Below are 72,089 nucleotides of genomic sequence, written 5' to 3' on the forward strand. Positions count from 1 at the left end.
ACAGATTTTAAACTCTGAAGTCACTAAAAATAGATTATCCTCAGAAAATGATCACTCAAAGGGTTATATAAATTGGTCCACATCTCACAAGACTATCTTGGAAGAATTTTAAAATCCTAAAAGAGCTTGAAGAAAATGGGGATAGGAAATGAAAACTTTGAAGAGGGTTTGGAAAAGGAAATAGAAATCATCTGAAGAAAACTCCTTACAAAATAGATTTAGTGAAATGGGAAAAAACACATAATCCTTTAAAAAGAGATTTGAGAAACTAGAAAAAAAGAAATTAACTCCCTGAAAAAGAGAATTTGTGAAATGGAAAAAGAAAACACCCCCCTGAAAAACAGAATTTGTGAAATGGAAAAAGAAAATAACTTCTTTAAAATCAGAAATTGTGAAATGGGGAAAAATCCATTGAACAAAACAACTCAATCAAAATTTTAATTGGCCAAATATAAAAACAACTACAAAAGGTAATTAAAAAAATAATTCACTAAAAAGTAGAACTGAACAAATGGAAATAAATGACTCAAGAAGACATCAAGAATAAGTCAAGTAAAATAAAAAAAAAATGAAAAAAATTGAAGAAAATGTAAAATACCTCATTGGAAAAACAACTGACCTGGAAAATAGGTCTAGGAGAGACATTTTACAGATTATTGGATTTCCTGAAAATCATGATAAAAAAAAGATACTAAACATTATCTTTCAGGAAATCATCAAGTATAGCTTCCCTGATGTCCTGAAATCAGAAGGTAAAATAGCCATTGAAAGAATTCACCAGTCACCTCCTGAAAGAGACCTCAAAATAAAAATTCCAAGGAATATAATAGCTAAATTTCAAAATGATCAAATCAAAGGAAAATATTGCAAGCAGCCAGAAACAATAAAATACTGAGGAGTCACAAACAGGATTACCCAGGACGTAGCAGCTTCCACATTAAAGGATAGAAAGGCCTGGAATCTGATATTCTGGAAGGGAAAGGAACTTGAATTGTAGCCAAGAAATAACTACCCAGCAAAATTAAGCATTATCTTTCAGGAAAGAAGAATATTCAATGATGCAGATGAATTTCATTTATTTCTGATGAAAAGACCAGAGCTGAGCAAAAAAAAAAAATTGACCTCCAAATACGGAACTCAAGAAATGGATAAAAAGGTAAAAAGGAAAGAATTCTTGAGAACTACATCTCTCCTATAGGTATACATAGATAGTTTAGGTATAATATAAAAAAGAAGGTAGAATGGAAAATGTCCTGGACAAAGAAGAAAATGGAGGCAAAATGAGGGAAATTACAATACATGAAGAGGCAAAGAAGACTTATAATAATTGAGGGAAGGAAGGGAGAAAGATGAACACTGTGTCAATCTTATTTTCATAATATTCGGCTCAAAGAGAGAATATTAGACAATTTGTTTTCACAGAGAAACTTTTCTCATCTTACAAGGAAGTGAGAAGGGGAAGGGGAAAGGAAAGGGGAAGGCTAATAGAAGGGAAAATAGAAGTAGTAGGGGAAAGGTATAAGAAAGGGAAATGGACTCTAAAGGAGGAAGGCTGCTTGAGGCAAGTGGTGCTCATAATTAAAATATTGGGGTGTCAACCCTGAAGAAACTAATAGCAGACAGTCTCCAGACAATTGTTGGTCCCCAATACAAAAGGCTCTCCTAGAAGAGACTATTAAAAACCTTAAAAGAGAACTAGAAGAAAAATGGGGAAAGGAAAGAGAAGCTATGCAAGAGAGTACAGAAAAGACATATAACTCACTAAAAGAAAAATTTGACAAAGTGGAAAAAGAAAACAACTTCCTGAAATGTGAACTGGAAAAGGTAAAAAACTCCCAAGAAATGCAGGGAAACAGAATTTGTGAATTGGAGAAAGAAAATAACTCACTAAAAAAAAATTAGTGAAATGGAAAAAAATTCCATAGAGCAAAATGACTCATTTAAAAACTCAATCAGACATGTACAAAAAGAAGTAAAAAAAGCTAATGAAGAAAATAACATGCTAACAATCAGAACTGAATAAATAGAAATGACTGACTCATTGAGACAGGAAGAATCAGTCAAGCAAAACAAAAAAAATGGAAGATTGGGAAAAAATGTCAAATATTTACTTGAAAAAACAACGGACCTGGAAAATAGATCAAGGAGAGAAAACCTAAGGATCATCGGACTACCTGAAAAATATGATGAAAAAAAGAGCCTAGATACTATTTTATAGGAATTATTAAGGAGAACTGCCCAGAAGTAATAGAACGGAAGGTAAAATAGGCGTGGAAAGAATCCATTGAACACCTTCTGAAAAAGACCCTAAAATAAAGACTCCAAGGAATATTGTGGCCAAACTTCAGAATTTTCAGATTAAAGAAAAAATTCTACAAGTATCCAGGAAAAAACAGTTCAAATACCAAGGTGCCACAATAAGGGTCACACAAGATCTGGCTGCCTCAACATTAAAGGATCAAAGGGCCTGGAATTTGATATTCCGAAAGGCAAAAGAACTTGGAATGCAGCCAAGAATAAACTACCCAGCTAAGCTGAGCATTTTTTCCCATGGAAGAAGATGGACATTTAATGAAACAGAGCAATTCCATCTGTTTCTAAAGAAAAAACCAGACTTAAACAAAAAAAATTGATCTCCAACAACAGGACTCAAGACAAGTAGAAATAGGTAAAAGGAACTCTTGAGAACTGTATTTCAGTTGTGGATATACATAAAAATCACATGTATAATTTGATTTTACTGATATAGCATAAGAAAGGGAAGTAAAAATGGAAAGGGGATAGTGTCAGAAAAAGGGGAAAGGGGAGATAAAAAGAGGGAAACTTCATGCATCGATGAGGCAAAGGAAACCTATCATATCTGAGGGAACTTAGAGAGGGGGAGGAACATTGTGAGAACCTTATTCTCATCAGAGTTGGCTCAGAAAGGAAATAATTGACACATTTGTTTTACAGAGACTGGAAAAATATTAAATGCTCTTGGATTGGGCGAGCAAATATAATAAACATGACAATACTATCTAAACTAATCTATTTATTTAGCGCTATACCAATCAGACTTCCCAAAAACTATTTTGATGACCTAGAAAAAATAACAACAAAATTCATATGGAAAAACAAAAGGCCAAGAATTTCAAGGGAATTAAGGGGAAAAAAATCAAATGAAGGTGGCCTAGCTGTACCAGATCTAAAATTATATTATAAAGCAGCGGTTACTAAAACTATCTGGTATTGGCTAAGAAATAGACTTGTTGATCAATGGAATAGATTAGGTTCAAAGGACAAAACAGACAATAACTTTAATTATCTAGTGCTTGACAAACCCAAAGACCCCAGTTTTTGGGATAAGAATGCATTATTTGACAAAAATTGCTGGGAAAATTGGAAATTAGTATGGCAGAAGCTAGGCATTGACCCACACTTAACACCGTACACCAAGATAAGGTCAAAATGGGTTCATGATCTAGGCATAAAGAATGAGATTATAAATAAATTGGAAGAGCATAGGATAGTTTACCTCTCAGACCTGTGGAAGAGGAAGGAATTTATGACCAAAGAAGAACTTGAGATCACTATTGACTACAAAATGGGAAATTTTGACTATATCAAATTGAAAAGTTTTTGTACAAACAAAACTAATGCAAACAAATAGAAGGAAACAATAAAACGGGACATTTTAAAGGTCAAAGGTTCTATGATAAATTAAACTATTTCCAAATATAAAGAGTTTAAACCTAATTTATAAGAAATGCAATTCAATTTCCATATTGTAAATTGGCCAAAGGATAACAGAATTTCAGTGGGATGGGAAATAAAACTGATACCATTGGTGTTCCAAATCCACCATTGGACAGGAAATGCAAATTAAACAACTTGGAATACCCTTTATCACCTGTTCAGGGTTTACCAAAGAATACTGGGAAAGGGATAATTGCAAAATGTTGTAGGTTGAGGTGGGAAAAGGATCCATCAATTGAGAATTAGTTGGTAATTGTGGAAAATGTTTGGAAAATTTTTGAAAATGCCCAAAATTACAAAGTTGCAACCTTTGAACCAGCAGAATGGCAAACGGGCTTTATACCCAAAAGATACTAAAGGAAAGGATGATCTAAATGTTTTCCAAGCGTTTTGTTTCAATGATAAGTGGAAATGAATGAGCCACAATGAGAAGGAGAAATTGGATGAATGTTATGGATGCATTTTGTTCTTTTCCCAGGTTTATTTAACTTCTAAACCTAATTTCCCTGAGGAAAAGAAAACCGGGAAATATTATATAAAACCAAAGATTCTAAACTTGGTTAAACCTAAAATCTAACCCAAAAAATATTGTAAATGGACTGTTCTTCTTGCCCCAATCTCTTGGGAAAAAGAAGGGTGGATTGGGAGGGGGGAGGGAAGGGAAAAATCGGAACAGAAGTGAGTGCAAGGGATAATGTTGTAAAAAATTACCCTGGCATGGGTTTTGTCAATAAAAAGTTATTTAATAAAAAAAAAATAAAGAAAGAAAGAAAAAAATTAAAGAAAAAAAATTAAAATACTGGGGTGGAGGGAAAAGGGGGGAAGGAAAGAGAAAAGCATAATTCAGGGTAAATAATATGGTGGGAAATATAGAATTAGTCATTTTAATCATGAATGTGAATGGTGTAACTCTCCCATAAAACAGAAGCAGATAGCAGATTGAATTAAAAGTCAGAATCCTACATTATGTTGTTTACAAGAAACACATTCAAAGCAGAGTGATACACATGCTTCAGGGGAAGTAAAAGAAAATAAAAACAGGAATAGCAATCCTGATCTTAGATCAAGCAAAAGCAAAATAATTGCTCTAATTAAAGGAAATTGCATCTTGTTAAAGGGTACCACAGATAATGAAGTAATATTAATACAAAACATATATGTACAGTGGTATAGCATCTAAATTCCTAAAGGAGAAGATAAGAGAGTTGCAAGAAGAAATAGACAGCAAAAGTATAATAGTCAGGGATCTCAACCTTGCTCTCTCAGAACTAGTTCAAACCACAAATTAAAAAAAAAATAAAGAAGATAAGGAAATAAATAGAATTTTAAAAAAGTTAGGGATAATAGATCTTTGGAGAAAATTGAATGGAGATAGAAAGAAGTACACTTTTTTCTTGGCAGTTCATGGAACCTATAGAAAAACTGACCATATATTGTAGCATAAAGACCTTAAAATCAAATGCAGAAAAGCAGAAAGAGGAAATGCATTATTTTTAGCTCAGGATGCAATAAAAATTACATTCAATGAAAGTCCAGGGGAAAATATACGAACATTAATTGGGAACTAAACAATCTAATCATAAAGAATTAATCAGTGAAACAACAAACCATAGACATTATCAATAATTTCATGCAAGAGAATGACAATAATGAGACAACATACCAAAATCTGTGGGATGCAGCCAACATGGTAATTTGGGAAAATTTTATGTCTCTAGATGATTACTTGCATAAAATGGAGAAAGAGATGTTAAATGAATTAGACTTGCAACTAAAAAAGCTAGAAAAAGTTACAAATTTTAAAACCTCAATTAAATAATATATTTGAAATTCTAAAAATAACAAGGGAGATTAATAAAATTGAAAGTAAGAAAACTATTGAATTAATCAACAAAATTGTGTTGGTTTTATAAAAAAAGAGACAAAATAGATAAACCTTTAGTCAATTTAATTAGAAAAAGGAAAGAGTAAAATCATGTTGCTCTCATAAATGAAAAGGGAAAACTTTCCATAATGAAGAGGAAATTAGAGCATATTTAAGAATTATTTTGCACAGCTTTATGTCAATACATTTCATAATCTATGTGAAATGAAGGAACAGCTGCAAAAACATAAATTACTAAGAATAACAGAAGAGGAAATATATTACTTGAAAAGTCCCCAAAATAGAAAAAAAAATAGAACAAGCTATTACTCAACTACCTAGGGGAAAGAATTCTAGGGAGAGATGGATTTGCATCTGAATTCTACCAAAAATTTAAAAAAACAAATAATCCTATGCAAACTATTTGAAAAAACTAGGGAATGAAGCACTTCTACCGAATTTATTTTATAACACAGATATGACATTGATATCTAAACCAGGTTGGATTAAAACAGAGAAAGAAAATTATAGACCAATTTCCCTGATAAATATTGAGGCAAAAATCTTTAATAAAATATTATCAAAGACACTATAGGAAGCCATTCCAAGGATAATACACCGTGATCAAGAAGGATTTATATCAGGAATGTAGGGCTGGTTCAATAGTAGGAAAATTATTAGCATAATTGACTATATCAATAACCAAATTAATAAAAAAAACCTATGATTATCTCAATAGATTCAGAAAAAGCATTTGATAAAATGCAAAATTCATTCCTATTTCAAACACTAGAGAGTATAGGAATATATGGAATTTTCCTTAAAATGATCAGTAGCATCTATGAAAAACCAACAGCAAGCTTCATATGTAATGGGAACAAACAAGAACCTTTCCTTAGACAATCAGGGGAGAAGCAAGGTTCTCACTATCACCATTACTATTCATTATTGTATTAGAAATGTAAGGTTTGTCAATAAGAGTAGAAAAAGAGATTAAAGGAGTTAGAGTATGTAATGCAAAAACCAATTACCACTCTTTGCAGATGATATGTTGTTATACTTAAAGAACCCAAAAGAATCAATTAAAAATATACTAGAAACAATCCACAACTTTAGCAAAATTTCAGGATACAAAATAAATCCTGAGAAATTATCAGATTTTTTATATTTTACCAACAAAATCCACCAGCAAGAGATACAAAGAGAAATTCCATTTAAAAAAACTGTCATATAAAATATTTGGGAGTCTACCTGCCAAGTCAAAGTCAGAAACTATATGAACATAATTACAACAGTTTTATTATTTATGCAAAAATCCAAGGATTCCTGAGGGTTTTCAAGTCCTACAATAGTCTTATCATGTCTCAGAGAATCCAATAATTCCTGAGGGTTTTGAAGTCCAACAATTTTTGATGTCAGTGAATCAATTGCCACAACTGCCATGTGATTTCAGTGGTGGGCACAATCAGCGATTTAACCATCCTATGTTTCTTGGGTTTTCTCCTTCATTTCAAGGGTCTGCTCTATATCTCTCTAATGGACAAGGCGAATACAGCTTGTTGGCACCCATCTGATTCCTTCTCCACCCTGTAGAGATACAAGCAAACTCTCTCCCCAAGCAGTTAACCTATCTGGTCCCTTCCATTCCTAGTTTCTGGATCTCTCCACATCACCTGGTGATTATCTAAAGATAGTGGAGCTGCTTGCACTGGACACTGCCATTCTGGTGGGTTATAAAACCTGTCTTCCAGAGTCAATGCATCTTTGTCAAAAATTAAGAAGTTAATAGTATAAAGAGCTAAATTTAGAAGCTCTTTAGTGTTACCTGTGGCTGCTCTTACTTTTGTTTTTGGAGGAGTGTCTTAATGTCGCTGTTTCTCCTCTCTACTATTGCCTGTCTTTGAGGATTAAAAAGTATGTCAGTGGTGTGTAAAATCTGATACAATGGACAAAAGTGTGCAAAATGTTTAGAAGTATATGCAGGTCCATTATCTGTTTTTATTGCTGTGGCACACCCATAATTTCAGATGCTTGTATAAGGAATTCATTGACCACTTGAGCTGTCTCTTTTGCTACTGGTATTGCAAAAGTGAATCCTGAAAAGGTGTCTACTACAAATGAATAAGACACAAGCAATCAGAAGATTTATAATGGGTCACATTCATTTCCCAAATTTCATTAAATCTCAAACCACAAGGATACTTCCTTGGAAGGAGTATAGGAGCATAGAAAGGAAGGCAAGCTATATAGGCTTTTACTATGCTCCTGGCTTCCTCTCTTGTTATTCCAAATTCTAAACATAAAGATCGAGCAACCTGATGATATTTAGAATGAGATTATTGGGCTTCCTGAAATAAAGGTGTATTGGCCAAGATGGTTAAAAGGCTATCTGCCTTTGAATTGCCATCAAAAATAGGACCTGGAAATCCACTATGAGAGTGGACATGCAAGATATAAATCTTACTTGGATGCTTTCTCACTTGCTCTTGAAGTTCCTTAAAGAGCTGATATATATTAGAGGCTATAAATTTTATTTGGGCTGTGGCACTTCTTTGTACCACACCTACTGAATAGGCCAAATCAGATATTATATTTATATATTCTGGATAATAAGTAAGAGCTAGAATGATTGCCTACAATTGATTCTGTTAAGTGAACTGATGCAGTTCTGATTACTCTTTTTATAGTTAAGTCACGAAAGTATACAGCACAAATATTATGTTTGGATGCATCTGTAAAGATAGTTGGTCTTTTAAGAGGAACTTTAGAAACCTTTTCTTCAAGAATCCATTGCCAATTATGTAATAATCTGGTTATCTTTAATGGAGATAAAATTTGGAGCTGTTGCCAATAAAATTTGCCACTCTGGGATGGTTTCACAGCATGCATTAATTTGTACATTAGTATAAAAGATGTATATCTTGTCAGGTCTTATCCCAGATAATTGTAATGCTTGTTTAATGGCCTTTAATAAAATTCTAGCCAAAAGCACTAAGGAGTAAGGCTTTGTTCTGCTTGTGCTGGAAAGTTCATTCACTCTATCACACTGTCTCCTTGATGAAGGACTGCTGTGAGTGCCACTTGTGCAGCAAAAAACTGATATTTCCAAGGGTTTTTGAGAGACTTTTTCAACCACATTGGATAAAGACAGTTCAAAGTCTCTCAAATCCTCTTGAGCTTCTTTTGTAAGCTGGCATGGTGAGTTTAAAGGACTCTCTCCCCTTAAAATGCCATGTAATGATTGCAGTTGATAGATAGTTAAGCCTAACACTGGATGCATCCATTCGATATCTTCTATCAATTTCTGAAAGTTATTTAAAGTGTCTACCTTCTCTGTTCTTAAGAAAAGTTTTTGTATTGTAAGCACCTTAAGGTATACTTCATATCCTAAATATTGAAAAGGAGCATGTCTTTGATTTTTTTCTGGAGCTATGTGTAATTTGTAGTTCCTTAGTGTTTGTATGGTCTTTTGTAGACATTCTTCTAACATTTGTTCCTCAGGTGCATATCCCAATATATCATCCATATAATGTAATAACATTACTTTTGGAAATACTTTTTTTTTTTTACTGGAGTAAGAGCAGCAGCAACATCCATTTGACATATGGTAGGGCTCTTTTTCATTCCCTGTGGCAAAACTGTGCATTCATATCTTTTATAAGGCTCAGCTAAGTTAATGCTGGTCACTGAAAAGTCAAGTCTTTTCATATCCTCCTTATCTAGAAGAATAGAATAGGAACAATCTTTAATGTCTATAAACTAGGGAGGCCATTCTCTAGGCAATTGAATAAGAGATGGAAGTCCAGGCTGAAGATTTCCCATAGTTTCCATCTGTTTATTTACCTTTTTTAAATCAGTCAACATCCTCCAGTTTCCAGATTTCTTTCTTACAGCAAATACTGGGGAATTCCAAGGACTTCTAGAAGGTTGTAAATGTCCTTGGTCAAGTTGCTCCTGTACTATATCTGATAAGACCTGAATTTTATCGCTACCTAAGGACCACTGTTCTACCCACACTGGTGTATCAGTTTTCCATTGGATAGGAACAGGTGAAAGTGTGGTCAGGCCTTCAAAAGCAGCCCTGCCTAAAAAACCAAAATACTCATTTGTAATCCTAATTGTTGTAAAATGTCTCTTCCCCATAGATTGATGGGGATTTTTTCAACTATAAAAAGAGGGAAAACTGTTTTGCCTTCAAAAGTCCATTTCAAAGGGGTAGCCCTAACTTCAACTGCTATTTATCCTCCTACGCTAGACATATAAATGTCTGCCTTAATCTTTGGCCGGTGACTGGGCCAGTTGGTACCTCTAATAACTGAACAATCTGCACCTGTGTCTAACAATCCTTCTAATGGTGTACCATTTATGTAGATAGTGAGCATAGGTGGTTGGCTGTCACAGCTGCTGTCTAGAATATTTCTGGATTTTATTGCTTGGATTCAGAATCTGGGCAACTATTACCAGATTGCTTATTAGGAGTCTGTGTAAGTAAACCTGATGCTACTACTTCTCCTGATTGATAAGTCACACATTGCCTATCTGTATTAATGACTGAGAAATTACCTACACATTCCTCAGTTTCCCACATCAGTGTATGGATGAACACTCTTTTGTAAGTACTCTCAGGAAGTGAAATGGTCAAGCCTATTGAACCTGGAGGCAAAGGATCTATAGGCTGGAGAGGAACATATTTCATCTCTCCAGGGGTTATGTTATCTCAGTTGTCCCAGCTGCATACAACTCTCTTCTCCCCAGTTGTAATTCCTTTTTTCCATCAGATTGCTTCTTGGCTGATTGGTCATATCTGGGTATTGATCTTCTTTATTATTTTTATTATTATTATAATAACTTTTTATTGACAGAACCCATGCCAGGGTAATTTTTTTACAACATTATCCCTTGCACTCACTTCTGTTCCGATTTTTCCCCTCTCTCCCTCCACTCTCTCCCCTAGATGGCAAGCAGTCCTATATATGTTGAATATTTCGCAGTATATCCTATATACAATATATGTGTGCAGAACCGAACAGTTCTCTTGTTGCACAGGGAGAACTGGATTCAGAAGGTATAAATACCCTGGGAAGAAAAACAAATATGCAAAAGTTTACATTCATTTCCCAGTGTTTTTCTTTGGGTGTAGTTGCTTCTGTCCATCATTGATCAATTGAAACTGAGTTAGGTCTCTGTCAAAGAAATCCACTTTCATCAGAATACATCTTCATACAGTATCATTGTTGAAGTATATAATGATCTCCTGGTTCTGCTCATTTCACTTAGCATTAGTTCATGTAAGTCTCTCTAAGCCTCTCTGTATTCATCCTGCTGGTCATTTCTTACAGAACAATAATATTCCAAAATTTTGGGTATTGATCTTCTAAAGGCTCTCTGGGTATAGCATTGGCTGCCCTCATGCCCCAAGTATTTTTTGCCTTGGACTCTAGGGCTGGGCCTTTCATCCTATTTCTCTGAATCAGTATACATTCTGATGCTCAGTGGAATCATCTGTTGCATTTTGGACATGAGATTTTGGGTCTTGTTCTGCCACCCTGTTTTCTTACTCTGTGTCTATACCAACATTGAGCTTTCAGATGCCCTTCTTTACCACATTGAAAGCATTGATGATCAGAAAGGCCTGGCGAGACTTACATGAACTGATGCTAAGTGAAATGAGCAGGATCAGGAGATGATTATATATTTCAACAACAATACTATATGATAATCAATTTTGATTGATGTGGCCATCTCCAGCAATGAGATGAATCAAATCAGTTCCAATAGAGCAGTAATGAATTTAACCAGCCATACCCAGTGAGAGAACTCTGGGAGGTGACTATGAACCATTACATAGAATTCCCAATCCCTATATTTTTGTCGGTCTGCATTTTTGATTTCCTTCATAGGCTAATAGTACAATATTTAAAAGGCTAATTCTTCTTGTACAGCAAAATTACTGTTTGGACATGTATACTTATATTGTATTTCATTTAAACTTTAACATATTTAACATGTATTGGTCAACCTGCCATCTGGGGGAGGGAATAGGGGGAAAGGAGGGGAAAATTTGGAACAAAAATTTGGCAATTTTCAGTGCTTTAGAATTACCCATGCATATAACTTGTAAATAAAAATCTATAATAAAAAGTAAGAGTAGCAGCAACATCCATTTGACATATGGTAGGGCTCTTTTTCATTCCCTGTGGCAAAACTGTGCATTCATATCTTTTATAAGGCTCAGCTAAGTTAATGCTGGTCACTGAAAAGTCAAGTCTTTTCATATCCTCCTTATCTAGAAGGATAGAATAGAAACAATCTTTAATGTCTATAAACTCTCTTGGCTGCTGAAGGAGGCATATGTGTGATTGTTGTTTACATACCCTCCTTCTAGGACTTCTGGAAAACTTTACAATACCATGTTAATTTATATTGTTTGTTATATCACTACTTCCATGTATAATTCATATTTGTTACACCACATTGAGCCTGCACCAGTTGTGGGGAGAGTCATCACTAATAGCCTGTGCTTTATTGCTGTGTGCTTGTGTAATACCTCTCATGCTGATGGGTTTGTGGACACCTGTTTCTAGTAAGCCCAGAAACCTCCTAACAATATCTGGCTTGACTTCCCATTTCCCTTTGATGTTTTTCATCTCTGTTGCTGAGAAGTCAGGGAGGGTGTGAACATCTCCTTTTTAGTGCTTTCACCTCCCTTCCTGAGAAGTCGGGGGGGGGGGGGCATGATCACTTCCTTTTTGGTGTTTTCACCTCCTTTCCTGAGAAGTAAGGGAGGGTGTGATCATCTCCTTTTAGGGGTTCTTACCTCCCTGAGAAATCAGGGATGGTGTGACCACCTGTGTTCTAAAACAAAAGAAAGCAGGATATGTAAAGAGTTGAAACTCTGAATAGATGCACTGGAATTAGACAACGGAGCACTTAAAGCTAATTACTTATAGGACAATATTATCATATGCTTGGAAAAATGGCCCTTCTCACCATTCTGTGCTGGCTCGATCTTTTGGTGTATACAGATAATCATAGGAGGGATTAGGGGGTGGAGTAAGACAAGTCGGAGTCACTTTGGATGAGGAAGAGGAAAAGGGAGGTTGGTTGGTGGAGAGCATGTGGCAGTTTTGTTGATCCCCTTCCCTTTTCTCCCTAAAGACCAAGGACTTTTGATTATCTTGATTCCAGCTGATTCTAAGGCCTCCAGGGAGCTAACTTGGACTGCACAGGGGTATATTTTCTTCTTGGCTGAAAGAAGATTATTATATAATTTTAAAATTAATTATATATTGGTACATAAAGACCTCAAACTCAAATGCAGAAAGGTAGAAATAATAAATGCATTTTTTTCAGATCATGATGCAATAAAACTTACATCAAATCAAAAGGGGGGGAGGAATAGATGAAAAAGTAATAGGAAACTAAATACTTTCATTCTAAAGAATGAATGGGTGAAACAACAAATCATAGACACAATCAACAACTGAACCCACAAAATGAGATAACATACCAAAATTTGTGGGATGCAGCCAAAGTGGTAATAAGGAAAAAATTTTTCTCTCTAGACGCTTACTTGCATAAAATAGAGAAAGAGAAGAAAATGAATTTTGCTTGCAACTAAAAAAGCTAGCAAAAGGACAAATTAAAAACCCCAAATGTCAAATTTAAAATTCTAAAAGAAAATGGTGAGATTAATGAAGTTTAAATTGAAGAATACTATTGAATTATTAATAAAATCAAAAGGTAGTTTTATGAAAAAAATCAACAAAATAGATAAAACTTTAGTAAATTTGATTAGAAAAAGGAAAGAGGAAAATCAAATTCTTAGTCTCAAAAATTAAAAGGGAGAACTTTCCACCAATAAAGAGGAAATTGAAACAATAATTAGGAGTTATTTTGCCTAACTTTATGCAAATAAATTTGATAACCTAAGTGAAATGGAGGAACACCTACAAAAATGTAGATTGCCCATATTAATAGAAGAGTAAATAAATTACTTACATAATCCCATTTTAGAAAAAGAAATAGAGCAAGCAATTAATCAACTCCCTAAGAATAAATCTCCAGGACCAGATGGATTTACAAGTAAATTTTTCCAAACATTTAAAGAATAATTAACTCCAATACTATGTAAACAATGTGAAAAAATAGGGAAAGATGAGCTCCTGCCAAATTTTTTTTAAGACACAGATATAGTACTGATATCTAAATAACACAGGATGAGAAAAGAGAAAGAAAATTATAGACCAATTTTCTTACTGAATATTGATGCAAAATCTTAAATAAAATATTAGAAAAGAGATTACAGAAAGTCATCCCCAAGGTAATACACCATGACCAAGTAGGATTTATACCAGCAATGCAGGAGTGATTCAATATTAGGAAAAGTATTAGCATAATTGACTATATCAGTAACCAAATTAATAAAAAAAGATTATCTCAATAGATGCAGAAAAAGCATTTGATAAAATCCAACACCCATTCCTAATTAAAAAAGAAAAACTAGAGAGTGTAGACATAAATGGACTTTTTCTTAAATTAATCGGTAGCATCTATTTAAAACCATCAGCAAGTATCATATATAATGGCAATAAACTGGAACCATACCCAATAAAATCAGGGGTGAAAGAAGGTTGTCTACTATCACCATAGCTATTCAATATTGTATTAGAAATGCTAGCTTTGGCAATAAGAGAAGAAAAAGAGATTAAAAGAATTAGAGTAGGTAATGAGGAAACCAAATTGATAATCTTTGCAGATGATTGAAGGTATACTTAGAGAACCCCAGAGAATCATCTAAAAAGTTATTAGAAATGATCCATAACTTTAGCAAAGTTGCAGGATACAAAATAAATCCACATAAATTATCAGTCTTTTTATACATCACTAACAAAATCCAACAGCAAGAGATACAAAGAGATATTCCATTTAAAATAATGCTTGATAGTTTAAAATATGTGGGAATTTATCTGCCAAGGGAAAATCAGGAACTATATGAGCAAAACTACAAAATGCTTTCCACACAAATAAAGCCAGATCTAAGCAATTTGAAAAATATCAAGTGCTTGTGGATAGGTCAAGCTAATATAATAAAGATGGCAATACTCTCTAAACTAATCTGTTTAGTGCTATACCAATCAAACTCCCAAGAAACTATTTTACTGTACTAGAAAATATAACAACAAAATTCATCTGGAAGAATAATAGTGTAATGGGCTGAAGCACGTGTTGATGCACTGAGTGTCCCAAGCACGTGAGGCTAAATAGCAATTGAATGATACTCTATTAATATATGCTTGGAGAAAGAATGACCTCACCCCCTCTGTGCAAGTTTTGATGTGTGGTATAGGAAATGACATAGAGATGATTTTGGTGGGTGGGGAGAGAGAGGCAGAGATACTACTGGTCAGGTTTGTGTCTCAACTGCTTTCACTTCCTAACGCCATTCCCCTTCACCTTCTGCAAAGAATAAAGATCAAGGATTTTCCCTTAACCTGAATTCCTGACTCCAGCTGATTTTAAAATATGTGGTCATCACATAATAGGTCAATCATTTCAAAAGAATCAATGAAGAGAAAAGCACATGAAAGTGGTCTAGCTGTACCATATCTAAAACTATATTATAAAGTAGTGGTCATCAAAATCATTTGGTACTGGCTAAGAAATACAGTAATTGATCAGTAGAATGGGTTAGGTTGTCAGAGAAAATAGTCAATGACCGTGTTAATCTAGTGTTTGACAAACTCACAGATCCAGCTTTTGGGAAAAGAATTCACTATTTGACTAATCTGCTGGGAAAATTGGAAACTAGTAAGGCAGACACTAGGCATTGACCAACACCTAACATCATACATCAGGAAAATATCAAAATAGGTTCATAATCTAGATAAAAAGAATGATATGATAAACAAATTAGAAGAACATAGGATAGTTTATCTCTTAAATTTGTGGAAAAGGAAGGAATTTGTGACCAATGAAGAAGTAGAAATCATTAGTGATCACAAAATATATAATTTTGATTATATTAAGTTAAAAAGGTTTTGTACAAACAAAACTAATGTAGACAAGTTTAGAAGGGAAGCAATAAACTGGGAAAACATTTTTACATCCAAAGAATTTGATAAAAGCCTCATTTCTAAAATATATAGAAAATTGACTCAGATTTCTAAAATTTCAAACCATTCTCCAGTTGATAAATGGCCAAAGGATATGAACACACAGATGAAGAAATTGAGAACATTGTTAGTCATATGAAAAGATGCTCTAAATCTTTATTGATAAGAAAAATGCAAATCAAGACAACTCTGTGATATTACTATTTTCAGATTTATTAAATTTACAGGAAAAGATAATGATGAATGTTGGAGGGCATGTGGGGAAAATTGGACCAGCATCAAAAACATCAAAAATTGTTGATGGAACTGTGAATGGATCCAACCATTCTGGAACTATGCTCAAAAAGTTATCAAACTGTGCATACCCTTTGATCCATCAGTGTCACTAATTTGCTTATATCCCAAAGAGATCTTAAAAGAGGGAAAGTGACCCACATGTGTAAAAATATTTGAGCAGCCCTTTTGTGCTGGCTCTTGCCACTACAAAATTGCAAATTGAATGGATGCCCATCATGTGGAGAGTGGCTGAATAAATTATGACATATGAATTTTATGGAATATTATTGTTCTATAAGAAATGACCTAGCAGGATGATTTCAGAGAGGCTGGAGAGACTTAAATGAACTGATGCTAAGTGAAATGATCAGAATCAGAAGATCATTATATATGGCAACAACAAGATTATGTGATGATCAATTCTGATGGACATGATTCTCTTCAACACTGAGATGATTTAAACCTGTCAAGGGACAGGTCAATTCTCTGAGAGCCTCCATGGCTGTGGATCATAACAACTGAAGAAGTTGCAGGGTAGCCTTTGCTGACACAGATGTTGTAGACTAAGAATGAGATAAACTGGAAGCAGAGGAAAGAGGAGAGAGGTCAGACAATGCACTGGCCTTTCAGTCAGAGAGGTCAGGGAACATCAAACTGCCTTTCAGTCTCTTTGTATCATCCTCTCATAAAAGGAGATCCATTCTGGGTTGGATCTCCAGCAGCCACTGTCAGGTGACTCTTGTGTATCCCAACACAAACCAGTTTCAATTGTTCAGTAATAAAGAGAGCCATCTACACCCAGAGAGAGGACTGAGGGAACTGAGTGTGGTTTACAATATAGCATTTTCATTCTTTTTATTTTTTTTTTGCTTGCATTTTATTTTACTTCTCTCTCTCTCTCTCTTTTACTGGTTTGATTTGATTTTTCTTGTGTGGCATGATAGTTGTATAAATATGTATGCATATATTGGATTTGGCATATATTTGTACTATGTTTAACATATGTTAGACAACTTGCCATCAGGGGAGGGTATGGGGGAAGGGGACGAAAATTGGAACATATGGTTTTGTAAGGACTAATTTTTGAAGAATTGTCTATGGATATGTTTTAAAAAATAAAAAGCTTTAAGGAAAAATATTAATTCCTTAAAAATTAGAATAAATGTAAGTTAATGAGGTCATAAAATATCAAAAATCAGTCAAACAAAATGGAATAAAGAAAATAGAAGAAAATATTAAATGTCTCTTTGGAAAAGCAATTAACCTTGAAAACAGATCCAGGAGAGACAATTTAAAAATTATTGGATTACCTGAAAGCCATCATGAAGAAGAAAAAAAAAGATCCTGGGCTTCATATTTCAATAAATTTTTAAGGAAAACTACCCTGATATCCTAGAATCAGAGGGTAAAACAGAAATGGAAAGAATCCATCAATCATCTCTTGAAACATATTCCCAAATAAAACCTTTCAGGAACATAATAACTGATTTCCAGAATTCCCAAATAAAGGAGAATACATTGCAAATATCTGGAACTAAACTATTCAAATATCATAGAGTCATAGTCAAAATTACACAGAATTTAACACTTTTTACAACAAAGCTTTGGAGGCCTTGGAAAATGAAATCCTGGAACTATGATTACAAGCAAGAATCACCTACCCAGTGAAATTGAGCAAAATCCTCAGGGAATATAAGTGCATATTCAATGAAATGAAGGACTTTTCAGTATTCCTGATGAGAATACTTGAACTGATCAGAAAATATTACTTACAAAAACTCAAGAGAAGCATTAAAAGGTAAACAGCAAGAGGATATACAATAATATTAGTGTTTTTAAATTTCCAAATGAAAAAAATATTATTTACTTTTAAAAACCACCATCAATAGGAAAGTTGGAAGAAATATACTTAAACAGAGTTTGTGGGTATAAGTTGACTTTGATGGAATAATATAAAATAAATAAGTATGGTGAAAGGTTATATTATATATTGGGAGAAGAGGGAAGGGAGAGATAGAATGCAGCAAATTATTTCACATTGCTGTTGCTCATTCTTCTTTTCAGAAAAGGACAGATTATATTTCAATGGTGATATTTTGATATGTTTACAAATTCAATTTAACTTAGGCAGAGCTGTGAAAAATAAGAAATTTTAATTTCTTCTCCAGACTCATCAGGACACGATGTTTAAGACAAAATTCAAAATGACTTGAATGTAAAAGCCAAAATATTGGCTTTTTGTAAACCAAAGTCTTTCTCAGGTTTAAGTTGTCAGAGGCAAAGCCTTTTCAGTGATTAAGGGCTAGACAATAATTCAGGCAAAAGATAGTCCAGTTTGTCATCACAAAATAATCAGTTTGGAGGTGAAGTCCCTCAGAATTTCTGACCAGGATAGGAAACTGAGCCATCAAATGGCAGACAATGAGAAAGAGTCTTGGGCTGGGAATTATTTTTCAATGGAAAGAAAAGTGATTTCGTATTAAATGTCTAGTAAGGTAACTTCATTTTAATCACAATGGGGTTTTCCACAGCCTTTTTTTAGAATTATATTTCAAGACATCAGAAAAATAAAAGCTATTGTCATAGTTTTTTTTTAATGATATAATAAGTAGAAAAAAAATTTAAATCCCCAAACCCCAAGATATCTCACAAAATATAAATGCCCCCAAACTATATTCCTTCAAACAGAGCGCCCATATTTAAATATATTAACTCACATGAAGAGGCATTTAATACTTACTATAGTGGAAGGAAATTTGGGGATAGGATGGGCATTCTTTAAGCCATACTCTCATTAGAATTGATTCAAAGAGGAAATACACACTCACAAATGGGTACAGAAATAGATATTGCTTTATAGGGAAGAAGTAAGAGTAAAGTATAAGAAAATAAGTGTGGACTATAGAAAGAAGGATAGAATGGGGGAGATGCTGGTCTGAAAGCAATTCTGATTAGAAGGGATAAAATGAAAGGAAAGTTTGAATTATAAACAGAAGAAAATAGGATTAAGGGAAATATACAGTTAGTAATCATAATTGTTAATGTTAATGACATGAACTCACCCATCAAAAGGAAGCAGATAGCAGAGCAGAAAACAACAACGAAAGTATTCTGCAATATGTCATTTACATTAAAAAAAATTGAAGAGGAGAAATACACTCAGAATGAAGGTAAGGGGCTGGAACAGACCTATTATGTTTCAGCTGAAACAAAAGCTAGTAAATGAAAGAGCAAGAATAATAATCATTTCAGGCAAATTAAAAGCAAAAAAAAAAGATATAATTAAAAGATATAAGGAAAGAAATTACAGCTTACTAAAAGGTACCATAGACAATGAAATAATATCAATACTAAATATAAATGCCTCAAATAGTATAGCATCCAAATTACTAAAGGAGATGAACAGCCAGTAAATATTGTGATGGTCATTTACTTCTTAGCCTGACAAATCACATAAAGAGGATTTAAACTTATAGCCTTCTGGGCAGTATAATGTGAGTTATTTTCTGCAAAATTAAACATTTAATTAAAGTCAAAACAACATCTGAAAATTGTCTTATATCACTTTCTATTTAAAAGCAAACAAATACTGATAGGGTTACTGTGAGAATAAAATGAGAAAAAAGATCAAGTGTCTGTAAAAAACGCTAAAGTTATTTGAGAATATGCTTCACCTGAGTAAAGATAACTTCCTGCAGTGATTCAAATCCTGTCATTTGGGATGGTGGCAATGGGAACTTCCTTTCTATAAATTCATTTTTTTTTTGGTAATTGTTTGAATTTTAATGACTCAGAGTGACTTTTAATTGTAATTGTTTCTGTTCTGGCTAGAAACCCTGAAGGTCTTCCCTTCCCAGATTGATTTTTTTTTCAGTAGATAATAAAAGAGAATGTATTTGTCTTTTTTATTAAATAGCTTTAATCTCTTAATGAATATTGTTTAAGACAAACTGAGATGATGGGAGAGGGGAATCTTAGTTTAAGAAAAAAAAAAGCCCATGGTCCCCTACTGCATCTAGGGTCATCTGCAATTGCCCTGTCCTGATCTTTACCTTGCCCCTATATTCCATTGCTCAGGAAGAGTGAGACTGGTGACTTGGCAAGTCATGACATCATCTTCCCATTGTCTTTGCTCTTCTTACAGAATGAAAGACAAATAACAATAGAGAAGTTAAATGAGTTACAAGAGGAAACAGACAGTAAAACTATACTATGTGGATCACAATCCTCCGTCCCCTTGGAATTACATAAATCTAACCACAAACACAAAAAGAGGGGAAAATTATGAAATTTAGAAATGATGAACTTTTTAAAGAAAATTTGATGAGATAGAAAAAATATAAATTTTTCTTATTGGCACATGGCACTACACAAAAATGTACCATGTTTTAGAACATAAAAACCTGACAATCAAGTGGAGAAAGACAGAAATATTAAATGCATAATTTTTAGATTATGATGTGATGAAAATATATTTAATAGGGGACAATATAAAGACTGATAAAAATATTTGGAAACCAATTCTAATCCTAAAGAATAAGTGGAACAAAGAAGAAATTATAGAAAAAATTAATAATTTCATTAAAGAAAATAACAAGAAAAAAGAACAATTTACAAATAATTCCTCAATTGAACCCAAAATTAGAAAACCTGAAAATCAAGGGAAAATAAAAAAAAAAGAAATCCATTGAACTATAGTCAATAAATCTAGAAGCAGGTTTTATGAGAAAAAAATAAAAGGGATAAATTTTTGATTAATTTAATTTAAAAAGAAAAAAAAAAGTAACCAAATTATCAGTTTCAGAAATGAGGATAAATTCACCAACTATGAAAAAGAATTTAAATCAATTAGTAGAAGTTATTTTGTCCTATTATATGCCCATTAATCTGTCAATCAAAACAAAATAGATATATGTTTATATAAATATAAATTATGCAAGTTAAGAGAAGAGAAAGTTGAATAATTAAATATCAACGTCTTGGAAAAAAAGAAAAGCAAAGAATTGAACAAAATATCAATGAACTCTCTAAGAAAAACTCCCCAGGGTTAGATGCATTGATAAATGAAATTATGCCAAATATTTAAAAAACAATTCATGGTAATAATATATAAATTATTTGGGAAAATAGGAGAAAAAAGAGTTCCATCAAATGCTTTTCATGACAAATATCATCTGTATTAGTAACCAGAAGGAACAAAAACAGAGAAAAAAATTGCAAACCAATTACCCTATTGAAGTTATACAAAAATTTGAAGACACACACACACACACACACACACACACATACACACACAAAATAGCAAGGAGATGACAACCTTATATCTTATGAATCATAACAGGAATAAAGGACCAGTTCAATATTATGAAAATGATCAGCATAATTGATCAGATAAATAAGAAAAGTAATATAAATCATACTATTATCTCAATAGATACAAAAAATGTTTTTGATGATACAACATTCATTCTTATTAAAGTCAATAATCAGCCTAGGAATAAATGAAGCTTCTCTTAAAAAATGATTTTAAAAAATCTAGACAAACTATCAGCAAACATTACATGTAATGAAGGAAAGCTAGAAGCATTCCCTATAAGATCAGTGCAGAAATAAGAATGCCCATTATTGATGTGGGGAACGCTAAAACTCTCTCTCTATGACTTTGGGGAAAAGCTTGAGAAACTCCTTGAACCCTAGGAAAAGAATACATGAATACACATGAGAACTTTCCACCAATGAAGAGGAAATTAAATAATAAGGGGTTACTTTGCCCAACTTTATGCTAATAAATTTGATAACCTAAGTGAAATGGATGACTACCTCCAAAAATATAGGCTTCCCAGATTATAAGAGGAGCAAGTAAATTGCTTAAACACTCCAATTTCAGAAAAAGAAATAGAACAAGCTATTAATCAACTCCCTAAAAAAAATCCCCAGGACCAGATGGATTTACATGTGAATTCTACGAAACATTCAAGGAAAAATTAGTCCCAATACTTTATAAATTATTTGAAAAAATAGGGAATGAAGGAGTCCTACCAAATTCTTTTTATGACACAGACATGGTATTAATACCTAAACCAGGTAGGTTGAAAACAGAAAAAGAAAATTATAGACCAATCTCCCTAATGAATATTGATGCTAAAATCTTAAATGAAATATTAGCAAAAAGACTATAGAAAATCATACCCAGGATAATACACCATGATCAAGTAGGATTTATATCAGGAATGCAGGGCTGGTTCAATATAAGGAAAACTATCAGTATAATCAGCCATATTAATAACCAAATTAACAAAAACCATATGATCATCTCAATAGATTCAGAAAAAGCATTTGATAAAATCCAACATCCATTCCTATTAAAAACACTTGAGAGTATAGGAATAAATTGACTTTTCCTTAAAATAATCAGTAGCATCTATTTAAAACCAGCAGTAAGCATCATTTGTAATGGGGACAAACTGCAACCATTCCCAATAAGATCCGGAGTGGAACAAGGTTGCCCACTATCACTGTTATTATTTAATATTGAATTAGAAATGCTAGTTTTGGCAATAAGAGATGAGAAAGAGATTAAAGGAATAAGAATAGGCAATGAGGAAACCACATTATCACTTTTTGCTGATGATATGGTGGTATACTTAGAGAACCACAGAGATTCTACTAAAAAGTTATTAGAAATAATCCACAACTTTAGTAAAGTTGCTGTTTATAAAATAAACCCACATAAGTCATCAGTATTCTTATATATCACTAACAAAATCCAACAGTCAGAATTACAAAGAGAAATTCCATTTAAAGTAACTACTGATAGTATAAAGTATTTAGGAATCTATCTGCCAAGGGAAAATCAGAAACTTTATGAGCAAAACTACAAAATACTTTCCACACAAATTAAGTCTGATCTAACCAACTGGAAAAATATTAAATGCTCTTGGATTGGGCGAGCAAATATAATAAAGATGACAATACTACTTAAACTAATCTATTTATTTAGCGCTACACCAATCAGACTTCCCAAAAACTATTTTGATGACCTAGAAAAAAATAACAACAAAGTTCATATGGAAAAACAAAAGGTCAAGAATTTCAAGGGAATTAATGGGAAAAAAAATTAAATGAAGGTGGCCTAGCTGTACCAGATCTAAAGCAGTGGTTATAAATTATTGCTAAGAAAAGATAGTTGATCAGGGAATAAATTAGGTTCAAAGGACAAAACAGCCAATAACTTTAATTATCTAGTGTTTGACAAACCCAAAGACCCCAGTTTTTGGGAAAAGAATGCATTATTTGACAAAAATTGCTGGGAAAATTGGAAATTAGTATGGCAGAAACTAGGCATTGACCCGCACTTAACACCATACATCAAGAAAAGGTCAAAATGGGTTCATGATCTAGGCATAAAGAATGAGATTATAAATAAATTGGAAGAGTATAGGATAGTTTACCTCTCAGACCTGTGGAAGAGGAAGGAATTTATGACCAAAGAACTAGAGATCACTATTGACTACAAAATAGAAAATTTTGATTATATCAAATTGAAAAGTTTTTGTACAAACAAAACTAATGCAGGCAAGATTAGAAGGGAAACAATAAACTGGGAAAACATTTTTACAGTCAAAGGTTCTGATAAAGGACTAATTTCCAAAATATATAGAGAATTGACTCTAATTTATAAGAAACCAAGCCATTCAACAATTGATAAATGGTCAAAGGATATAAAAAGACAATTTTCAGATGATGAAATTGAAACTATTACCAATCATATGAAAGAGTGTTCCAAATCACTATTGATCAGAGAAATGCAAATTAAGACAAATCTGAGATACCACTACAACCCTGTCAGATTGGCTACAATGACAGGGAAAGATAACGGGGAATGTTGGAGGGGATATGGGAAAACAGAGACACTGATACATTGTTAGTGGAATTGTGAACACATCCAGCCATTCTCAAGAGCAATTTGGAACTATGCTCCAATAGTTATCAAACTGTGCATATCCTTTGATCCAGCAGTGTTTCTACTGGGCTTATATCCCAAAGAGATACTAAAGGAGGGAAAGGGACCTGTATGTGCCAAAATGTTTGTGGCAACCCTGTTTGTAGTAGTTAGAAGCTGGAAAATGAATGGATGCCCATCAATTGGAGAATGGTTGAGTAAATTGTGGTATATAAATGTTTTTTTTTTATTATTATAGTAACTTTTTATTGACAGAATCCATGCCAGGGTAATTTTTTTTACAACATTATCCCTTGCACTCACTTTTGTTCTGATTTTTCCCTCCCACCCTCCACCCCCTCCCCTAGATGGCAAGCAGTCCTATATATGTTGAATATGTCCTAGTATATCCTAGATACAATATATGTGTGCAGATCCAAACAGTTTTCTTGTTGCACAGGGAGAATTGGATTCAAAAGGTAGAAATAACCCGGGAAGAAAAACAAAAATGCAAACAGTTTACATTCATTTCCCAGTGTTTTTTCTTTGGGTGTAGCTGCTTCTGCCCATCCTTGATCAATTGAAACTGAATTTAAGTCTCTTTGTCAAAGAAATCCACTTCCATCAGATTACATCTTCATACAGTATTGTTGTTGACGTATATAATGATCTCTTGGTTCTGCTCATTTCACTTACCATCAGTTCATGTAATTATCTCCAAGCTTCTCTGTATTCATCTTGCTGGTCATTTCTTACAGAACAATAATATTCCATAACATTCATATACCAAAATTTACCCAACCATTCTCCAATTGATGGGCATTCACTCAGTTTCCAGCTTCTAGCCACTACAAACAGGGCTGCAACAAACATTTTGGCACATATTGATCTCTTTCCCTTCTTTAGTATCTCCTTGGGGTATAAGCCCAGTAGGAACACTGCTGGATCAAAGGGTATGCACAATTTGATAACTTTTTGGGCATAATTCCAGATTGCTCTCCAGAATGGTTGGATTCGTTCACAGCTCCACCAGCAATTTATCAGTGTCCCAGTTTTCCTGCATCCCCTCCAACAATCATCATTATTTTTTCCTGTCATCTTAGCCAATCTGACAGGTATGTAGTGGTATCTCAGAGTTGCTTTAATTTGCATTTCTCTGATTAATAATGATTTGGAACACTCTTTCATATGAGTGGTAATAATTTCAATTTCATCATCTGAAAATTGTCTGTTCATATCCTTTGACCATTTATCAATTGGAGAATGGCTTGGTTTCTTATAAGTTAGAGGCAGTTCTCTATATATTTTGTAATGAGGCCTTTATCAGAACCTTTAACTGTGAAGATGTTTTCCCAGTTTGTTGCTTCCCTTCTAATCTTGTTTACATCGGTTTTATTTGTACAGAAGCTTTTTAATTTGATGTAATCAAAATTTTCAATTTTGTGATCAATAATGGTCTCTAGTTCGTCTTTAGTCACAAATTTCTTCCTCTTCCACAAGTCTGAGAGATAAACTATCCTATGTTCCTCCAATTTGTTTATAATCTCGTTCTTTATGTCTAAATCATGGACCCATTTTGATCTTATCTTGGTATACAGTGTTAAGTGTGGGTCCATGCCTAATTTCTGCCATACTAATTTCCAGTTATCCCAGCAGTTTTTCTCAAATAATGAATTCTTATCCCAAAAGTTAGGATCTTTGGGTTTGTTAGCCACTAAATTGCTATAGTTGACTATTCTGTCTTGTAAACCTAACCTGTTCCACTGACCAACTAATCTATTTCTTAGCCAATACCAAATGGTTTTGGTGACTGCTGCTTTATAATATGGTTTTAAATCAGGTACAGCTAGGCCACCTTCATTTGATTTTTTTTCATTAATTTTTGAGATTCTGACCTTTATTATTCAATGAATTTTGTTGTTATTTTTCTAGATCATTAAATATTTTCTTGGAAATCTGATTGTATAGATAAATAAATGAATTAGTTTAGGGATTATTGTCATCTTTATTATATTCGCTCGACCTATCCAGGAGCACTTGATATTTTTCCAATTGTTTAAGTCTGACTTTATTTGTGTGGAAAGTTTTTTGTAATTTAGCTCATATAATTCCTGACATTCCTTTGGTAGATTCCCAAATATTTTATGTTGTCGACAGTTATTCTGAATGGAATTTCTCTTTGTATCTCTTGCTGTTGGATTTTGTTGGTGATGTAGAAAAATGCTGAGGATTTATGGGGATTTATTTTATAACCTGCAACTTTGCTAAAGTTATGGATTATTTCTAATAGCTTTTTCGTAGAATCTCTAGGGTTCTCTAAGTATATGTGGTATATAAATGTTATGGAATATTATTGTTCTGTAAGAAATGACCAGCCGGATGAATACAGAGAGGCTTGGCGAGACTTACATGAACTGATACTGAGTGAAATGAGCAGAACCAAGAGATCATTATATACCTCAACAATGATACTGTATGAGATGTATTCTGATGGAAGTGGATTTCTTCAACAAAGAGAAGATCTAACTTAGTTTTAATTGATCAAGGATGGACAGAAGCAGCTACAACCAAAGAAAGAACACTAGGAAATGAAAGTAAACTGCTTACATTTTTCTTCTTCTTCCTGGGTTATTTATACCTTCTAAATCCAATTCTCCCTGAGCAACAAGAGAACTGTTTGGTTCTGCACACACGTATTGTATCCAAGATCTACTGTAACCTATTTAACATGTATAGGACTGTGTGCCATCTGGAGTAGGGGGTGGAGAGAGAGAGGGGAAAAATCGGAACAGAAGTGAGTGCAAGGGATAATGTTGTAAAAAATTACCCTGGCATGGGTTCTGTCAATCAAAAGTTATTAAAAATTTTTGACTCATTTATTTTAATAATAATTTAATAAAATATATTCAATTTATTAAAATTCTTTTTAAATCTATCATCTATCTATCTAACTATCAGCTATCTAATTCCCTCCTTCCCTTTTACCTTTCTATGATTTTCTTTGCTTTATGTGCTTGAAAAACACATTTTCTGGCTACTTCTGTTTTTTTTTTTGGTACATAGAAATGATTGAAAGTGTTTTACTTCATTGAACACCTATTTTTTCATCTGAGTGATGATCAATCTTGATGAGTAGTTAGTTTTGGTTGTAATACCAGATGCTTTTCCTTCCAGAATATCATATCCCATGCCCTTTTATCTTTTATTATAAATAAAGGCCAGAACCTTGACTTTTCCTGCTTGATACTTGAATTGTTTTTATCTGCAAGCTTGCAGTATTTTTTTTCCCTTAAGATTTAGTTCTGGAGTTTTAGAACAATATCCCTGGGTGTTTCCTTGTGGGGTCTCCTTCTGAAGGTGATCGATGGAATCTTTCAATAACTATTTCTCCTTTGAGTCCAGTATATCAGGGCAATATCCCTTGTATATTTCTTGAAGATCTGTTTTTGGTCATGACCTTCAAGTAAGCCAATGATTTTTAAATTGTCTTTCCTGGATCTATTTTTTGGGTGAACTATTTTTCCAATGAGGAATTTTACATTTTGTTCCAGTTTTTCATTCTTTTTAGTTGATTTAACTGTTTCTAGATATTTCATAATAGCTTCCATTTGCCCCTCTCTAGTTTATAATTTGTGATTTTTCTTTAGTTATCTTTTGTATCTCTTTTTCTATTTGATTAATTCTCTTTTCAAAGTCTTGTTTTCTTTACTGGATTTATTTTATTTATTTATTTAATAGCCTTTTATTTACAGGTTATATGTATGGGTAACTTTACAGCATTGACAACTGCCAAACCTATTGTTCCAGTTTTTCCCCTCTTTCCCTCACTCCCTCCCCAGATGGCAAGATGACCAGTAGATGTTAAATATATTAAAATATAAATTAGATACACAATAAGTATACATGGCCAAACCATTATTTTGCTGTACAAAAAGAATCAGACTCTGAAATATTGTACAATTAGCCTGTGAAGGAAATCAAAAATGCAGGTGGGTAAAAATATGGGGATTAGGAATTCAATGTAATGGTTCTTAGTCATCTCCCAGAGTTCTTTTGCTGGGCGTAGCTGATTCAGTTCATTACTGCTCCATTGGAAATGATTTGATTGATCTCATTGCTGAGGATGGCCAAGTCCATCAGAATTGGTCATCATATAATTGTTGTTGAAAATAATGATCTTTGGCCCTGCTTGTTTCCTCAGCATCAGTTCATTTAATCTCCAGGCCTTTTGGAAATCTTCCTGTTGGTTTCCTTACCGAACAATAATATTCCATAATATTCATATACCACAATTTATCAACCATTCTCCGTGGGCATCCCTCGTTTGGTTTCTAACTACAAAGGGGCTGCCAAAAAACATTCATGCACTCGGTCCCTTTCCCCTTCTTTGTATCTCTTTGGGATCTAAGCCCAGTAAGCCTGCTGGATCAAAGGGTATGCACAGTTTGATAACTTTTTGAGCATAGTTACAAATTTGCTCTCCAGAATGATTGGATGTATTCACGTTCCACCAACAATGTATTATGTCCCTGTTTTCTCAATCCCTTCTAACATTCTGCATTACCTTTCCCCATTCTGCAATCGCGGGTGTGGTGTATCTCAGAGTTGTCTTAATTTGTTTCTTTGATTAATTGACTCGTGCATCTTTTGTATATAAAATAGTTTCAATTTCTTCATCTGAAATGGTCTGTTCATATCCTTTTTTACCATTTATTAATTGGAGAATGGCGATTTTTATAAATTAAGTCAATTCTCATATATTTTGGAAATGAGGCCTTTATCAGAACCTTTAACTGTAAAAATATTTTCCCAGTTTATTGCTCCCCTTCTCATCTCGTCTGTATTAGTTTTGTTTGTAAAAAAACTTTTTAGTTTGGTATAGTTGAAATATTCTATTTTGTGATCAGTAATGATCTCTTGTCCTTCTTTGGTCATAAATTCCTTCTGCTTCCACAGGTCTGAGGTAAACTATCCTGTGTTCCTCTAATTTATTTATAATTTCATTCTTTATTTAGGTCAAGAACCCATTTGACCTTATCTTGGTGTCGGTGTTAAGTTGGATCAATCCTAGTTTCTGCCATTTAGTTTCCAATTTTTCCCACAATTTTTGTCAAACAGTAAAGTTCTTATCCCAAAAGCTGGGGTTTTGGGTTTGTCAAATCTAGGCTGCTTAGCTGTTGACCTTTGTCCCTTGACCTAACCTATTCCACTGATCAATAATTATTCCTTAAATACCAAATGGTTTTGGTAACTGCTGCTCTATAAATATTTTTAGATCTGGTACAGCTAAACCACCTTCATTTGATTTTTTTCATTAATTCCCTTGAAATTCTTGACCTTTTGTTTTCCATATGAATTTTGTTGTTATTTTTTCTAGGTCATTAAAAAGGGTTTTTGGGGAGTCTGATTGGTATAGTGCTAAATAAATAGTTGTTTAGGAATATTTAATCTTTATTATTTTGCTCACCCTATTCAGGGATTTTACTATTTTTTCAGTTGGTTAGATCAGACTTAATTTGTGTGAAAATGGTCTTAATTTCGCTCATAAAGTTTCGTTTTCCCTTGAGTATTCCTAAATTTTTATATTTCGGTAGTTACTTTAAATGGAATTTCTCTTTGTAACTCTGGTGCTGGATTTTGGTAGTGATATATAAATGCTGATGACTTATTGGGTTTTTTTATAAAAACACTAAAGTTGTGGATTATTTCTAATAACTTCTTACTAGAATCTCTGGATCTCTAGGGTTCTCTAAGTATATCATCATATCATCAGCAAAAAGTAATAATTTACTTTCCTCATTGCCTATTCTTATTCCTTTAATCTCTTTCTCAGCTCTTATTGCCAAAGCTAGCGTTTCTAATACAATATTTTATAGTAATGGTGATGTGGGCCTTTGTTTCCTCCGGATCTTAGTGGAATGGTTGCAGTTTGTCCCATTACATATATCTTACTATGGTTTTTAAATGGTGCTGCTTTTTTTTAAGGAAAAGTCCATTTATTTTATACTCAAGTGTTTTTTTAATAGGAATGGATGTTGGTTTTGTCCAATGCTTTTTTCATCTTTAGATATCTATGGTTTTTTAATTTGGTTATTAATTGGACAAGTATTTGGTAGTTTTCCTAATATTGAACCAATCTGCATTCCTGGTATAAATCCTACTTGATCATAGTGTTTATCCTGGGATGATTTTTTGAGTCTTTCTGTATATCTTATTTAAGATTTTTAGAAAATATTCATTAGGGAGATTGGTCTATAATTTTTTTTTTGGTTTCCAAACCTACTGGTTTACGTATCAGTACCATATCTGTGTCATAAAAGGAATTTGGTAGGACTCCTTCATTCCCTATTTTATCAAATAGTTTATATAGCACTGGGGCAAATTGTTCTTTAAACGTTTAGTAGAATTCCCATGTAAATCCATCTGGTTCTGGGGATTTTTTCTTAGGGAATTATTTAATTGCCTTTTCTATTTCTTTTTCTGAAATGGGATATTCAACAATTTACTTCCTCTTCCGTTAGTCTGGAAGTCTATATTTTTAGGTATCATCCATTTCCTTATTAATTGGCATAAAATGGGCAAAATACCTGTTTTATTTCTCTAATTTCCTCTTCATTGGTGGAAAGTTCCCCTTTTCATTTTTAAAACTACTAATTTCATTGTCCTCCCTCCTTTTTCTAATCAGATTTACAAAAGGCTTATCTATTTTATTGGCTTTTTCATAGAACCAACTCTTAGTTTTATAAATTAGTTCAATAGTTTTTTTTTACTTTCAATATTTTTAATTTCTCCTTTAAATTTTAGAATTTCAAATTTAGTATTTGATTGGGGGTTTTTAATTTGGTCTTTTTTTTTTTTTAGTTTTTTTAGTTGTAAGCTTCATTAATCTTTTCTTTCTCTGTTTTATTCAAGTAAGCCTCTAAGGATATAAAATTCCCTCTTATTACCGCTTTGGCTGCATCACACAAATTTTGGTATGACGTCTCATCTTTGTCATTATCTTGAGTGAAATTATTAATTGTATCTATAATTTGCTGCTTCACCAATCATTCTTTAAGATGAGATTGTTTAGTTTCCAATTACTTTTTGGTCTATTTAACCCTAACTTTTTGTTGAATGTAGTTTTTATTGCATTGTGATCTGAAAAGAAAGCATTTCCTATTTCTGTTTTCTTGCATTTAAATTTGAAGTCTTTATGTCCTAATATATGGTCAGTTTTTATATAGGTTCCATGAACTGCTGAGAAGAAAGTATATTCCTTTCTGTCTCCATTCAATTTTCTCCAAAAATCTAACATACCTAATTTTTCTAATATTCTATTTACTTCTTTAATTTCTCTCTTATTTGTTTTGTGGTTTGATTTGTCTAATTCTGAGAGTGCAAGATTGAGATCTCCCATTATTACCATTTTGTTTATTGCTTCTTGCAACTCTCTTAACTTCTACTTTAGGAAGTTGGATGCCATACCACTTGGTGCATATATGTTTAATACTGATATTGCTTCGTTGTTTATGCTACCCTTTAGCAAGATGTAGTTTCCTTCCTTATCTCTTTTAATTAGATCAATTTTTGCTTTTGCTTGATCTGAGATAAGGATGGCTAACTTTTTTTTGACTTCACCTGAAGCATAATAGATTTTGCTCCAGCCTTTTACCTTTACTCTGTATGTATCTCCTTGCTTTCAATGACTTTACTGTAAACAACATATTGTAGGGTTCTAACTTTTGATCCAATCTGCTATCTGCCTCCTCTTTATGGGGGAATTCATCCCATTCACATTTACGGTTAGAATTACTAATTCTGTATTTCCTGCTATCCTAATAACCCCAGATTATGCTTTCTTTCTTGCCCCCCAACCCTCTTTCCCCTTTAACTTATGTACCCACTTGTATCATGACGCTTCCCTCTTTAGAATCCCTGTCCCCCTTTGAATCTTTTCCCCTTCCTTCTTGTTGCTCTTTTCTTTTCCTTTTCCTCTCCCCTTTTTTAATGGGCGAGGAAGAATTTTCTCTAAACAAATATGTCAATTATTTTCTCTTTGAGCCAACTCTGATGAGAGTAAGATTCACACAATGTTCCTCCCCCTCTCTAAATTCCCTCAGATATGGTAAGTTTACTTTTCCTCTTTGTGAGATGTGGTTTCCCTCTTTTTATCCCTCCTTCCCACCTTATTCTGCCATCATCCCTTTTCCATATCTACTTCCCTTTTTTATATTATATCAGTAAAATCAAATTATACATGTATTCTTATTGTATATCCACAACAGAAACACAATTCTCAAGAGTTATTTTTACCTTTTCTGCATCTCTTGAGTCCTATGGTTGGAGATTAAATTTTTTGTTCAGTTCTGTTTTTTTCCTTAAAACAAATGGAATTCATTTGTTTCATTAAATGTCCAACTTCTTCCCTGGAAGAAAATGCTCAGCTTAGCTGGATAGTTTATTCTTGGCTGCATTCCAAGTTCTTTTGCCTTTCGGAATATCAGATTCCAGGCCCTTCGATCCTTTAATGTGGAGGCAGCCAGATCTTGGGTGATCCTTATTGTGGCACCTCGATATTTAAATTTTTTTTTTTGGCTGCTTGTAAAATTTTTTCCTTAATCTGGTAGTTCTGAAATTTGGCCACAATATTCCTTGGGGTTTTTATTTTAGGGTCTTTTTCAGAAGGTGTTCGATGAATTCTTTCAATGCCTATTTTATCTTCTGATTCTATTACATCTGGGCAGTTCTCTTTGATGATTTCTTGTAAAATAGGATCTAGGTTCTTTTTTTCATCATAATTTTCAGAAAGTCCAATAATCCTCAGATTATCTCTCCTAGATCTATTTTCCAAGTCTGTCATTTTTGCAAGTAGATAATTCATAGTTTTTTCCAGTTTGTCATTTTTTTTTTTCGTTTTGCTTGACTGTTTCTTGCTGTCTCAATGAATCATTAGTTTCTATTTGTTCAGTTCTGATTTTTAAAGAATTATTTTCTTCATTAGCTTTTTTACTTCATTCTGTATATGTCCAATTGAATTTTAAATTAATTGTTTTGCTCTATGGAATTTTTTTCCATTTCACTAATTTTTTTTTTTTTTTTTTTAATTATTTTCTTTTTCTAATTCACAGATCCTACTTTCTTGGGAGTTCTTTGTCTTTTCCAATTCACAAATCTTACTTTCCAGAGATTTTTTTACTTCACAAATTTTGTTTCCCTGCACTTCCTGGGAATTTTTTATCTTTTCCAATTCATATTTTAGGAAGTTGTTGCTCTCTTATAAAGCTTCTCTTTCCTTTCCCCATTTTTCGTCTCACTCTCTTTTGAGACTTTTAATGGTTTCTTCTATGAGAGCATCATGTAAAAGGGAACAGGTGAGATTCCCCTTTGGGGTATTGTCTGGTTCCTGTTTGCTATTAGTCTCTTCAGGTTTGACCTGCTCTTTTTCTTCATAGAAGTTGTCAGTCGTTCTTTTCACTTTTTTATTCATGTTTTAAAGCCTTTAGGATATGCCTTCTAGGCAAGGGGGTTACCAGCTTTCTCTGCAGAGCAGGGAGAGATGTAGACCGGTTTCCAGCTCCGAGGTATGGGAGTGCTCTGAGTGAGAGTTTTCCCTTCCCCAAACTGGAGGTGGATTCAGCATTGACCGAGCTATGGAATTGCCCAGTTGGGCTGTGTGGGTTAGCGACTGCCCTAAGGGTAGAGACTAACCAGGCCAGAGCCCCTCATGGGGCTATGGGTATTAGCAGCTGACAAGCAAATAGACCGGCTCTACCGGAAGTCTACCCAGAAGTTTCTGCCCAGAAGTCTCTGCCCCACACAAATCGGCCCTGTGAAAGCTCTATTGCCCCAGTTGAGCCACGCACTGGGCAGATTAGAGGCTAATCTGGGTTGTGACCTCCTGCTGTGCAGGTTTGCAATTGCCCCAAAGAAAAGCCTCGTACTGCAGGTTGGGGCTGCGAGCTTGTGCTTTTATCTGTGCTCTCACTTCCGGTTTGGGGCTCCACTGCTCCACTCCTCTCCCTGCCTGTGCTGATCTCCGCCTTCCCCTCCCCCTGACCCCAAGACAAACCTTTTTTGATGAGACTGCAGATTTTCTTCAGCTGGTGAGTTGTTATACTTCTAATCTTTTTGAATTGTAGCAGTCAAGACTATTTTTGAGGCTCGATATAATACTGATAAAAAGGGTAAGAGAAGAGCTTAGAAAGTCGCATGTTCCTTCTCTGCCATCTTGGCTCTGCCCCCCCTTCTTTACTGGATTTAAAAAAAATAGGCCTATTGTATTTTTTAAGGAATTGCTTTATTTTTCTAAAGATTGACTCTCTCTTGCATATCTCTTATTTATTTTCTCACATTTTTTTTTTCTTCTACCTTTCTTATTTGTCTTTTAAAAATTTTTATAAGTTCTTCCAGGAATTCTCTTTGGGCCTGAGACCAATTCATATCACTCTTTGACATTTCCTCTGGGGACATTTTACTCTCATCTTAGGTGGTGTTTTGAACTTTTCTGTGACCATAGTAGCTGTCATTACACAAGTTTCTTCTTTGTTTCTTGCTCATTTTCTTTCTTTTTTCTGTTTGTATTTCCTTTTTTTCCTGCTTTCTTTTGATTTAGAACATAAGTGATCATGACCTCCCTGACTTCTCAAGGAGGTGAGAACCCCCCAAAAGAAAGTGATCATGCCTTCCCTGACTGCTCAAAAAAGGAATAAACATATCATAAAAAGAAGTGAGCACACCTGCCCTGACTGCTCAGGAAGGGAGATGAAAGCACCAAAGGAAATGGGAAATCAAATCAGATTAGTGGGTTTCTGAAGGGGCTCACTCTTAAAACAGGTATACATATATCCATCAATAAGTTATATAAGCACATAGTAACACAGGCTAGTAGTGATATAACAAATAACATGAATAAAAATGAGGATTTAGACATGTCAAGTCCTAGAAATAGTCCAAAAGGAATCTATTTTCCATTACTTCATATGTTAGGAATTCCTGCAAGTTTTGAAGTCCTGCAATAGTCTCATCAACAATTTTTCATCTCAAGGAATCCAATGATTCCTGCTGGTTTTCAAGTCCTGCAACAGTCTTGTCTTGTGTTAGGGAATCCAATGATTCCTGCAGATTTTGTTCTTATGTCTTCTCCTTTGTTTCAAGGTTTTTCTTTTTTTCTGTCTCTTTCTGATGGACAAGGCAAATATGACTCATTGGCACCCATCTGATTCCTTCTCTATCTGTAGAAATACAAGCAAACCCTCTCTCCCAGGCAGTTAACCTATCTAATTCCTTTTTATTTACCACTTTTTGGATTTCTCCTCATCATCTGGCAATTACATTAGAGCTGCTCCCATTGGACACTGCCCTTCTATTGGGTTAAAAAGCCTGTATTCTCCCCAATTGTAATCCCTTTCTGCCATCTGCTTGCTTTTTGGCTGATAGATCACATCAAAGTCCTGACCTTCTAAAGACTCGCTGGGTGTAAACTCAGCTGACATCATGCCCCACCTATCTTTTGTATATCTTGGGACTGGGCCCTGCCTCTCATTTCCCAGGGTCAACCCCAGTGAAAGCCCTTGTGGCATTTTGGACATAGGGTTTTAGGTCTTCTTTCACCCTGTCTTCTCACTCTATCTCTATACTTACACTGGTTTCTGAAATGTCTAATTTTTCCTCACTGAAAATATCAATGAATTTCTCTAAAAATCCCTTGAGAAGAGGGACCCTCTCTTCCCATGTTCATCATTGTCTAGGTATAATAAGCGTTTGTGTCCCACTGTGGTACAGCGTCTTATGATCTCCTCTAAAGGAGCATCTTTTTTTAATTATTTAATAACTTTTTACTGACAGAACCCATGCCAGGGTAATTTTTTACAACATTATCCCTTGCATTCACTTCTATTCTGATTTTTCCCCTCCCTCCCACCACCCCCTCTCCCAGATGGCAAGCAGTCCTATACATGTTAAATTGGTTACAATATATCATAGATACAATATATGTGTGCAGAACCAAACACTTCTCTTGTTGCACAGGGAGAATTGGATTCAGAAGGTATAAATAACTTGGGAAGAAAAATAAAAATGCAAGCAGTTTACATTCATTTCCCAGTGTTCTTTCACTGGGTTAGATCTTCTCTTTGTCGAAGAAATCCACTTCCATCAGATTACATCCTCGTACAGTATTGTTGTTGAGGTATATAATGATCTCCTGGTTCTGCTCATTTCACTCAGCATCAGTTCATGTAAGTCTTGCCAATCCTCTCTGTATTCGTCCTGCTGGTCATTTCTTACAGAACAATAATATTCCATAACATTCATATACCACAATTTACTCAACCATTCTCCAATTGATGGGCATCGATTCATTTTCCAGCTTCTAGCCACTACAAACAGAGCTGTCACAAAATTTTGGCACATATAGGTCCCTTTCCCTTATTTAGTATATCTTTGGGGTATAAGCCCAGTAGAAACATTGCTGGATCAAAGGGTATGCACAGTTTCATAACTTTGAGCATAGTTCCAAATTGCTCTCCAGAATGGCTGGATGTGTTCACAATTAAATGAGCACCTTTGTGTAGTCCTCATATAATTTTTTGCAAACCTCATTCGCATTTTCCTTAGCCAGTTGTATGATCCTTATTCTTGTAGCTGCATTTTCTCCAAAAATTCTTGTGACAGCTGTTTGCAAACATCCCACAAAATCTGCAAAGGGTTCATTGGGATCTTGCTCTGTTTTTGTGAAGGCTTCCCCTCGATCTTTCCCTGGAAGGGAACCCCAAGCTTTTGTTGCAGCAGTAGCAATTTGTTCATAAACTGTTATGTGGTAATTAATCTGTGCTGAATTCTCTGTATACTGACCTTCACCTGCTAGTTGGTCAAAGGTGATTTGCATGTTAACTCCACTTTGCTAATTTTGTTGGGCTTGAATCCTACATAATTCATGATACTCCGATAGCCACAACAAGTTTTGTCCAAGTTCTAGACATGTCATTGCTATGGATTTCCAATCACTAGGGATTAGGATTCATAAGCCAAACTATCTAGTAACATCTTAACATAAGACAATGTAGCCCCATAAAGAGTACAACTTTTTTTCAAATCCTTGATTTTTTTCAAATCAAAAGGAGTGTATCTTCTCCTTTTTTGACCTAAAAGTCAAACTCTTTAATTACAGGGTATGCATTTATTTTTAAATCAGATATATCCTGTCCTTCTCTCTTAGCCTTAACCAATGCCTTTTGTTATCTCGTCATAGTCTGCTTCATGGGAGATGCTGAATGTGTCACTGCCTCTTCCCCTCCTCCTTCTCCCTCCACCAATGAAGGATTAATTGAGGGAGATAGGTCAGAGTATGGGAAATGACCTATTTTCTCCTTCTATGAAGCTTCACACTAAAAATTGTACTTAACTCCATTCTTATCTTATTCTTCATCCTTTTCACCTAATTTAGTTGGCACCTCCCCCTCCTGCTCTTTCTTCTTTTTCCTTATTCTAATACTTATATAATTTCTGAAAACTAGTTGTATTAAATTATATGCATTAAGTGTGTCTTTGGAAATTGAATCAGGTCCATTTTCATTGTAGAATTGACATAATTGCTCTCATACTAATTTCCATCCATTTTTTTCCTTTTTCCTTAGAGAACCAAGGAGATGTGTACTGTACAGTTTTTAAAAGATCAATGATCTGTTCCCAAGTTACAATTAAACCTTGATTTTTTTATCAGTCTGACCAAGCTTTTGATACATTTTCCTTGAAGAGGAAAAGAAGGCTGTTTTCTAAACATCTGTCCCATTTTAGCTGAAATACTATTGTAACCCTTAACAAAGTTTCCTTGTTGTATTCACCCTAATTTCTGGGTTGAGGAGACTTTTCCACTGAAATCATGATCAGGTGCTATTCCATTGAAATCAGGATCATGTCTGACCCACGTTGGGTGCCAAAATGTAATATTCTTCTCTAAAATATAATGTTCTCTGGGAGCAGGTTTCTTGGGGGGGATTCTGGAAGCAGTCTTCATTTCAGTTCAGAGTAATCTGCAAATGCAGCTAGGAATTAAAGTCAAAATCCTTTATTGTCTCTTTCAAAGTCTTGTCTCTTTTCCTGGGGTGGAGTTAGCTTTAATAGAGGCCTATTTTTCTTCTTGGTTCTGAGAGCTTAAGCTGCCTTCTCTGGCTTGCGAATCTTCTTGACTGAATCCTGGCTGAGACTCAAAGTTTCTAGTGGGCTTCTGTCTTTTGGCCTTGAGAGCTCCTCCTTATATATGCTCTCTTAATGATGTGAATCTTGTGGAATTATAGTAAGTAGTAAGTACATGTAAATTGGAGAATCATTATCTCACCAATTCCACTGACTTGTCACCTTGTAAAAATCCTAACACTGAGGGCATTTTACTCTGATCTTAGATGGTATTTTGAACTTTCCTGTGATCATAGTAGCTGTTTATACTTATTTCTTCTTTATTTCTTGCTCATTTTCTTTCTTTTTCTGTTTGTATTTCTTCTTTTGTGACTTCTGTGGCTGGGTTCTGCTCCTGGGATAAAGTGGGTCTGTCTCAAGTTTCCCGTGCAGTTTTGAGTCTTGATTTGGAGCACAGGAACCCCTTGTTTTTGGTGTCTTGGTCACCAGAGGGGGTAGCTTTACCTGTTCTTTTCAGGAAACAGTCGGGTTTCCCAGAATTTGCCTTCTCTGAAGGATGTAGAGACTGCTTCACTAGTCAGCTATACTATGAAGTCGGGATTGAGGGTTTCAATTGCTCATCTGCCATGTTTAAGACCCTCTCAATAGTTTTGTCAGATACTGTATGATTTGGGCTAAATATTGCTTTCACGCTAGTAACACTGACCTTTCTTGAAATCCTTCCAATCAAACTTGAGCTGGAGAATGATTTCATTCTGTCAGATTCTTTTCATAGGCTTGGTTTCTTGTGCTTTTGAGGGAAATTGGGAGAGCTCAAGCAGCTTTCCACCTTCCTTCCTCCATCTTGGCTCTACCCCTGGAACTCCCAACTTGTGTCTTTTACCAAATGAAAAATGAAAAAAATCAAAGGATATGAACAGACAGTTTTCAGATGAAGCAATCAAATCTATCTTCATGAAAAAATGCTCTAATTACCACTGATTATAGAAAACCAAATTAAAAGAACTCTGAGTCACCACAACTCAAATTTGTTAATGACAGAAAAAAAATAAATGTTGAAAGGTTTGAACGAAAATTGAGATATTAATGTATTGTTGGTTGAAATGCAAACTGATCCAACCATTTTTGAAAGCATGGAACACTATTGTCATACAAAAATATGATGAACAGGCAAGACTTACATGAACTGATGAAAAGTGAAGTGAGCAGAAACAGATAAACATTGGACAGAGTAACAGCAATGATGTACAATAATCAATTGTGAATGACTTAGTTTTCTTCTCACCATTACAATGATTCAAGACTATCCCACTTAGTCATGATAAATAAATAAATACACACACACACACACACACACACATCCAGAGAAATAACTTATGCAGTTTGAAGGCAAACTGAATTAGACTATTTTTCAATTTCTTTCTCTTATATTAAAATTTTGGTCCATTTCTTCTTTCACAATATTACTAATATAGAATTATATTTTACATGATTGAACATTCATAATCTATATCAAATTGTTTGCCATCATAGGGAGCAAAATTGAAACAGGGAAAGAGCAAATTTGAAAGTCATATTTTAAACAAATAGATTGTTAAAAACTATTTTTTTAATGTTTTGAATTGATTTTTATTGTTTCTTGGTGTTTTATTTCATTGATAGATCCTACAAGTCCAAGATTCTTCTTTTCTATGTGGCTTATTCTTTTTACTAAGGAATTTTCTTTAGTGAATTTTTATGATTTTTATACTATTAGGCCAATCAAGTTTTTTTTTAAGTGCTGTTTTCCTTCTTTTATCATGTTTTAAATTTTCTTTTTATAATTTTTGAGCATAACATTTTGTTTCAACTTTAGTCACCCACAGCCATGGTTTTTGATATTCCAGGAATTCTTGTTGGTCTTGGGTTTAATTAGCCATTTTCTTTGAGGCTTTGATTGTAGATGTTTTCAAATAATTATCTTTTGAGTTTGTCTAGATTTGACCTGTCACCATAATAGGTTCTTATGATCAGGTTCCATGTGTGTGTGTGTGTGTGTGTGTGTGTGTGTATATGCGTGTGCAGAAACTTACTTTTACATCTTATTTTTGACTTAGAACTTTATTTTAAAATTGGACTCTGCTTACCTGAGTATGAGAAGACATTACCCCGACCTTGAGACTATTTTTGTGTTGCTATTTTCAGATCTAGCTCTGAAAGTCTGGACATTTTTTCATGCTTCCAATATAGTTGAATCTTTAGCAATGTGTTTTCATTGATCTTTTGGCTCTTGTCTAACTAGGCAGTATATCTGATCTTCTGCATCTATAGATGCTTATGTCTTTTCAATCCTGGAATTGTGATAAAGTTGTCTATTCTGCTATATCCATAAGTGCTAATGATTCTCTTTCCTTTAGAACCATGACCAGGGCCCTTGTTCCCTTTTGACTGACCACAGGTTCTCCTTTCTACCCTGGAACTACAATCCAGAATTGCATAAGGGTAATAGAATTACCAATAAGTCCCAGCTACATCTTGTGCCAGCAAAGGATTTCTTGTCTGTTCTTTCTGATCACTTATCCAACTTCCTTATTATCTTTGCCTGAGATCTCCTAAAACTACTGCTATTGCTGTCACAGGCACCTCCCATACCTGGTGCTGCCTCCATTGCTCTGATACTCACTGTTTTGAAACAGACTCCTTCTATATATTATCTTGGGTTCAAAGAAAATCTTACTTTGATCCTTTTCCTCTGTCACACCAAAATTCAATGAGACATTCTTTTCAAGTTGTTTAGAAGGGAATAATGGCATGGTTTGGTGGGATTGCTGCCTCTAATCTGATATCTTAGCTCTGTCTCTCCTTAGAGATCTGATTTTGTTGTATTCCTAGGAAGAAATGTCTTCCTTTTTTCTTCCCTTAATGGTACATTACATTTAGCTTATTGTTTTTCATACTTCCCTTTTCCTCTCTACCCCATATCTCCTTCTAGATTTGGACACATTTATTTCATTTTCTTTTTCTTTCTTTTTGGTCTCATTGTATATTTTTGGTAATAGAATAATTTGTCTTATTCAGGATATTTAAAGTTAAGGTAGACCTTGGCTTACTCTGCCAAGAGCATCTCCTGAAGCATTTGTAATGTTCCTTATTCAATCAAGTTTTGCAATGCATGAATAGATTTAAGCTGTCAGTATGAGTGTTTCTCCCTCTAACTGTGTCTTCTATATTTCCTTTAAAAGGAGAAGTTATTTTGAATTGATTATTTTTTGACAGTAATGATAATATTCAACATTAAAAATCTATCTTTCATGGATTTTCTTTTCACTGTATGCTACCCAAATTTTTCTAATATCCTCTTTTGAGAAGCATAAAATTCAGATGGTATAGCCTTTTCTTTTTCTCATTCGTCCTTCTGTCCTTCCTTCCTTCTTTTTTATTCTTTTTTCTTCCTAAAATTATGAGACTTTTATTTTTAGTATTGACATTCCTGCATCATATATTTAATAGTAAAGGCTCTGAGTTAATGGGTATTAATATTTTGATCATATTTTAGCATAATTGCAAGTATATTTCCAGAATGGTTTAATCAGTTGATAGCTCCACCAAAAACATAATTTTATATCCTTTTTCTTCTTTCTTGTATGTTTCTTAAAACAAGAAAAATTACATAAATATATTGTGTATATACATATATACATATACCTATACATTTTGATTTACATGGGTGTTATGCATATAATTTATATTATATTTATATCAAATTATGCAGTCAAGTTTCCTGCATTTGGGGAAATGGCAGGGGTCAGTCCATCCAGAGTACAATGGATAAGCCCTGCCTTGGGGAAATCATCTTTGTGATCATGGAATCACCTCTTCCAGGTAAGTGTACATATTGATTTATATGTGTGAGTGTGTATGTGTGTGTCTGTGTCTGTGTGTATATGTGTGAATGTTATAACTTGTGGTAGTTTAATTGCACACAGTGTTCATAATTCATTAATATACTTATTTCCATTAATATCATGACAATTTTATTTTTTCTCTAACTGAACTCTGCATCAATACAGAAAGCAGGCTATTATCTTGAGATTTAATATGTCTTAAGGCAATATTTGAATTGACATATTTTTTTGCTTTATAAGAATGCAAATTAGTATCTTAGCATTTTTAGATATTTCAGATTCTATTTATATCTTAGTATATCTTTCCCATTTAGTATACCATTTTTCTTATCAGTATATATTTCCTTAATATTTACAGATAATAAGATCTTTTTTTTTTTAATTAAAGCTTCTTATTTTTCAAAACATATACATGGATAATTCTTCAACATTAACCCTTGCAGAACACTGTGTTCCAATTTGCCCTGCCCCTTTCTCTATCCCCTCTCCTAGATGGCAAGTAGTCCAATATATTTTAAACATGGTAGAAATATATGTTAAATCCAATAAATACATGCATATTTATATAATTATCTTGCTGCACACACGCAAAAAAAATCAAATCAAACTGGAAAAAAAGAGAAAGAACACAAAATGTAAGTGAACAACAATAAAAAGAGTGAAAATGCTATGAGGGTGAACCATACTCAGTTCCCACAGCTCTCTCTCTTAGTTCAATTGACTCTCTCCATCACAAGATCATTGGAACTGGACTGAATCATCTCGTTGTTGAAAAGAGCCACATCTATCAGAATTGATCATCATATGATCTTATTGTTCTATACAATGATCTTCTGATTCTGCTCATTTCACTTAACATCATTTAATGGAAGTCTTCCATACTTCTCTGAAATCATCCTGCAGATCATTTCTTATATAACAATAATATTCCATAACATTCATATACCATAATTTATTCAGCCATTTCCCAACAGATGGGCATCCACTCAGTTTCCAGTTTCTTGCCACTATTAAAAAAAAGGGGGCTGCCACAAACACTTTTGCACATGTGGGCTGCTTTCCCTCCTTTAAGACCTCTTTGGGATATAAGCCCTAGTAAAAATTGCTGAATCAAAGGGTATGATGGCAGTATCTAAGGCCCCAGAAAAATTAGAAGATTTAACCAATGTCACATAACTAATTATTTATACTCCATACTATAACTTAGACTTTTAGTCTGACAATCTAATATTATTTCTAACTTACTTGATGAAGCCCATTTCCCCCCCCCAAAATATCTATACACATTAGTGATCAGCAGGCTGATATATTTCTTGGGCTAGCATTTGCTAAGACAATAGGACATGTGCATAAATTCAGCATCAGTGGGGTAAGCCACTGGGAGAAGATGAGCCATTGGGTGACAAAGTGGCCAGTATAATAAATGGATATCAAAATTTTATGATAGATAATAAGACTGAGCACCTGAGTGAATCTCTGCTTATAGGATGAAAATTATGGAACCAAGTTTTTAAGAAAATCACACATTTTTCCCATATAGATACTTAACAGAATTTTACCCCAACAAAGCAGATCATCTGGAAAAAAATCAGTTAAATAAATAAAAAATAAATATTATGGATAATGTGATATTATTTACCTACATTTCATTTTATTTGATGTATTTAAAACAACAGAAAATTTCATCTCTTCTTGTCCATTGCTTTTAGACCCTGCCTAAATTGCAGAGTAATATTTAGCAGTGGCTCTCAAATTAATGTGAAATCTGGGTCCAGAATTTAAATCAACTTTAAATTTCCACATGACATCTATGAATTTCATTTTATTCTTATCAAGATGGACATAATGCTTGTGTCTTGCTTATTGTTAACATTAATTCATGATTTTTATAAAATATTTTGAGTCACGGGAAAGAAAAAAAATATTGTTGTAGAATGTTCTTCTTCTTCATTGTGATTTTCACATGACTATCCCTGGTAAGGAATCAAGATATGGCATGCTATTCACTTGGAAGAATTACAGATTTGAAGTGTTTGCAACGAACTTGGCCTTAAATCCTTTTTTATGATAACCTCTTTTTAAGTCCTTATCAATAGGTCTTAAATGTTTTCTTGTAAAGGATTCATTTTGGCATTTGACTATATTGTTTAAACTAAGCCTTAAATTTTAAATTTAAATTTATTTCCTATTGTGTCTCAAAGTCAGCATTTTTATTTTTTTTCTTTTGCCTTAAATAATCTTGTTCCCAATCTTCTATTAGCCTCTTCAGTAATACCAAGATTCCTTCCAGGGGCTATATGGTATAGTGAAAAGAGCTCTATATTCAGAATCAGAACTTAGATGTAACCCCTCATTCTGTCTCATATTAGCTGTGTGTCTTTGGGTAAGCAACTTAATGCTCACTATAATTCATCTCTCTGAGCTTCACAGAATCAGAATTAGAAATGACCTTGATGCATTTGTAATCCAAACATCCCCAAAAGAATCTTTACTAAAACATAACCAACTAGTGCTTTGTCCAGTCTCTTTTTGAAAAATTCCAAAAATGGCAAATTTACTTCTCCTAAAGCAACACACTCTACTTTTGGATACCTCAAATTCCTAGGAGGTTTTTTTCCTGGCATAGGCTTAAATTTATTTCTTTATAATTTATATCTATTCCTCCCATTTCTGTTCTTTTAGACCAAAAAAGAACAACTCCATTTTTTCCTACAAAACAGACTTTTTCCATTGTCTCATAATTGCAAAGAAGTTGATATTAATTTACAATACTTTAGATAATTTCTGTAATCATAGAATGAGGTTTTATTTTCAAATGCAAAGTGCTTTGTAAAGTTCAAAGCACTATTTAAATATCAGTTATTATTAGAATGATATCTTTCTAACATTTTCTTCCTTAATGTCCCAGGGATATTCTTTTGTCTCAAAGACTTATAGAAGTTCCTTACAGATAGAAAATCATATAAACATAATCCAGAGGTTGTTGTTCCTTGGCAAAGAAGTAGAAAAAAAATCAAACCATGTTGTCTTTTTAAAATCTTTAGATGCTTTTAGTTAATATGAGATTTCTATTTATAAGTATCGTTATCAAAGTAGTAATAATCTCTCTAGACTGGTTTATAATCTGCCTATAAGATTATTGATGATGGCCATTTTTAAGGATTTGATGATGGGTTCTTTGTATTATGATAGGTTATTATTGTTCTTCTTTGGTCAACTAAAAAGCCCTGGGGATTTGAGGAAAATTAGAAAGGCTAGCAAAGGATCTTGAAATTTGCCAACTTTAATTTATTATTATGGGTTTAATAATTTCTTGAATATTATATTAAATTTGGGTGTTTAATAATTAATTCTCACTTTTCTCCTTTCCCTATCCTCTAATAAAAATTTTGCCTTACAATTTGGTACTATTTGTTTTGAGCTTCCTAATTTAATTCCTTCTTAGACTATTTTTTAGAGTAACAATTTTAATTACTCCTAGTGGAAGTGAAATCTTCACTGGCATGTGTTTTCATGTATTCAGTGGCTCAAATTGGACATAATCCATTTTCTTCCTTTTGTCTACATTATTTCAGAACAAATTAGAGTGGGATTATGCTAACTTGTAACTGAACTGGGGTGGGAGGAGCTGGTTCTTTAAGTGTTTGCAAGAGAGGCAAATTTAGGTTGAAAGTATAGCTAAAGGAGAAGACTGGATGGACTCATTACATCCTGATCTTTTAATAAGCATTCAACCTATACCTGAGATGTGACATTCTAAGAAAAGAGAAGGAAAATGAAAGAAGTTGTAAGAAATGAGTGATTAGTGAAGTAACTGAGTAACCTAACTAACATCAGGGACACTCAGTTAGAATGAGCTTGAGTTCTATGAAATAATGGACTAATAGTTTCCTGGCTTTGGAAGTGGACTGCTACTACATTGAGCTAATATGAAGAACATTATCTAACTTAGATAGGATCAGAATTAGAATCTCATACCTAGAAAGTACCTTAGGGAATATCTTGTATAATCTATATTTAAAGGAAAATCATAATGATACTTGAAAAGTGTCTATCTACCATTACCCTGAAGATCTAATAATGTGTCCTGAGATGAGACAGAAGATTTTGCATGTGTCAGATGGACCAAAATCACTCTAATTAATGTTATCATAGAATGATAACTAGAAGGGATCAAAAGCCATCAAGTTCAAACCCAACCTTTTCAGTTTGAATCTCAGAGAAATTAAGTCATTTGCTTGGAACCACAGATATGACTTTTCAGTTTTACCAAAATTATAGCAGTCTATTCTTTCTTTACATCCCCAACACTGAGTTTTCCATGGAGAAATCAACAACTCTTTCTTAAGAACACCAGAAATATCAGTATGTTCAGTACCTGTCTCTTATTTAATACATGCAGCAATATAAAAAAAAAAAATCTAGTAGCTCTGCTCTTTCAGGAAACACACATACTAGAGACATGGAAAATAAGATTCTCATTCATTCACTATTCCCCAAAAACAGCATTTTCCATTTTGGGGCAGTTCTAATTGCTTTTGTTATGAGCCAGAATTTGAAACAAGGTGCTAAGTAGAATTGAGGAGACAATGGTTAAATCTAGTTTAACATTGATTTAATCCTACAACAAATAATGGTTTCCTATGATATATGATTAGTGTATACTCAGTGTGGAGCATATAAGCTAGTAGCTCTCAGGGCCAGAAAAGATAAGTCCATTAAAAGCTCTTGGAAGCTGAGACAGAATCATTCCTTTGTGGTGACTGGAGGCTGAAGCACAAACCTTTGGATTTGGGGAGATTCAAAAGCTAGAGAAGACAGGCAGAAGCTCAAGCTCTCAGAACCAAGGAGACAGATAGGCCTCTAAGAAAGCTAACTGGGTCCCAGGAAAGGAGACAAGACTTTGAAGGAGACAATAAAAGATTTGGACTTTAACACCTGGCTACCTGTGTGGAGATTACTGAACTGAAACTAAGGCTGCTCCCAGAGACCCCAAGGAAACTGAAACAGAGAACATTACAGCTTTGAGTTTTTTTTCCTATATCAATTAGAAATTCATATATTTGCCATTTTTATTTGATGGTCTAAGTTTCACAATGTGGGATGAGAATAACAAAAATAATCTTCCTTTAACATCACAATTTTTCAAATACTTAAAATATTATTCAGTACTTGAATACTATTATGAAACCTCTTCTCAACATTAAAATTCCTTTTGTCCTCAAAAGATCCTTCTATGGTAAGGAATTATTTTACTATTCTGATTAAATCTTTTGAAACTGAAATCTGTAAACTGAGTGGGGGGGGTCAGTAAAAATTTGGTATTAATTTCAATGTAGTTGTTTTTGCTTTGAAATCTTATTCTTAATGCTTTTAGAAACATTTATCTCATAAATAGTCAAGAAGTATTAGTAGTTTTCATAGATGATGCAAAAAAGAATAGGGCATCAATGTGCTTCACTGTAGAATAATAAGATTCAACTAAATTGTTTCTAAGGTTCCTTCTAGCTCAAAACCTTTGCCCTTAACTAGTGATTGTATCAATCCAAGACTCTGGCTTTCTTTTTTTTTAATTTTTATATATTTTTATTGACAGAATATATGCATGGATAATTTTTCAAGCAAACACTTCTCTTCCAACTTTTCCCTTACTGCCTCCCCTGGATGGCAGGCAGTCTCAGATATATTAAACATGTTAAAGTATATCTTAAATACAATAAATGTGTACATATTTATACAGTTCTTTTGTTGTACAAGAAAAATCTGTTGTACAGATTTAGAAAGGTAAAAATAACCTGGAAAGAAAAACAAAAATGCAAGCAGTCCACGCTTGTTTCCCAAGGTTCTTTGCCTGGGTATAGCTGGTTCTGTTCATCACTGATCAATTGGAACTGAATTGAATCCTCTCATTGCTGAAGATAGCTGCTTCCATCAGAATTGAGCCTCATATATAATTATTGTTGAAGTGTATAATGATCTCCTGGTTCTGCGCATTTCACTTAACATCAGTTCATGTAAGTCTCTCCAAGTTTCTTTGTATTCATCCTGCTGGTCATTTCTTACAGAAAAATAAGATCCAATAACATTCATATACCATAACTTACTCAGCCAATCTCCAATTTATGGGTATCCATTCAATTTCCAGTTTCTAGGCACTACAAACAGGGCTGCCACAAACATTTTGGCACATACAGGTCCCTTTCCCTTCTTCAGTATCTCTTTGGGGTAGAAGCCCAGTAGTAACACTGCTGGATCAAAGGGTATGCACACTTTGATAACTTTTTAAGCATACTTCCAAATTGCTCTCCAGAATGGTTGGATCCACCAACAATGCATCAGTGTCCCAGTTTTCCCGCATCCCCTCCAATATTCATCATTTTCTTTTACTGTCATTTTAGCCAATCTGGCAGGTGTGTAATGGTATCTCAGAATTGTCTTAATTTACATTTTTCTAATCAATAATGATTTGGAATACCCTTTCATATGAGTAGAAATAGTTTCAATTTCATCATCAGAAAATTGTTCATATCCTTTGATCATTTATCAATTGGAGAATGGCTTGATTTCCTATAAATTAGAATTAACTCAGCTTTAAGTTAACTCAGTTCCCCATGTCTTTCATTGACTTTTTTTTCATTACCCTCCTGTAATGGGCTGAGGTTTGAGCTGATGCACTGAGGTCCCAAGTACATGAGGCTAGATAGTAATTGGGCTATACTCTATTAATATACATGATTGGATTAAGAATGGTCCCTGCCCACTCTCCTTGCAAGTCCTGATGTGTTGTATAGGAAATGACGATTTTGGTGGGTGGAGGCAGAGAGGGAAGAAGACAAGCTGGGAGAGATTGGGCTGGGTTCGAAACTCCGAGCTGCTGGTTGTGTGGCTGCTGGTCGAGCTAGCTTCTTGACTCAGCTGCACACATTGCTATCGCCGATTCTCTTCCACCTCCGATCCTTCTTCACTGAGAATAAAGACTGACGATTTTCCCCTAACCTGAATTCCTGTCTCGTGCTGATCTTAAAATATACGATCTTAACACCCTCCCCTTCTCCTCTTTCTTCTCACGCTTCCTTCTCTGGCTGTTCTCCTTAAAACTTTTCTTTTTTCTAGAAAGTGTGGAATTCTTTAAGGTCAATTGTATTAATTTGTGCATATAGAATGTTTCCTAGGAATTGAATCAGGACCAATATTCACTTAGTTGGTCTCCTACTAGTTTCCAAATATCTGCCTCTATTTCTTCTTCCTTGAAGAACCAAGGGGACATGCATTCTAATTTTTCTAAGAGTCCCCCAATCTGCTCCCAAGTTACAAGCAAACCTTGTCTCTTTATTAACCTAAGTATGCTTTCTATAGAGTTCTTTAGGGCTGGGTGTGGAGGTGGGGGAGGTTCTTTTCCTAGTATCTGCCCCATTTCAGCCCTTAACAAAGGTTCCTGCTTGTCTATTTTAATACTAACTTTACTTCCTGGTCACAGGGACTTCTTCACTGAAATTACAATCAAGCTTCTTCATGAAGGTCCTTAGTCCACGTGGGGGCGCCAAATATAATGTCTGGGATAGGTCCTTGGAGGGCCTCAGTACCAGTCAGAGTCAGGATCAATAAAGTTCTTTGTCTTTAGGGGGAGAAGTGAAGGAGGCAGGCAAGTTGCCACTTGGCTTGCTAAAGATGTATCCTGGATTCTGGAGTTCATAGTCTCCAGCCTCTCTCCTCCTCGTCTTGCAGCCAAGTGACTCTGATCTCCAATCCTTGCCTATGATTACCTCACCACTAAACATTCAGCAAGCAGCAGTGATGAGGAGAGCCATCACATCACCACCTCATCTAAATATATGTATATGGAGGCATTATCTCACATTGAATAGGTAATTAGTCTTAAGTGTTCTGCTGTCTGATTCAAGCACACCTTTTCAGAGTTTCAGCCCTCTACATGAACTGAACCTTCCAAGCCTATATAACACTTGGAGCTGGCTGTAAAACATCAGGGATATTCTCATTTCACTTTTTTCAGAGTTTGTCAGTAGCCAGCAGCTTCTACAATATTAGAAAAACAACACAAAAATAGCTGGACATTAAACTGCTCTTAAATAAAGAAAAAAAAATTTCCATCCTCGAGCTATCATTTTATCTGCCCATACTCTTATATGACACTTATTTAAGCCTCATTTTGTTTGTCTATAAAATGGAAAATTTGTCCAATATACTTTATAGAGTTATTCTGATGACAAAATTAAATATATTAATTTTAAGTTCTATAGACACCATGCAAAGTTAAAGTATTTTGATAGTCTCTGTGACCTTTTCAGGACGGCCAATTTTTGAGAGATTCTGCCTGTGGTGAGTCTTTGGAAGAATCTCATTATAAAGATTTTTTTAAATTAAAGGTAATCTCATATTTACTTCTTGTATAGGAGTAAAAGGAGATCAGAGTAAAAAAAAAAAAAAAAACTAAAAATTAAAAATATTTTCAGTTACACATTCAGTTAGGGTTCCTATATAGATCCATCATAAGCCTTTGAGAGAGAGCACATTATATCAAAGCAAAAGAAAGATAATCTAAGAAAATAAGCAAAGAGATGATTCCCCTATCTATCCAATGACACAGCCTCTTTTTTGTTACTATATTCTAAATGGAGAAGGGGGCACTTGCAGGGAACATATATTTCCAAGGATCATATGGAGATTCATATGTGTCTATATAATGTACATGGATGAACACACATTAAGGAACATATTTGTGCAAGAAAAAAGTTATGTCATTCATCAGACACTGAAATTATGGTTCATTGTACACATTAAGAGATAGGGTTAACTCTGTCCTATCTTAGATCTTCCTCTAAATCTTTGTAACTGATTATGTTACCCTCCATTTAATTTTAGATCTTAATTCTTGCTTCTTTTATTGAATCATTTAAGGATCTTTGACTCACTCACTGGGTCAGATTTAGGGGAAACCTACTACCTTCTTCAGGACCAGAACCAAAGAATTGCTTCATTGACAACAAACAAAAAAAACAACATATAAACATGTCAGTTTAGTTTGTCAGGTCATCTGGAATGTGATATGCTGCAAAGCAGAATTGAAAAACTTCATTTTATTCCTTCTTGAAGATTTTTAATAGCACCACATCTTAAGACAAATGGCTCTCAGCTGATTGAAATTTTTGATGTGTGCAACTGATAGCATCTTTCCTGGCATATATTATGAACAAGTATAGCAATATTCTTTTTCCTTTGGGGGTGTCTGCAAATTAACAGTGGTTCACCTTTAAAATGATCCATAGCAAATATCAGCAAAAATCATCATAAGAATAGTCCAAACCCCAAATTACAACTATTATTTGTCATGAAAAAAAAAGATTAAGCATAATAGGATTTATTGAAAAAACAGTTTGAGATAGATATTAAAAATTAACATGATCAAGGAAGATCAATGTATTTTATCTGTGAAACAAACCCAAGGTAATCCATGACAGAGCTGTCTTAGTCTGTGGTACTTTGAGCCACCCTGGTCATCTGTACAAGGCTGTCCTCTTACTGTATCATAAGATAAACAACCACTACCTTACATATGTTTTGTCATTGATTGCTGTCATTCAGATGAAGTTTAATAGCTATCACACTTTGGATACTTCTAGGAGTTGATGAGGGGAGACACTTTCAATTATGGGAGGTTTTGGGAGTGAAAATCAATAATATTTATGTTACTCCCAGGGTCCTATGATATTTCATAAAGGTATGCTTTAGAGAATAGGAACGGTGTTGTCAAGAACACAGCTATCATTAACCTTGTAAGAAAAAGCTACTATAGCATAACTAAAATGTTCCTTGAGATAGACCAATCGAACAAAACATAAGAGAAAAGACAAAGATGCAGAGAAGAACTATTTAGGAAGTATAATACTTATATGGAGGAAAAAACTTTCATTAAGAAGTCTCATTTCATTGGCTTTCTATCTTCTGTGAAGACAATCAGTTTATCAACCATCGTTTCATTTTTGGAATAGATATGCAGAAGTCTCCCTTAGATTGTCTTTTTTTCTAAAGAAACCCAGAATGAATCAGAGGTTGATGGTCTCATTAAGGTTATGGACAGGAGTTTATATCTTCTTGCTCCCATAACATTTTTTCATTGCCTTCCTAATGGTGTTAAGATTAACTCTCAAAATAATAGTAATTAATATTTATTAGGAAAATTTCAATCTTGAATTACTTTCTTCATAATAACCCTAGGAAATATATTGTTCATTTATCAATATACCCACTTTTTAATGAGAGAGATCAAGTGATTCAGAAGTGGAACTGAAACTAAGTCCAATGAATAAAATTCAGTGCAACAGTAGTAGATATAGCCCTACTGTAACTTTCTATATAGGTATATACAGGCACCTGTGCTTTAGATGATTCCTCGAAAAATAATTTCACCTCCCTGGGTCTTACTTTCCTGATATACAAATTTAAAGAGGTTATTGAGCCATATTGTTTCCAAGGTACCTTAAAATTTAATTTATGATCTTATAATTATTTTTATTGAAAAACAGTACTTTTGGCTAAGTTCTTTTAAAAACTAAGCCCACTATGAGATTATTCTCTCTCTCCCTCCTCATAGTGCTTGCCCTCTAATGATGTCTTTCTCTTACTAGCCCAGGGAAGTGAATAATAAGTATAATATAATGTAATATAATAATATATATAATTATTATATAAATATATAATATATTTATTATTATATAATATAATATAATATAATAAGTACTGGGTTAATACTACTAATAAATCTGTCTCGTCTGTCTCTTCAGCTATTTGGCCTATTGTGTTTTAAGTAAGTCCATTAACATAATTAAAACAAACCTTCAGGTTTAAAACCTAAGGTAGCAGAGGAAAAAACATTATAAAAGTTTCAGACAATCCTAAAATCATTTGGGTATATTTTAAGGTAAACTACTTCTCTCTGGGGTTTCCCATGCTTCTCTCCTTTAGAGACACTTGTGGATTTGGTCCTGGCTAAAGTGACACTTTCAAAGATGGATTCTTCTAGAGTTTATGCTAGTACCTCCACATCTTTGATGGAATTCCTTGGCATTTCTGACATGAAAGGTTTGTTTTCTTCTCAGCCTTGGTCAATCTTCTACCAGCTCTATACCCATTCAAAGCAGAAAATAGTTCCAGAAAAATTTTTCTTGTCAGAAAGAAGTTCATCTGGCTGTTATAAGTTATAATCAATTCCCAGACTATTCTATTTGTAGAGAATGATTGTAAGAATGATCAACTTCCATTTTCTATACCCCAAAGTCTGTGTGTCTTTTAACAACCTTTGAGATATTGACTAGCATAACCTTAGACAAGTCTGAGACTAGGTCTGCCAGATGCATTTCATCTGGCTTCTGGATCTCTCTCTTTGAGTTTCTGCCTTTACTTCCCTGGTTTCCCTGAGAAACCCCAAGGTTGCATTTTCCCTATAAAAGATATGCTTGGATGAAGATCTTTGCTAAGTTTTTTTTAGGATCAAGCCTACTGTGAGGTTACTCTCTTTCCTTCTACTCATAGTGCTTTCTCTCTAATGATATCTTTCTTCTTTTCTATACCCTCTTGCAAATATCTTCTTTCCTTTACCCATTTTTATTCAAGCTCTCTTTTAATATTTTTTTGAGATCTTCCAAAGTCTTGTGAAATGGGGATCTGCTTATCTCTTCCTTTGGCATTTCAACTGGAGTTGATTTGCCTTTGGGAAACTCAGGGTTTGAGGTCTATTCTCTCTCTCCTTAAAAAGTTGTCTATGGTGAGTGTTCTTTTTTTTTTACTTTTTTGCACATTTTTAAGGGTTGAGATCTGCCTTAAGACAGAGGTGACAAATTGTGAACTTTAAGCAAACTAAAGTTAAATAAGTAAATCTTTGAGAACAAATTTGCATTTATCTTCCATGTTTAGTGATCTTTTAATTGATCCAACTAAAAGTGTTAATAGAATCTACTTTTTAATATCTATTTCAGATTAACTTTTTTTGAACAGATGCAGAATTTATAGCTTGACAGTAATTGTGATGAGCACATCCTTAGAAGACGCCTCATTATTTTTTAATGTGGTATTCATCCTAAACTACTCATTGGCTTCTATAATAAGAAGTTGTTCATTTTGTAGCTCTTTTTCTAATTTTTCATTTTTTTTCTTTTTCAATTCCCATGATATCTTTAACACAACTGAGAGAAACTATTGAACAAATAAGTTTATTTTGTAATCTCCTATATCCTTAGGCTTTATCTGATGTTTCATATGATTTCAACTGACAAAATTGATTTGGAAAAATAAGGCTCTAAAAAGTGTAGCTTGATTGCCATTTAATTCTGGATGCTAATACTATAACTAAATAAAGTGATTCTAAAGAAAACTTCTATTAAGTACTGCAAGAGTACTGATACTATACGAAAATTATTTTATTCATTTCTGACTGTTTCCCAATTTTATTAAGGTATATGGTGGTATTAGAACTCTTTTGAAGATAACTATGGAATCACCTGCTTAGAACATATTATAGCAAGTGATTAGTGACTAGATTTAAACTTGGAGGACTTAGAGTAAGAAAAAGTTTGATTTTGTAACTATGCTTTCTAAAATTACTAGCTATGTTACCTTAAAAAAGTGACAACTTTGCCCAGTCTTAATTTCTTTACTTGTAAAGTAGAGATAATAAGAGCAGTTATATCATAGGAATAGTATGCAATTCAAATTAAATAACATAGAAAATTCCTTTAAGGGTCATACATGTATTAAATATAAATGATAATAATAATGATCATTACTATTTCCACTTTAATTACCAACACCACCACTACCATTACTACAACCTACTGCTGATGCTAGCACTGCTGCTGCTATTATTACCATTACCACTACTACTGCTGCAATGACTATTGCTACAATTATTATAAATACTGTATTGTATATTTGTTTTACTTTCAATTTCATGTGAAATTTTATGCTGATATGCCTCAAGGACAAGAAAATAGTGCTGTCAAGGTCAGTTCTAACTGGTCTCATGGTCCAGAATCATCACTTAGCCCTTAAATTTTCTAGATGTCCAAGACCACGGGACAATTGCACTCTACAGAGTCTTGAAAGAAATAAAGCTTTAGAAAAGTTGACAGTAAGGTAAATGTGCATTTCAAACAAGAGGGTAGTTTGTACAATGGAATGAATTCAGGAGATTGGATATACACTATTTTTTTTAATAGCTTTTTATTTACAAGTTATATATATGGGTAATTTTACAGCATTAATAATTGCCAAACCTTTTGTTCCAATTTTTCCCCTTCTTCTCCCCACCCTCTCCCCTAGATGGCAGGATGACCAGTAGATGTTAAATATATTAAAGTATAAATTAGATACAATAAGTATACAAGACCAAACCGTTATTTTGCTGTACAAAAAGAATTGTACTCTGAAATATTGTGCAATTAGCCTATGAAGGAAATCCAAAATGCAGGCAGGCAAAAATATAGGGATTGGGAATTCAATGTAATGGTTCTTAGTCATTTCTCAGAGTTCTTTCACTGGGTGTAGCTGGTTCAGTTCATTACTGCTCCATTGGAACTGATTTGGTTCATCTCATTGCTGAAGATAGCCAGGTCCATCAGAATTGATCATCATATAGTATTCTTGTTGAAGTATATAATGATCTCCTGGCCCTGCTCATTTCACTCAGCATCAATTTGTGTAAGTCTCTTCAGGCCTTTCTGAAATCATCCTGTCATTTCTTACTGGACAATAATATTCCATAATATTCATATACCACAATTTATTCAGCTATTCTCCAACTGATGGGCATCTACTCAGTTTCCAGTTTCTGGCCACTACAAAGAGGGCTGCCACAAACATTCGTGCACATATAGTGGATATACACTATTAAGAATTGCCATTTTGGCTAGAACATATACTATATGAAGGGGAATATATTTGTTAAGATTGGCTAGAGACAGCTTGAGTGCTACTTATTACCACAATAATAACTAATCATCAATTAAAGGTCTGGGGACCAACAGTAAAAAGAGTTTTTAATTTCTTTGTCAACTTGGAACATGCAGGGCTTTTTTCTTTTTGTGAATTGTTAACATATTAGACATAATACCATCCATAAGTACAGTAGAAAAAATCAATTTAATATTGATATAGCTCAAAGGACTGTGAATCAATACATTTCATATACAAGAGATATTGTATACTAAAACATGGTATACATAGACAATTTCTGATTAAAACTCAACATCACTGTGACTGATTTTTGTTGTGTTTATCCCCTGTAAAGACACTTGTATATTTTTGATTTGTACTTTAGTTAAAAGAAATCATACCTCAGTTTACATCAGTTTTTCCAATTGGTTTCACCTGAAACCACTCTGGATATACAAACTACCTGAAATTTTGTTTGCAGGAAGAATGACTCAGACTTCATATACTATACTTTCTCTGCTCATATTCAGTTCTTTGTCTCTCTAATTGGAACACTGGAAGAAGAAATACTAAAATCCTCCTAAAGCCATCCATTGCAGAAGCCTCACAAACTTCTTAGATTTGACTTCAGGAAATTACATGACTCAGAAGTAGGTATGCAATGATAACCCTCTATCCCTCCTTTCAGCTTCTTTTTTTTTTTTTTTGGTAATATTATTCTATTTTATTTCATGTTTCTTGAGGGCAGAGATTTTCTCATATTCTTATTTGTATTTCCTGTACAAAGTCTGACAGGTGCACCATATCCACCTGATAAATACTTTCTGAACTGAATTGAAAAATAATTTTTAAAAATCATTACTTACTTATTGTAAATTATACTTTTTTTGTATCTAATAAATAATGTTCCTTGAAAAAATATAAAAAATAATAGGATTTATTAAAAGCTTGTCATGAAGAAAATATTACACAAATGACAATAATATGTAGAAGAAATTACTTTCAAAACTATAGAAATTTTCTTTAGTATTATTATTCATAATTGACAAAGATATAGAAAGAGTTTGGGCAGATCTTGGGGTGATTCAGATGAGTACATCTGTTAGGAGGTAGTGAACAGTAAGATGGAGCAGGAGGAAAATTCAAACTTTATTACATTTCATGGTATGGGGTTTGTGAAGGAATTGCCACCCTCACAATGTTGCTATTCTCAAACAAAGTTTTTTTATGAAATGGCTTGGCTTATTTAGATCAGTCAATAAATTTGTATCAGTCACTAAATAAACTTTGATTAGTTACTTATGATATAATAGGCACCTATATTGTATGCATATTGTGTGTATGATATAATACACAATGGAAATAGACAAAAATGAAATTAAACCTGCTCTCAAATAAACTTCCTCCTATCAAAGAAACTTATATAAACATTGGCCATATGAGGTTCAATATGTCTATGAAATATTCACTTATAATTCAGCTTTTAAACATATTTACTCATCTCCTTGCTTTCTAGGTAAATTTTCTTCTAACATTCAGCTTCTTAAAACATAATTTGTCATATGTGTGTGTGTGTGTGTGTGTGTGTGTATACAATTTTTGTTATAACTTTTCTATTTGATTTCGCTATGAGATTATCTGTCTCTTTTAATACTCTTCTTTTCTTTATTTTCTCTTTTTTCTTTTGGTAGGAAGATATGTGGTGATGAAGGAGATTAAATCATTTAGCAAATGCATGCATATGCTCTTTGATCCAGCAGTGTTACTGCTGGGCTTAGATCCCAAAGAGATCTTAAAGAAGGGAAAGGGACCTGTATGTGCAAGAATGTTTGTGGCAGCCCTCTTTGTAGTGGCCAGAAACTGGAAACTGAGTGGATGCCCATCAATTGGAGAATGGCTGAATAAATTGTGGCATATGAATATTATGGAATATTATTGTTCGGTAAGGAATGACCAACAGGAAGATTTCAGAAAGGCCTGGAGAGACTTACATGAACTGATGCTGAGTGAAACAAGCAGGGACAAGAGATCATTATATACTTCAATAACAATACTATATGATGATCAATTCTGATGAACGTGGCCATCTCCAGCAATGAGATGAACCAACTCAGTTCTAATAGAGCAGTAATGAATTGAACCAGTTACTCCTAGTGAAAGAAGTCTGGGAGATGACTGTGAACCACTACATAGGATTCCCATTCGCTCTATATTTGTCCACCTGCATTTTTGATTTCCTTCACAGGCTAATAGTAAACTATTTAAAAGTCTAATTCTTCTTATACAGCAAAATTACTGTTTGGGCATGTATACTTATATTGTATTTCATTTAAACTTTAACGTATTTAACATGTATTGATCAACCTGTCATTTGGGGGAGGGGATGGGGGAAGGAGGGAAAAAGTTGGAACAAAAGGTTTTGCAACTGTCAATGCTGAAAAATTACCCATGCATATATATGTCTTGTAAATAAAAAGCTATTTTAAGAAAAGGAAATGCATGCATATCTTACTTCCATGCTGAAATGATGCATAATACTCTTCTCTTTAGGCACTGTCTCCATCAAAAAATACTGTGAGCCTTTTCAAACCATCATATATGGGTTTGTGAGTTATTCTGTCTTCAGAAATTCTTTGTTTTGGTGCCAAACCTATGATGATGAGTTACATTGATACAGCTAGTCTTCTCAGCAACAATACATCACATGGATATATGCTATCACTTGGCTTGTACAAAATGCAATTTGAGTTTGATAAGTCCTTCAGATTTGGTGTTTCATTGGAAATACCGTTAAATATTGGGATTACTCAGATACGATGATAAACCATGAATTCTGAAACAGCCATAGTTCACAAATTTGTAATGACAAAATCTCTACCAAAGGAAGACAACTAAAAAAAAAAGATTACAATTTCTCAGATTTTGCTAAAGTCAGTATGTAATTTGAATACCAGAATATGTTAGTTTCTAGACTATGATTATCCCTTCCCATTTCTCCATAGTACTTGTTAAATTCTTGAATATATGTGGTTTCTCTGTTGTAGATTATAATTTGTTATGGAGCCAGCTAAATGGTTGTTAATTTGTTTATGATGTTTTTGAAAGGAAGGAAAACTTAGAGCATACATTTTATTAAACAAACACATTATTTAATGAGCATGGGAATTATGAATAAAGGGCCTTGTAATTGAAATTTAGCATTGCTTGCAAGATCTAATGAATGTAAAAACAAGAAAGTATATAGCACTTGTCAATAATAACAAAGAAGTTTTGATCACTTTTGATTTAATGGTCACAAGATTTGCTGTTTTCATAGAGTATATTAGGAACATATTGCCTCAGTCTTTGTTCATTGAGGTTTATATATGGATGAGATGGGAAAAATATTATCCAGTAGAAAAATTCTGTATCTCACTTGCTTCAGGATTAAATGTGGTATATTCCTAAATTTCAAATTTCAAAATTTGAAATTTTACTCATTGACATAGAATAAGTTTAGGAAAAAAGACAAATATCTTCAAGGGAAATAATAATAACAATGATGATAATAATAGTTAATAATTAAATCATGCCTTACTATGTGCCCTAATAAACACTTTATAAATATTTTCTAATTTGATGGATTAGATCATATTATTATCCCCATTTTATAGTTGAGACAAATGAGGCAAAAATATAAATGATTTGCCTAGGATGACTAGTGTCTAGTCTTCAGGGATGGATTTGAATTCTTACCTCCAATCCAAGAACTCTATCCATTATAATAGCTTCTCTTCTGAAAGAGGAAATGTTTTCTTATGAATCATGGAACTACAAATATAGAAATGAAAAGGAACATATTCAGTTAGTCACTCTGTCAATTCATATTTATTAAGTTCCTCCTATATCCTAGTCATTGTGCTAAATAAACAGAATAGAAAGACAGGCAAAAGATAATTCATATCTTAGAGAGTTCAAAAACTAATGGGGAGGGCATTATAAAAAATAATGATGTGCAAACAAACAATATAAAGAATAAATTACAAATGATTAACATAAGAAAGACACTGGATTTCTTTTAGAAGGTAGGATTTTAGCAAGAACTTGAAGAAAGCCTAGGAAGTCAGGAAATTTTAATGAAAGGAGAGAATTTCAGGCAAGAGGACAGACAATGAATTTATGGTGGCAGAACATGGACTGTCTTGTGGAAGGAACATTTAAGGAGACCAGTGTCATTGAATTTTATAATGCTTCAAATGGAAAAAGTATAAGGTAAAAGCAAATTAGAAAGGAACAAATTATAAAATGTTTTGAATATAAACAGAAGATGCTATATTTGATACCAGAGGAGCTAGAGAACTATTATTGTTTATTGACTAGAGATAATACATAATCAGACCTACTCTTTAAGAAGGTCATTTTGACAGATGAATGAATGAATGATGGAAAAACTTAGGACAAGGAGTGGAACTAGTAAGCTTTTTCAATAGATCTGATGTGAGATGAGAATCTGCATTTTGGTGAATAATGAAAGAGAATATGGAGAACATGTGCAAGAGATAATAAGTAAAATTGAGTAAAATTGACTGACCCTGATAATAAATTAGATAAGGTTGGGTGGGTGATCAAGGCTGAGGCAAAACATAGGTTTTGAGTATGGATGATTGAAAAGATGATGGAACTCTCAACAGTAATAGAGAATTTAGAAAAAGTGCTAATAGCCCAATTCTTTCTTTTTTTAAAATTTTAAGAGCCTTTTATTTACAGGTTATATGTATAGGTAACTTTACAGCATTGACTATTGCCAAACCTCTTGTTCCAATTTTCCCCCTCCTTCTCCCCACCCCCTCCCCCAGATGGCTGGATGACCAGTAGATGTTAAATATATTAAAATATAAATTAGATACACAATAAGTATACATGACCAAACCGTTATTTTGCTGTACAAAAATAATTGTACTATGAAATATTGTACAATTAGCCTGTGAAGGAAATAAAAAATGTAGATGGACAAATATAGAGTGATTGGGAATTCAATGTAATGGTTCTTATTCATCTCCTAGTGTTATTTCGCTGGGTGTAGCTGGTTCAGTTCATTACTGCTCCATTGGAACTGATTTGGTTGATCTCATTGCTGAGGATGGCCAGGTCCATCAGAATTGGTCATCATATAGTATTGTTGTTGAAGTATATAATGATCTCCTGGCCCTGCTCATTTCACTCAGCATCAGTTCATGTAAGTCGCTCCAGGCCTTTCTGAAATCATCCTGCTGGTCATTTCTACCAAACAATAATATTCCATTATATTCATATACCACAATTTATTCAGCCATTCTCCAACTGATGGGCATCCACTCAGTTTCCAGTTTCTGGCCACTACAAAGAGGGCTGCCACAAACATTCTTGCACATACAGGTCCCTTTCTCTTCTTTAAGATCTCTTTGGGATATAAGCCCAGCAGTAACACTGCTGTAGTCCAATTATTTCATGTTGTAAAGAAACTATGATTTATAGAGAAAAAAGTACTTGACAAAAGTCACTTAAAGCTCACTTTGTAACAGATATGGTTACGTAGTATTCTAAACCAGGCTTCTCAACTCCTGATATGATATTCTTTTCACTACACTATATTCTGGGGAATAATTTTAAGAACCAAAAAATTACTGGAGGGTCAGTTATTCCTTGACCTGTAGAAGATCATACAAGTCACAATGGAATACTATTTGAGACTATTGCTGTATGAAAAATCACAGCAGGTAGACTATTTCTCAGAAAAGGACCAAGGAGGGTTGGGAGGAAAGAAAAGAACCAAGGTTATTCTGACCCTGATAAAAAAACCTTATATATTGGAAAAGACTAATTTTTGGGTAATTTCAATGTACCAGGATACAAAGAATGGGCTTGGAGTTATTTCCCAAATACTACTTTCTGAGTAAGAAGACAAAGAATCAGAGGACCATATTTCCATTTTTATATATTAATCTACTCTGCTTAAAAGATAATTTGAATAATATTTTCTCCCACTTCCAGCCCATAATTCTATCTTTTTTAAATTCTTTTCCACCACATAGTCCAATAAACATTTATCATAAAGGTATCAGAGGCAATTTCACTATATTAAAAATTATCTAGATTTCATGAAACTTTTGATAATTTGATAACTGTTTTGGTGGTTAATAAAGTTGAATGACCTTTAATTTATCTCATGTATTGATTTGTGATGACAATTACAACTGATGTCTTCTGAATATATTGAAACCATTCTTATCATTTTCTCACCTCTTCTTGATGTTTTCTTTGTTTTATAGGTGGAAAGAATACCACTAACTTTTTAAAATGTTATCCTCTTTAACATCCCTCCATTTCATAAAATTCTTCTTGAACTTTGTGTGTATGTGTGTGTATGTGTGTGTGTGTGTGTGTGTGTGTGTGTGTGTATGTGTGTGTGTGTGTAAGGACAGAAATTCTAACTAGCTGATTCCATGTAGTGTTTCATGTCATCCACAAGGACAATTTTTTTGAGGCAGAATATCAAAGGCATTCAGTAATATGGCCCCATAGTTATTTCATTGTAAAAAGAGTTTTTGACCTGCCAAGAACTTCAAAGAGAAGAGGTTTGTTTCATGATTTCTGGGGATGAAAACTCAAGGCTAATCCCATTGGATTTATTAATATTTTGAGGGATTATTGCAGTTAACTTTCTTGCTTCCTTTTTGATGCTATATTAAAAAAAAGATATGACACATAAAAGACTTGTGCTACTTTTCTTATGCTTAGCTGCTGGTTGCTTAATCCCCCATCAAATGAGTTCAGTCATGCAGTCTCTTTACTACTCTTTCATGGGGTATAGCATTGCATTCTTATACAACCTTATCTATCCTTTTAAACATGGGTTAAAAATTGGTCCAGATGACCAATCATCCTATAAAATTCTGTAACATAAGCATAGTTTGCCAATTCCTGAAAGATGTAAAAACATTTGAAAGGCTTAAAAATGTGGTAATTTTATAGGTCACAGAGAAAATATAATGAAGTTAATGAATATTAATTAAGTGCCTATTATAGGAATGTTTAACCTGAGATCCAAAAGCTTTAAATAACTTTTTTTAATATGAATAGTTTCTTTAAAAAAAATCCTTTGCTTTATGTTATTCATTTATTATAATTATTCTGAGAAAGGACCCATAAACTTCAATCAGATTATCAAAGAAAAAAATGTTAAAAACACCTGTTCTATTATATAGCAGCCACTATGCTGTTGGGATAGTATTTTAATTAGAAAACTTCTCTGCTTTTCTGGATATTATAAAATAAATCACAGAAACATTAGATAATTATATTTTTATAGATGTATTGGCATAGCAGATTAGCAAAATATTTGACAAAGGTACTCATGATAGTTTGTTGGTAAATGAAAGAAATGAGTAGAAGATTATGAGTAGAAGATGAACATAAAGCTGAGAGAAAATATATCCAGAAGAGTTTAGGTTTGTATGGGAACATTTTCTTATTGCTAAAAGTTTGGATTTGCAATTTGGACAATGGTAAGAAAGTTTTGATTCTCTCTACTAGAGAGCAAAGTTTCTTGGATAATATTTTTTGTTCTCTTATAGTTCCCTGTACTAAGAGGGATTTAGAAGTGGGTTCTAATCTGATTACTGTGCCATGATCTAATAAGTTTTAATGAATATTTATCCCAGTTTGATTTTATATTTGTATCTGAAAGTGTATTCTATCAAAGACTTCTTATATCTAACAATAGAAACAGTTTTTCTTTTCAAAATACAAAATACACAGTTTTGAAATAGATTGCTCCTTTTTCAGATTCACCTTTTAAAATCTTTATCACCCTTAAAGAATTTGCTCCCTTGTTATATCTCCTGGAAAGCCTTTCTGATATTCTTGCCTTTCTCAAATATGCCTATTTGAATGTCCCACTCTTTATAAATAAATGTTTCATTCTAGTGGTGTGAGAAGAGCCAGGATTAAAACTCATTCCTTCATACACAAATATAAGTATGTTCATATACAAATTCCCAGAGCAAAAAGCAATATCATAATAACCAAAAAAGTCACAAAATGAGGAAAATTTTACCTCCACAGCATTCCTGAAATCTTATGTTTTAAGAACCAAGACCTGGACATGATTCTTAAAGCTCATCACATATTCAAAAGGAATAGGAAAGATTAAAGGCCATAAATTAACATCATCTATTAAGAACAAATCCCATAGCCAGAATAATAAAGCAAGGTATAGAGAATTTGGATAAAGATTAATAGAGACAAAAATAGAAATAGTGTGGTCATAAGACTCATTACATACTACTTTGACAAACAAAATAAAATAGGTAAAGAATGGTAGACTCTGAAAATTGAATTAAGAATGAATGGAAGAAAAAGTTTTCCTTAAGCATCCATTATGTGTTAGATATTGTGTTAAGCTCTATTGGTAAAAATGGAAAAAATCAAGGCAAATCCCTATACTTAGCAGTCATCCTTCCAATTGGGGAATTGAGTCATGAGAGAGTTCACCTGGGAGGCAGATTGAAAGGTTTCAGAAGTCCAAAGGGAGTCATGGCAGGGAATTTCTTGACATATATGTTCAAATTAAACAGATCAGATTTCAAATTACAGAAAGGTTTCCATGGACTTAAATCCCAGAAGGAAAGTAATCACTGAAGTTATAAAAGGTCTAGAAACTCACAGGAAACATATATAATATAAAAATAAAGGAAACACAATGCAACTCAAATTATACCATAAAGTACTAATCATCAAAATTCTATGATATGGTTTTAATAAAATGCATAAGTAAATGATTAAAACAAACTGCATGAGAATATAAAAAAAATTGAACTCAATAATTCTTTATTTTTTAAGAGCACATACTATTTGGGATATAATTCTCTTTTTAACAATATAGGCAAAATAGGAAACCAATTTGAAAAAAAAAATAGGTTAAAACAAACAAGTGAAACCAGAAAGAATAATTACATAAAAATAGATATTCAGTACAAACACTAAAGATCACAACATCACATACAGACATATAAATTAATATAATCGTATATAACATGTACACACATACAAAATATAATGATTGCATATGCATATCATGAATACCTGTCTTATCCATACACAGACATATATATTTGTGTGTGTATGTGTGCGGGTATGTGTGTGTGTGTGTGTGTGTGTATGCTACATATCCACATCCATACATTTATAGAATTAGAGGAACAATTCTATCAAATATGGGATAGAAATGGTCACAAGTTAACATAGGTAATTTTGATAACTTTGAAAATCCATTGCACAGACAAAATAAACACATCTAAGAAGAAATGCTATTAATTAAGAAAAAAATATCAAATGTATCTGATGAGTCTAATTACTAAGATAATTAGAGAATTTACTATATATTCATATGACATATATAATACACACATATAGACACACACTTATACACCACTATCTTCCATTCCACAATGAATAAGCCAAAGGATATTGCAAAAGTTTTTTAAAAAAAAGTATAATATTAAAAACATATGAAATAGTATTCAATATCCATAAAATGAAGATTCAAATAAATTCCATTTCAAATTTCATTTCCAACCTACAAATTGATAACAGTGACAAAAATAGAAATATAAATGTTGCTATGGCTGTAAGAATACAGTCACACTATTACATTTTTTCTTGGAATTGTGATTCGATCCACTTATTCTAGAAAGTAATTTGAAATTATGTTAAGAAAATAACAAAAATATGTATAAATTTTCAGCTAGAGATGTTTCTAAGCATATACTTTAAGCATATTAAAGACAGAAAGATCCAATATATGCCAAAATAATTATAGCAGGTTTTTTATAATAACAAAGTACTAGAGACCATTCAATATTCATCAGCAGTGTAATGACTAAACATATTTATCTCATGAATGTGATAGAGTATTATATTACTATAATGAAAAAAATTAATAAGAATAAGATAGGACAAAGAAAGATTTTTTATGAGCTCATGTCAAAAAGTGAAATAATTAAAATTCTAAAGCAAATGAGCAATAAAATAACATTATGGAAAAAATGCAATGACAAAAAGTGAATGCTACATGAATATAATAACTAAATTTCAACTTGAAGAAGAGACCAACAAATGGAAACCTTTGTCTCCATAATTTGTTGAGTAATGCATGGTATTATTCATGAACCAAACAATGAAGAAATATTTGCTAAATACTATTTGTTTCCAATAATATATATAAAGAATGAAATGGTCTTTTCTTTTAATAACCTTATGGTCTTTTAGAGGAGAAAAATATTCACTTATTCACACTTACATAAATCCATCCATATACAAATTCGGTCACACACAATATATTTATTGACATATATGTGTGTGCATATGGATAAATAAACATATATATCCTTCTATGTATAATCATACATGTCTACATATATAGAATAAATAAAAGGAAATTAAATAAAATGTAGTTAATAACAAAGGGAATTATCATTTAAGGAATCAGGAAAGGTACTATGTAGAAAATGCTTTTTAATCTATGTCTTCAGAAAATGAGAGATTTTTTGAGATTGATGTGAAAAGAGTACATACAATGGTATGGAGACAGGAAATGAAATACCATGTGTTAAAAGCAATTTGTCCAGAAAGGAAATAGTGTGTAAAGATCCTAGGAAAATAGGACAAGGTAGTTTCTGATAAGATTTAAAAAGCAAATATAAAAATGCTATATTTCATCTGCGAGACAATGGAGACTTTTTAGAACAGAGAAATGACATAGTTTGATCTACAATTGAGTAAAATCAGGAAGTCCTTGTAATGATTTGATTACATGCATTGACCATTAACTACTTAGTTTTAATGATTTTTTTTCCTTTTATTTTCAGTTCATTTTTATAAATGATGCTTATTTGGGTGGGGAAGAGGGGTTATATTTTAGAAAATGAAGACTCTGTATAATACAAAACCAAAAGCCTTTCTATAAGTGACATATAAAAGGAATAAAAATTTGAAGATAAGAGCAACAATGCTGAGAGGGAAAGAAGAAGGAGTTGTGTAAGGTGATCAATGTGATAGCACTGACAACTCAAAGGAAAGAAAATTCTATACACAGAGAAGGAAAGCAGCAGTGAAGAAATAAGAAGACATTACATAGAATTCTGAGTCAAGTGATAAAAAGATAGAGAAGTGTTAAGCGTTTTCACTAATCTTTATCCTGTCAAACCTCTCTGAAATGGTAATTATTCACAGGAGACAACATTCCATTCCAACAGTTAATTGTATAGGACATCAAGAATGTTAATGAAGTAACAAATGATAACTGTTAATATCTAACATTTAGCATTCCTACTGTCACTGCCACCATAGCTTCTTGACAGGCTTGCTGTGGAACTTGATCCCTCTCCCACCTTCTAGTTCACCAAAAGTGAGAAGCTTGATCAAAGAAAGAAAACATGTAGCAAACATGCTTGCTGCTGCAAAGAACTCAAAGATTTTAGAAACAAAAGAAATTGAGAAAACAATACTGTAGCACTTTGCTAAAACTGAGAGAGATTACCTCGAATCTACCTGAGGCCAATTATGTCTTCCTAGAAGTGACTTGGGGCAGAAACTGAAACATATGAAACAAATTGCCTGATGTATAAAGAGGCTGAGAAAACCTTAAAGTCCAGTCCTTGGGGAAAATGATATTAAATAGAGAGAAGTCAGAATGTGAGTTACAGTGAAACATTTGTTGTTCAGCTGTTTCAGTTAAGTGCAACTCTGTGTACCATCTGAAGTTTTCTTGGCAAAGATACTGGAATGGTCTGTCACTTCATTCTCCAGCACTCTTTACATAAGAGGAACTAAAGCAAAAGGGACTAGGTAATTTACCCAGTGTCATATAACTAATAAGTGTTAGAGGCCAGATTTGAACACTTAAAGACAAGTCTTCCAAACTCAAGCCCCAAACTCTTTCCACTAGATAACTTAGCAGCCCATAGATGAATATAAGGAGGTGGGACAGATTAAAATTGTCAAAAAAAAATTCTTAAAAGAAAAAAGAAATAGCGTACAATACTATAAGGTTGTCAGTAGTCTTAAAGCTAAGAATGAATGGCCACTATAATGTAAAGCAAAGAATACATAAAAAGTATTATTGCTTTTGGTTATTTAGATAAATTAGAGGGAAAAAAGGGAGATAGTAACATGTTGATGACTGGATACAGAAATAAAACAGAGCTGCTTAACTTTTAAATTACTTCTCTTTTTTCTTCTGAAGTAAATGATCTTTGGGCTAGAAAGTATAGACCAAAAGTAACTCATAGGGATTTGATAAGCATATAGGATAAGTAGGTAGGTAAAAAAGAATTTAACTGATGTGATGAAAAGGTGATCACTAAACTCTGACAAATTTTATCAACACTGAAAGAACTAGCAAATTTGAACAATAATGTTTTCTTAAAGTCATTTAAAAGCTACTAATAACTATAGGGTTAGAGAATGGAAAATTTTTATGTTCATTCTGAAACATTAGAGCAACATCAAAAATATATATATTGAGTTTGTGATTAAAGTGATTACAATCAAAGCCTTAACTGTATAGGACTCTCATACCTTCTATCTACATGTACCAAACTCCACTTCTTTCTGGGTTTTACTTCTCTCACAGTAGGCCTAAATTACTAGACACAGAACACTACCTCATGGTAACATTCCAACTGCCTCAAGGTTCTAGAATTAACCTTAAAGAGGTGAAACCCATTTTTCCTATTTACCACTCTAGCTATTGGAACTGTCATGCACTGTTTTCTGTTTATGTAATGAGCTAATTACAAGATAATACATAGTACAAAATATTTACACAATCCTAATTTGAGAATTTAAATATAATTATTTAAAACCAGCATTCACAAAAAATATGCTATTATGGATGTAAATTTATTAAAGAAAATGAAAAGATAATAAAATTTATTTCAACACACATGAACTTGCATCACACTTACATATTGTCTAAGAATTTATGGTAAATTAAGCATGAACTTATAGAAAATTGGAAAGGAAGCAAATGAGGAAAATTAATGAATATAGACTAACTCACAATTTTGGACTTCAAGCAGAAACATTATTTGTACATTGAAACACCACAATAAAACTGCTTTTTTGTTTAATGTCACTCATCACTTAACACACAAGAAAATTCTCATCTCTTCTCTTCTAGAATGAAAAATACTGAACAGGAAGTTTAATTTGACAGAAGTTAATTTAACAGAAGAATGATATTATTGAAGAATATAACAAATATGGAGAAGTTGTCCATCTTGATATATATATATATATATATATATATATATATATACATGCATAATATATATGTTGCAGTGATTGTTATGTTAAATGTATTTCATGAAAGATGATATAGTGGTTAAATGGTTATAGTATACTTGTTACAAAATTTGATTTTATGATGAAGGTTTAGTCCATTGTGTTGTGTGATTACTGCATTAGCGCACTGGATACTTTAGAATCAGCCAGAGTCAGGATAACGGAAAGTCCTTGATCTTTATTCCTTGTGGATGTGAACCTCTTGTTATTCCAAATTGTAAATATAAAGCTCAAGCAGCCTGATAATATTTAGAATGAGATTCCTGGGCTTCTTGAAATAAAGAAGTATTGACCAAAATAGTTAATAGGCTATCTGCCTTTGAATTGCCATCAAAAATAGGACCTGGAAGTCCACTATGAGAGTGGACATGCAAAATATAAATCTTATGAATTTTTCTCACTGGTTGCTTTCTCACTTGCTCTTGAAGTACCTTAAAGTGCTGATATTAGAGGCTACAGATTTTATCTGGGCTGTGGCAATTCTTTGTACCACACCTACAGAATAGGCCAAATCAGATATTATATTTATATCTCCTAGATAATAAGTAAGAGCTAAAATGATTGCATACAATTCATTCTGCTGAGTGGACTGAAAAGGAGTTTTGATGGCTCTCTTTATAGTTAAGTCACAAGAGTATATAGCGCAAATATTATGTTTGGATGCATCTGTAAAGATAGTTGGTCCTTTAAGAGGAACTTTAGAAACCTTTTCTTCAAGAATCCATTACCAATTATGTAATAATCTGGTTATCTTTAATGGAGACCCATGTGTAAAATTTGGAGCCATGGCTAAGAAAATTTGCCACTCTGGAATGGTTTCACTTCATACATTAATTTGTGTATTAGTATAAAAGATGTATATCTTGTCTGGTCTTATCCCAGATAATTGTACTGCTTGCTTAATGCTCTTTAATAAAATTTTAGCCACAAGCACTGGGTAAGGAGTAAGTTTGTTCTGGTTACACCAGCAAGTTCAACCCACTCTATCACACTGTCTCCTTTATGAAGGACTGCTGTGGGTGCCTCTTGTGTAGCAAAAACTGATATTTCCAAGGGTTGTTGAGTGACTCTTTCAACCACATTGGATAAAGCCAGTTCAGCTTCTCTCACAGCCTCTTGAGCTTCTTTTGTAAGCCTATGTGGTGAATTTATCTCACTGTCTCCCCTTAAAATGTCATATAATGTTTGCAATTGATAGGTAGTCAAGCCTAACACTAACAATACCAAAATCCATTGGTATTTCCTATCAATTTCTGAAAGTCATTTAAGGTGTTTAGCTTCTCTGTTCTTAAGGACAGTTTTTGTACTGTAAGCACCTTAGGGTATACTTTGTATCCTACTATTGAAAAGGAACATGTCTTTGAATTGTTTTTGGAAGCTATGTACAGTTTGTAGTTCCTTCGTGTTTCTATGGTTTTTTAAAGACATGCTTCTAAAATTTGTTCCCCAGGTGCACATCCCAATATATACTTTTGAAAATGCTTTTCTTACTGGAGTAAGAGCAGCAGCAACATACATTTGACACATAGTAGGGCTGTTTTTCATTCCCTGTGGCAAAACTGTCCATTCATATTTTTATAAGGCTCAGCTAAGTTAACACTGGGCAATGAAAAGGCAAATCTTTTCACATCTTCCTTATCTAGAGGGATAGAATAGAAACAATCCTTAATGTCTATAACCCAAAGAGGCCATTCTCTAGGCAATTGAGTAGGAGATGGAAGCCCAGGCTGAAGAGTTCCCATAGTTTCCATCTGTTCATTTACCTTTCTTAAATAAGTCAACATTGGATATTTTCCATTTTACATATTTCTTTTTTTACAACAAATACTGGGGAATTCCAAGGACTTAGAGAAGGTTGTAAGTGTCTTTGGTCAAGTTGCTCCTGTAATATATCTAATAAAGCCTGAATTTTATTGCTACCTAAGGGCCATTATACTATCCACACTGGTGTATCAGTTTTCCATTGGATGGGAATAAGTGAAAGTGTTGTCAGGTCTTCAATAGCAGCTCTGCCTAAAAAACCGAAGTACTCATTTTTAACTTTAATTGTTGCAAAATGTCTCTTTCCCACAGATTGAGGCGGAGTTTTTCAACTATAAAAGGAGTAAAAACTCCTGTTTTGCCTTCAAAAGTCCATATCATAGGGGCAGTACTAACTTCAGCTGCTATTGATCCTCCTATGCCAGACATGTAGGTGTCTGCTTTAATCTTTGGCCAGTGACTGGGCCAGTTGGCACCTCTAATGACTGTACAATCTGCAACTGTGTCTCCCAATCCTTCTAATTGTATGTCATTCATATAGATAGTGAGCATAGGCAGTCAGCTGTCATAGCTGCTGTCCAGTATTTTCCTGGATTTTGTTGCTTGAAGCCAAAATCTGGGCGACTATCACTAGATTGCTTATTGGGAGTCTGTATCAGTAAACCTGATGCTACTACTTCTGGTTGATAAGTCACACATTGCCTACCTATATTAGTGACTGGGATATTATCTACACATTCCCCAGTTTACCACATCAGTGTATGTATGGACATTGTTTTCTACATGCTCTCAGGAGGTGAAATGGTCAAGCCTACTGTGCCTGGAGGCAAGGGATCCATAGACTGGAGAGGAACAGATTTCACTTCTCTAGGGGGTATCTCAGTTATCCCAGCTGCATACAACTCTATTCTCCCCAATTGTAATCCCTTTCTCCCATCAGATGGCTTCCTGGCTGATTGGTCATGTCTGAGTACTGGACTTCTAGGTACTCTCTGGGTGCACCATTGACTGCCATCATGCCCCAAGTGTTTTTTGCCTGGGACCCTAGAGTTGGGCCCCTCATCTTGTTTCCCTGAATTAGTCTA

General features: G+C 33.5%; 1 pseudogene; it reads right to left on the bottom strand.

Moving 5' to 3' along the window:
• Positions 1 to 41,765: 41,765 nt before the first annotated feature.
• LOC111719124 lies at positions 41,766 to 41,919 on the bottom strand (annotated as a pseudogene).
• Positions 41,920 to 72,089: the final 30,170 nt, after the last annotated feature.

Source organism: Sarcophilus harrisii, chromosome 1 (genome assembly GCF_902635505.1).
Source record: "Sarcophilus harrisii chromosome 1, mSarHar1.11, whole genome shotgun sequence".
NCBI lineage: Eukaryota > Metazoa > Chordata > Mammalia > Dasyuromorphia > Dasyuridae > Sarcophilus > Sarcophilus harrisii.